We start from the raw sequence: 72,089 nt of genomic DNA on the forward strand, positions 1-72,089 counted from the left end.
TAGGCACCAGATAGTGAGTCTTCAGACAGTGATGATAGTTTGTCGAGTGAAGAAGTGAATGTATCTCAGAGAGACAATCCTGTGAGTATACAGCTTTATTTTTTTTATGTAATAAACCAGTAAATGTCAAAATGATTGAGCCACATTTTTTTTCCTTGGGATTTAAAAACACTACTTTAATCTGTACGTGGTAACAAAGAAAATTTTAAATCAAAGCAGGATCAGTGTTTTCAACATCACCCAGAATGGGGTCCAGATGAAGACATACCTGAAGACCCACAGTATACAAGTCCACTGGATTACAACACCGATGTGGTGTAGATGTGGAAATTGTATACCCATGCCTACACATGATGAATGTCATTGCTGCAAACAGTAGGCTGTGTTCGAACACCATTTAAGTCACCAAATTACTTGTATAACACAACTGGAGGAACTTGTGAAAAGATATCTCCAGGAAGAAACTCTGCATATGATTATTATATCTAATCCACATTACTCTCAAAGAGAATATTGTGAACACAAACATAGGTACATGTTTTGTTTTCATAATTTTTTTAATAAACTTTACAGAAAAATAATATTTTTTGTAATATTTTTTTTTTACAGAATGCTACAAAAAACAGCATACATAGTATATATTGGCTTCCTTATGGATACTTGGGGCCCGGAAACCGTTTACCTGTGCCTTCCTGTATGGTCAATTTAATTAGAAATAAATTTCCAGATCCAAAAGACCAATATTTAGGATTTTTTTTTTTTTTTGCGGCGAGGATTAGCCTGCATCTGATATGGCATTTGATATTTTGTTTTTGTTTTAAATTGTTTTGGGGAGGGGGGGTTATTATTATACCCATTTTCCAGTTGATATCTTTATTATAAATCTCTCTCTTTCTCTATGTATATATATATATATATATATATATATTGTTAGAAGCTACCTGGAATCATCGCGGATGGAAAGTATGTGTCACCGAGTTTCCTGGCCTCGGTGAAGTAAGAGCCGGTATTTTATGTGTCAGCAGCAGCTATTGCTAATTGGCACCTTGAGATTTAGCATGGCTGTCATAGCTGATGGGGGGTGGCTCTAACTGGGAGAACTCAAAGTCCTGGGTGGATGACTACCCCCCATGTTCTAAGCGGGGTTTTGCCAGGCATAAAAACCAGCCCGCACTGCCAGGTGTGGTGGATTTACCTCCCTCTGACAGTGGAGCTCAGGAGTCTGTGTGCTGTGAACTGAGGGCTGTGCTGGGATTTGAGGTTCGAGCCGGGCTGAAGGACTCAGGCCCCTCTAAAGGCGAACAGGCCACCTATGTACAGGTCCTTCTAAAAAAATTAGCATATTGTGATAAAGTTCATTATTTTCTGTAATGTACTGGTAAACATTAGACTTTCATATATTTTAGATTCATTACACACAACTGAAGTAGTTCAAGCCTTTTATTGTTTTAATATTGATAATTTTGGCATACAGCTCGTGAAAACCCAAAATTCCTATCTAAAAAAATTTGCATATCATGAAAAGGTTCTCTAAACGAGCTATTAACCTAATCATCTGAATCAACTAATTAACGCTAAACACCTGCAAAAGATTCCTGAGGCTTTTAAAAACTCCCAGCCTGGTTCATTACTCAAAACCGCAATCATGGATAAGACTGCCGACCTGACTGCTGTCCAGAAGGCCATCATTGACACCCTCAAGCAAGAGGGTAAGACACAGAAATAAATTTCTGAACGAATAGGCTGTTCCCAGAGTGCTGTATCAAGGCACCTCAGTGGGAAGTCTGTGGGAAGGAAAAAGTGTGGCAGAAAACGCTGCACAACGAGAAGAGGTGACCGGACCCTGAGGAAGATTGTGGAGAAGGACCGATTCCAGACCTTGGGGGACCTGCGGAAGCAGTGGACTGAGTCTGGAGTAGAAACATCCAGAGCCACCGTGTACAGGCGTGTGCAGGAAATGGGCTACAGGAGCCACATTCCCCAGGTCAAGCCACTTTTGAACCAGAAACAGCGGCAGAAGCGCCTGACCTGGGCTACAGAGAAGCAGCACTGGACTGTTGCTCAGTGGTCCAAAGTACTTTTTTCGGATGAAAGCAAATTTTGCATGTCATTCGGATATCAAGGAGCCAGAGTCTGGAGGAAGACTGGGGAGAGGGAAATGCCTGAAGTCCAGTGTCAAGTACCCACAGTCAGTGATGGTCTGGGGTGCCATGTCAGCTGCTGGTGTTGGTCCACTGTGTTTTATCAAGGGCAGGGTCAATGCAGCTAGCTATCATGAGATTTTGGAGCACTTCATGCTTCCATCTGCTGAAAAGCTTTATGGAGATGAAGATTTCATTTTTCAGCACGACCTGGCACCTGCTCACAGTGCCAAAACCACTGGTAAATGGTTTACTGACCATGGTATTACTGTGCTCAATTGGCCTGCCAACTCTCCTGACCTGAACCCCATAGAGAATCTGTGGGATATTGGGAAGAGAAAGTTGAGAGACGCAAGACCCAACACTCTGGATGAGCTTAAGGCCGCTATCGAAGCATCCTGGGCCTCCATAACACCTCAGCAGTGCCACAGGCTGATAGCCTCCATGCCACGCCGCATTGAAGCAGTCATTTCTGCAAAAGGAATCCCGACCAAGTATTGAGTGCATAACTGAACATAATTATTTGAAGGTTGACTTTTTTTGTATTAAAAACACTTTTCTTTTATTGGTCGGATGAAATATGCTAATTTTTTCATGAGCTGTATGCTAAGATCATCAATATTAAAACAATAAAAGGCTTGAACTACTTCAGTTGTGTATAATGAATCTAAAATATATGAAAGTCTAATGTTTATCAGTACATTACAGAAAAGAATGAACTTTATCACAATATGCAAATTTTTTTTAGAAGGACCTGTACTTGATGAGGCTGAACTGCTAACATGGTGTGAATTAGCACCCAGGAGAAAAGGTGACTTTTATTCCTTTCTTGTGTGAACAAACACCAAGCCACCTGCGTTTTGTGATGCACCTTATCTGTATTTTGTTATACACCAATGTGTGAATAAACACCACTGTTTAATTCAAGAACTGTGTACTTTGCCTCTATACTACATCCGCTAGTCCTAACTATCAGAGAGAATCCCCACAATTGGTGGAGGATGCGTGCAGACGCAGTAAGTATTTTAGGGTTTGCATTTTTGGGCACAGTTGTATGTCATACATCAAACCAGCTGTATTTCAACCCGTGCCCCACGACAAAATGAAGGCTGTTGTGAAGGCTCTCATAAAGGCTAATTTGCAGCAGTGGGAGACCAACATGCACCAATGGGAGGCTAATAAGCAGCAAGAGACCAACCAGTCGCTGATACAACACATGATGGCTTTGCAGACAGCAGGAGCAACCCCAAGCGTCCATGATGCCCGCAGATGACATCGAAACCTACCTGACCTGGCGCTGTACGAGAAAGTGCCCACTAGGGAAAAGCTGCCCCGAGACTAGTGGGCTGAGGTTGTCGCTCCTTTCCTGTCATCAGAGTCCCAGCGGGTGTATTTTGACTTGCCGGACGATCAAGCGGCCAACTACCTGAAGGTAAAGGGTGATATTTTGGCAAGACTGGGGGTGAATGTGTTGGTCTGTGCCCAGCGGGTACATCATTAGGGGTTTATGGTGATGATGGTCGGCTGATGATGGTGCACGCAGAGGCCTGCTGCCAGAGGACAAGAAACACACTCATCCACGATACCTAGCTCATGTCCCAGTTTGCAGGGCGGCGGAGGATACCGCTCTCGAAGTCACACCAGTGCGACCAGGTGGTCGGTTGGATTGCAGCAGATAATGCTTCCAGTTAGTTAAGCACCACCCTGTCTTCCACAAAGTCCAGTCTCAGTAGCCTAGAGTCTGGTCAACACAATACTCACCCTGATTCTCCTTCCTCCCAACATGGAGAGTCTTGGCAAACAAGTGATCCCACACTCGGATCTTCCGAGTAGCACTTTTCAGCACCATCCCTTGATTTAGGCCTCTCGCCAACTCCTCTTGAAAAGGGACAGGAGATGTTGTGCACTAATTTCCAAACTCTTGAGCATCCACAGTCAGAAAAACATGACGGTGATGAACGGCAATTAATGTTTCACAAGGTGGATGATGATGATGATACACAGTTGCCAATAAGTCAGCCGCAAGTAGTGTCTCAAGAGGTTTATGATGAGGATGAGACACAGTTGTCAATAACTGAGGTTGTTGTTAGGTCAACAAATCAGGAGGATGACCAGAGTGAGGAAGTGGAAGAGGAGGTGCTGGACGATGAAGTCACTGACCCAAGCTGGGAAGGTGGCAAGTCGAGCGATGACAGCAGTAAAGAGGGGCAGGGATCCGCAGCACTGCAACAGGCTGGAAGAGGCAGTGGGGTGGCAAAAGGGAGAAGGCAGGCCACACCAAACAGGCCCACAACTGTTCCCCGGAGCACCCCCTTGTGGCAATCTTCTTGCCAAGGGGTAGGTGTTCCGCAGTCTGGCACTTTTTGGAGGAAAGTGTGGACGATAAAAGAATTGTCATTATCAACCTGTGCTGTACCAAAATGAGCAGGCGAGTGAACACTAGCAACCTCACCACCACCACCATGATCTGCCACATGACATCAAAGCACCCTAATAGGTTGGCCGAATGCCTGGGTCCACAACCAGTGTCTGCGGGTCACACCACTGCCTCCTCTTCCCCTGTGTTATGTGCTGGCCAATCCCCTGTCCAAGATGCAGGCCTGGATGCCTCCCGCCATGCCTCTGGACCTTCGCAAGCACCATCAGCTAGTACATCCACTTCTGTGTCCTAGCACAGAGTATAGATGTCTATACCCCAGGACTTTGAACGAAAGTGCAAATACCCAGCGACCCCCCCCCCCCCCACACACACACACACAGACCATAGCACTAAATGTGCACCTTTCCAAATTGCAGGACCTGGAATGGCCATTTTCCGCAGCCTGATGGAGGCGGCAGTCCCGCGGTACTCTGTTCCCAGTCTCCAATATTTTTCATGGTGTGCAGTCCCAGCCTTACACCAGCATGTGTCCCGTAACATCACCCGTGCCCCGTAACATCACCCGTGCCCTGACCAACGCAGTTATTGGGAAGGTCCACTTAACGACTGACACATGGACAAATGCTGTTGGCCAGGAACACCACATTTCCCTGGCGGCACACTGGGAGAACGTTGTGAAGGTCTGGAGTGAGTAGTACCCTGGGATGGCACCGGTGCTACCCACGTCAACGATTGCAGGCCTACTTCCATCAGGGTTTCTGCCACCACCTACATTAGTAGCTGCAACTCCGCCTTCTTCTCCTCCTCGACCTACTCCTCCACTTCCACCTCTGAATTATCATCTTGCAGCACCAGTCAGACATCAATCAGTAGCTGGAAGCAGTGTAGCACTGCAGTGGGGAAGCGGCAACAAGCCGTGCTTAAACTGATCTGCTTAGGTAACAAACAGCACACCGCCGCAGAGCTGTGACGGGGATAAGGGACCAGACTGAGCTGTGGGTCTCGCCACTCAACCTAGAACCAGGAATGGTTGTGTCTGATAACGGTCGTAACTTGGTGGCGGCTTTGGAGCTCGGCAAGCTGACACACATACCATGCCTAGCCCATGTGTTCAACCTAGTGGTTCAGCGGTTTCTCAGAAGCTACCCCAGCCTGAGCTAATGGTGAAGGTGCGCCGTGTGTGTGCCTATTTCCGTAAGTCAGTGACAGCTTCCGCTGGTCTGGCAACGCTGCAGCAGCGCTTGCAATTGCCAGCTCACCATTGTGTTGGCCAGGCTTTGTGAGCAGCGGAGGGCATTAGTGGAATACCAGCTGCAACATGGTCATCACCTTTCCAGTCAGCTTCCGCTCTTCACAAGCGACAATTGGGCATTAATGTATGACCTCTGTGAGATTTTATGTGACTTTGAGGAATCAACACAGATGGTGAGCGGCATTAAGGCTATTATCAGCATAACTATCCCACTTTTGTGTCTACTCAAAAGCTCGCTGCTCACAATTAAGGCAGACGCTATGCATGTGGAAAAAGTGGAAATGGGGGAAGAAAGTACACAGGGTTATAGTCAGACCACCCTCAGTTCGTATTCTCAGTACAAATTGGATGATGATGATGAGAAGCAGGAGACGGTTGCCTCCGCTACAGAGGGTAGTACCCATGGAAGTTTTATTCCATCTGTTCAGCGTGGATGGGTAGAAGAGGTGGAGGAGAATGAGGAGATTGAGAGTCATCCTCCTGATGAGGACAGTAAAGTCTTGTCTGTTGGGACTCTGGCATACATAACTGACTTTATGTTAGGCTGCCATTCCCGTGACCCTCGCGTTGTATGCATTTTGGCCAACACTGATTACTGGTTGGTCACCCTTTTCAACCCCAGCTACAAAGATAACTTCTCATCTCTCATTCCTGTGGTGAAGAGGACAAGCAAAATGGTGCAATACCAGAAGGTCCTTGTGAAACAATTGCTCCAAAAATTTCCAGCTGACAACGCTGGCTGCGGAGTATATATTTCCTTGGGCATCCGAGGAGGGGAGATGAGGGGAAAACACAGCAGTTCCAACAGAGGCAGGGCAACACTCTCCAAGGCCTGGGACAGTTTTATGAGACCACGCCAGCACCCTCAACCTGATGTGCGGCCTAGTGTCACAAGGAGGGAAACATTTTGGAAGATGGTTAAGGAGTACGTAGCAGGCTGTGTCAGTTTCCTCAGTTAATGAGAGTTTTTGGAACCGCGCTGCTCTGGACTATAATCTCCGGTCAATAGTGGATGGTGCCGGGCTCCAACACCTTTCCTTTCCACCCAAAAAAGGTCCAATCTTCCACAGATGGTTTCCTCTATAGGGTTCAAGGAAATTGATACAATAGTGAAGCACCCTTTGGCTTGATGTTATTAAAAGGTTTTATTGTACTCACAAGAGTCGATCAACAAAAGGCATATATCAATAGATACAATCGTCTGGTTTCTGCCCGACCCGGGTTTCGCTGCCTCGCTTCTTCAGGGGCGACAACTGCGCATATGCGCAATGGGGCCCTTTAAATAGCCCAGCTTATTTCGATGAATGAGCCGGCGGTGATCCGGATCAAATCCCAACATTGCAGAAAAGTTTCCCATCATGCATTTTACAAGTATCTTCATATACCTTCCCATTCCGCATAAAAATTAACACATATACATATAAATAGATACAAAATTATAAAACTCTTGCTGTTATAAACAACTTGATCTCCAACACATTTATCTCTTATTCATCATTATTTTATACACCGCAATATTATTTAGTGGATATAGATCTTCATCCCACTTAATTCACCTACAACATTACATAAATCGTCCGATTTGCGATATGCTCTATACTTAAATATTCAAATATTCACAAAGCCGTCATTAATCCTCCACCCACTTTTGTGACGTCGCTTGGGTGCTCCGAACTCCGCCTCCTCCCTCCGACATCCGCGTCACACTCCGTCACCATGACGTCGTTCGAAGGTCCTCAAGGAGCAGGGTCAGGAGAACCAAAGCAACGCGACTTGTCGGGGTGTTCTACAGTAAGCATGGTTTTAAATCAAAATCAATATTTAACCCACCTGGCTGTAGGGTTCCTAACTGGTAAATCCACTCTACCTCCTTTCTATTGATTTGCGCCAGTGAGTCCCCCCCTCGCCAGTGTGGCTTGACAATTTCTACACCCACAAATCTTAAACCCTTCAGGTTTTTTTCATGCGCAAATTTGAAATGGGCAGATACACTGTGGGTCAACAGACCTTTTCTAATGTTCCGTACGTGCTCCTGTATTCTGATTTTGAGCTTCCTTATTGTCCTGCCCACGTACTGGAGCCCACAAGGGCACTCCAGTACGTATATGATATTCTCATTCTCACAGGAACAGTTTCCTCTTATACGGAACTCCATTCCATTTTTTCTGGATGTAATACAGTTGATGTTTATCTGTCGTTCTTTTGTATTCCTATTTTTACATCCTGCGCAAAACCCACACCAGGTGAATTTTCCTCCTTCTTTCTTTGGCTTAATGCTGACTGGAGGGATAGCACTATGTACAAGTTTTGTTCTGATGCTAGCCGCTTTTTTAAAAATAAAGGAGGGATTATCTTGTATAGTTTTTCTTAATACTGGATCGTTTTTAAGTATCCCCCAGTTCTTTCTCACCATTTTCTTGATGTTATCAGACATAGAACAGTATTTTGTCACAAAAGAGAATTTGTAATCTTTCTCACCCTTTTTTGCTTTTTCTCTCGTGTCTTTATTCTCTTCCCTTTTTTCTACTTCCACAGTTTCTATGCATAAGTCTAGATTTGCCTCCTCATAACCCCTTTAAATGAATCTGTTTTTTAGCACTTTGCTTTGTATTCGATAGTCTTCGACTTTCGTACAATTACGGGCCATCCTCTTGAATTGTCCTTTCGGTATATTCGTGAGCCAGGGCCCGTAATGACAGCTTTTTATGTCAATATAGGAGTTGACATCTGTGTCCTTAAAATGTGAACTTGTCATGAAGTGGCCATCTTCTATCCGTATGCATAGATCCAAGAAGGTGACAAATTTTAAATTCCAATCATTAGTGTTCAACTGACATATGAAGGACTCGAGGCCCTCCCTCCCTCCTTCCCACACTAGGAGACAGTCATCGATATATCTCCTCCAGAAGGTCATTTTTATGGGGGCATGGAAGGAGGCCTCCATCCTTCCCACACTGGGAGCGGACACCCCAGGGGGTAAACTGACCTTCTGGAGGAGATATATCGATGACTGTCTCCTAGTGTGGGAAGGAGGGAGGGAGGGCCTCGAGTCCTTCATATGTCAGTTGAACACTAATGATTGGAATTTAAAATTTGTGGGAGAAATTAGTAATGTCTCTGTCACCTTCCTGGATCTATGCATACGGATAGAAGATGGCCGCTTCATGACAAGTTCACATTTTAAGGACACAGATGTCAACTCCTATATTGACATAAAAAGCTGTCATTACGGGCCCTGGCTCACGAATATACCGAAAGGACAATTCAAGAGGATGGCCCGTAATTGTACGAAAGTCGAAGACTATCGAATACAAAGCAAAGTGCTAAAAAACAGATTCATTGAAAGGGGTTATGAGGAGGCAAATCTAGACTTATGCATAGAAACTGTGGAAGTAGAAAAAAGGGAAGAGAATAAAGACACGAGAGAAAAAGCAAAAAAGGGTGAGAAAGATTACAAATTCTCTTTTGTGACAAAATACTGTTCTATGTCTGATAACATCAAGAAAATGGTGAGAAAGAACTGGGGGATACTTAAAAACGATCCAGTATTAAGAAAAACTATACAAGATAATCCCTCCTTTATTTTTAAAAAAGCGGCTAGCATCAGAACAAAACTTGTACATAGTGCTATCCCTCCAGACAGCATTAAGCCAAAGAAAGAAGGAGGAAAATTCACCTGGTGTGGGTTTTGCGCAGGATGTAAAAATAGGAATACAAAAGAACGACAGATAAACATCAACTGTATTACATCCAGAAAAAATGGAATGGAGTTCCGTATAAGAGGAAACAGTTCCTGTGAGAATGAGAATATCATATACGTACTGGAGTGCCCTTGTGGGCTCCAGTACGTGGGCAGGACAGTAAGGAAGCTCAAAATCAGAATACAGGAGCACGTACGGAACATTAGAAAAGGTCTGTTGACCCACAGTGTATCTGCCCATTTCAAATTTGCGCATGAAAAAAACCCGAAGGGTTTAAGATTTGTGGGTGTAGAAATTGTCAAGCCACACTGGCGAGGGGGGGACTCACTGGCGCAAATCAATAGAAAGGAGGTAGAGTGGATTTACCAGTTAGGAACCCTACAGCCAGGTGGGTTAAATATTGAATTTGATTTAAAACCATGCTTACTGTAGAACACCCCGACAAGTCGCGTTGCTTTGGTTCTCCTGACCCTGCAACTTGAGGACCTTCGAACGACGTCATGGTGACGGAGTGTGACGCAGATGTCGGAGGGAGGAGGCGGAGTTCGGAGCACCCAAGCGACGTCACAAAAGTGGGTGGAGGATTAATGATGGCTTTGTGAATATTTGAATATTTAAGTATAGAGCATATCGCAAATCGGACGATTTATGTAATGTTGTAGGTGAATTAAGTGGGATGAAGATCTATATCCACTAAATAATATTGCGGTGTATAAAATAATGATGAATAAGAGATAAATGTGTTGGAGATCAAGTTGTTTATAACAGCAAGAGTTTTATAATTTTGTATCTATTTATATGTATATGTGTTAATTTTTATGCGGAATGGGAAGGTATATGAAGATACTTGTAAAATGCATGATGGGAAACTTTTCTGCAATGTTGGGATTTGATCCGGATCACCGCCGGCTCATTCATCGAAATAAGCTGGGCTATTTAAAGGGCCCCATTGCGCATATGCGCAGTTGTCGCCCCTGAAGAAGCGAGGCAGCGAAACCCGGGTCGGGCAGAAACCAGACGATTGTATCTATTGATATATGCCTTTTGTTGATCGACTCTTGTGAGTACAATAAAACCTTTTAATAACATCAAGCCAAAGGGTGCTTCACTATTGTATCAATTTCCTTGAACCCTATAGAGGAAACCATCTGTGGAAGATTGGACCTTTTTTGGGTGGAAAGGAAAGGTGTTGGAGCCCGGCACCATCCACTATTGACCGGAGATTATAGTCCAGAGCAGCGCGGTTCCAAAAACTCTCATTACCTGCATTTCCAGTGTGATACACCTACCACACTACTCCGGAACCAGCAGCAGCACAAGCAATTTGTCCGTGTGAGGATACAGGACTGACTTTTTTATTGTTGATTTAATCAGTTTCCTCAGTGATCACTGTGTGCCTTACAACTAGTGATGGACAAACAACGCCCGACACGGTTCGCGAATGCCCCGAAAATTAGACATTCACCTGACAGAAAACATCAAGTGATTATGTGGCAGGAAGTATATTAGACGTTCATTGGATATCAATTTTACTGCAGGCCAGTACAAATAGATGTCAAATACATATGTTCAAAAGAACAAAAAATATAAAATTGGATTAAAAACATGGCTAACGAAATCCCCTCTCTTGAAAAAAACACAAATAATAATAATTGAAATTCGATAACACATGATCGTTGTAAACAGCCGGAAGAAGCCAGGTTACTGGCAAAACGGCGTTGGGTCAGGAGGTGGGAGATCGACACACCATCCTGGGTATGCTTATTCTTTTCAATCACCAAGTTTTTTTATCCTCATATTTGTTTCCATTGCAGAATTGTTTGGGGCTTATTGTTCAGAGGAGCCTTGGTGTTTTTCATCCTATATTCTTTTCCCTGCTTTTTGGTGTGCTGACCTCTCAGCCCCCCTTGGGTCTTGTTCCTCATCTTTGTGTTCCACCTTTGTGTTCCACCTTTGTGCTGCCTTTTATCATCATGTATGTATTTATTATATATTATCAATAAAGTTTTTCGATTTTCACTTCGTGAAGATTATGGTTCAATTTTTGGGCGACATTTATGGCTCCTTGTGGGTCTGTTTTTTCGTGATTAATTCCTGTCCGGTAATAATTGGGTGGCCGTTGTAAACAGGTGTTGAATTACTCCGAGGTCCCAAACATAAGGCATTCACCGGACAGAAAAGAACAAGCAATTTTGTGACTGGAGGTATATTAGAAGGTCATTTAATATCAATTTTACTGCAGGACATTGTAGTACAGACCCCAAACATTAGGCATTCACCGGACAGTAAAAAACAATTGATAATGTGGCTTGAGGTAAATTAGGCGGTCACTGAATGACAATTTTACTGTTGGCCAGCTAGATTACAGGCCCCAAAAATTATGCATTCACCATACATAAAAGATCAAGTGATTATGTGGCCGGGGGTATATTAGACAGTCAATGGATATCAATTTTACTGCAGGCCAGTGGACTACAGGCCCCAAAAATTACTCATTCACCGTACAGAAAAGAACAATTGATAATGTGGCTGGAGGTACATTAGGCTGTCACCGTATAACAATTTTACTGTTGGCCAGTTAGATTACAGGCCCCAAAAATTATGCATTCAACGTACATAAATAATCAAGTGATTATGTCGTCGGAGGTATATTAGACGGTCAATGGATATCAATTTTACAGCAGGCCTGTGGACACCGTATAACAATTTTACTGTTTGCCACTTAGATTACAGACCCCAAAATATGCATTCACTGTACATAAATGATCAAGTGGTTATGTGGCTGGAGGTATATTAGACGGCCATTCAATATCAATTTTACTGCAGGCCAGTGTAGTACAGGCCCCAAACATCAGGCACTCACCGGACATAAGTAATTATGTGGCTGAATTTATATATTAGATGGTCATTAGATATACATTATATTGCAGGCCAGTACAAATAGATGTCAAATACATATGTTTAAAAGAACTAAAAATATAAAATTGGATTAAAAACATGGCTAACGAAATCCACCCTCTTGAAAAACAAACAAATTATAATAGTTGAAATTAAAGAGGACCTTTCACTAGTATACAAACTAAAAACTAACTCTATCTGTGGGCAGAGCGGCGCCCAGGGGTCCCCCTGCACTTACTAGTATGCCTGGGCGCCGTTCGGTTCTCCCGGTATAGGCTCCGGTGTCTCAGCTCCGTCTGTTGTACTGGACTGATTTTTTGTAGGAGGCGTGTCCCTTGCTGCAGCACTGGCCAATCGCAGCGCACAGCTCAGAGCCAGGCTATGAGCTGTGCGCTGCGATTGGCCAGCACTGCAGCAAGGGACACGCCTCCTACAAAAAATCAGTCCAGTACAACAGACGAAGCTGAGACACCGGAGCCTATACCGGGCGAACGGAGCGGCGCCCAGGCATACTAGTAAGTGCAGGGGGATCCCTGGGCGCCGCTCTGCCCACAGATAGAGTTAGTTTTTATTTTGTATACTAGTGAAAGGTCCTCTTTAAATAACACGTGGTCATCACAGGTGTTAAATTCCTCTGAGGTCCCAAACATTAGGCCTTCACCAGACAGAAAAAGCCTTTTATGCCGCTGTATTTACCTAAGAAAGGGACCATTATTTGTTCTGGGTGGTGGCGGATATTTGTGGACTGTTATGATGAAATTCAATTAACCTCCTTAGCGGTATTCCCGAGCGTGACTCGGGGTAAATTTTCACTGCCAGGAGCGGAAACCTCGAGTCACGCTCGTGGTAACATTGCAGAGTCCCCTCACCTTCTGCCGGCGATCCGGCGATGTCCTCCGCTGTGATTGCCGGCGAGAGCACATTTGACTTCCTGGTTCCGTTCCCTGCGAGCAGCAGCTGCGCATGGCAGCGGAACTGGGCTGGAAATCCAAATAAATATAAACACAGAAAGTGACACACACACATAAAATATGTTATACATTGTAATCAGAGCGGATTACACTGTATAGCCTCAGAGCTGACTGTACAGTACCCCTTGCCTGCCATTTTACTGTCATTTGTGCCCATAAAATAAATTTATAACATGGCATCAAAAAAGCGCAACTTTACTACAAAAGCGCTTTTGTACCAGTTGAGTGACAGCGACAGTGACACGCAGGTGCTCGCAGAACTGAGCGATAGTGAGTTGTGGGGAGATTTGTCGTATGACACTGACACTGATCTGGCAAGTGACAACGGTGATGATCCTGCACCTGACCTCAGCCATGTGCGCACTTGGTGCCCTATTGACTGCGATATGGACCAGGTAGTGCCCCCAAGATCCCTGTTCACTGGATCACCTGGGATGAAGGTAGATGTTGAGCGTGACAACTCGCTGGCATACCTGCAATTATTCCTCACTGAGGAGGTAATTGAAAAAATTGTCACGGAGATAAATCGCTACCAAGAGCAGCAATCCGCTACGCTGCATGCTACCTTTTCCAGAAGCAGAAAGTGGGAACCGGTGACCAAAGAGGACATGTGGCAGTTTCTGGGACTCATCATTCTTCAGGGGGTAATGGGGAAACCGCTCCAGAAATGGTACTGGACCACCAATAAGTTACACGACACTCCATTTTTTGGCACTGTGATGTTAGAATACTGGTTTTCCCTCATCATGAAGTATTTCCACTTCACGAACAATGAAGAATTTGATGAGGCTGCAACCTGTGCCCAAACTAAAAAAAATATGGGAGGTAAGGCAAATTATTGTGACCAATTTCCAGCGGACCTACGTGCCAGAAAGGGACGTCAGCATAGATGAAAGTTTGATAGCCTACAAGGGACGCCTAAACTGGATACAGTATATTGCATCCAAAAGAGTGCGATATGGCATCAAATCCTACATGCTCTGCAAGTCATCCACTGGGTACATCTGGAATTTGGTCATTTACACCGGTAAAGGCACGAAGTTCAACCCCAGGTACAGTGTCTATGGGATGGCCACATCATCTGTCCTTACACTGCTGGAGCCATTGCTGAACCAGGGATAATGTGTGACGACTGACAATTTCTACATGTCTCTGGAACTGTATGAGGTTTTGCTACAAAACAAGACTGATGAATATGGTACCATTAGGCCTAACCGACGTGACATGCCATCTATGTTTGCCAAGAAAAAACTTAAAACCGGAGAAATGGTTGCCTGGTAGAAGGATAAGATGATGGCAATGCGATCGCGAGACAAGAAGAACGTGTGTCTCATGAGTACTGTGCAAAATACTTCTACTGCCATGGTCCACACAAAAGGTGGGAAAGATGTGCTGAAGCCGCAAGTCGTGATAGACTATAATAATACCATGGGAGGTGTCGACAGAGCTGATCAGGCAATGACATTTTATCCGGCTACGCGCAAACAGCAAAAAAATATTATAAGAAGATCTCCAGAGATCTTCTGTAACAATGCCTTTGGAATGCATATATCCTGCACAGATCAAAGAGTGACAAGCCTCTTGTTCATTCTGAGTTTATATGGAAAGTGGTTGAACGGATTTCTGTCAACCACCAGACGCCATCAGTAGCTGTGAACAGACCTGGACGTCGTGCTGTTGACGTTCTCAACCCAGAACGCCTGACTGGTCGTCACTTTATCGACTACATCCAGCCAACAAAAAAGGCAGCACCTACTAGGATGTGCGTGGTTTGCTGCTCAAAGAGAGATGGCAATGGAAAGAAAGTCTGAAAAGAAACCAGGTTCCATTGTACTGATTGTGACGTCAGACTTTGTCCAGTCCCATGTTTCAAAATTTATCACACTCAGGATGTTTATAAAATTTTGACAAATTTTAATATTTATATTATATTATTAAATAAAATTATATTATTTATTAGATTATAATTCATGATTTTGTGTTTGAAAACTTTATCACACCTGGGATGTCTACTAAAGTCTTGTTTGGTCAGGTTTAAGTAAGTAATTACTAAGAATTGCAAGCCTACAAACACCAAATTTCATGCAAAAAATTGTACCACTTTTGGTACAAAATTCCTGACATAATCATACCGCCAGGGAGGTTAAACGTGGTTGTCACAGTTGTTGAATTCCTCTGAGATCCATGCCTTATTCATTTTTAGAAATGTGAGGTAGTGCACACTGTCGTGAGCTGGGCGAGTGCGCTTATTGGTCACGATCCCCCCTGCTGAGCCAAACGTCCTTTTGGACACTGGACGAGGGGCAAGCCAAGAGTTCCATGGCAAATTGTGCCAGCTCTGGCCACAGGTCAAGCCTGCACACCTAGTAGTCTACAGGTTCCTCGCTTCTCAGAGAGTCCACTTCCGCTGTTAACCCGATGTAGTTGGACACCGGTCTAGGCATTCCCTGAGGCTGGATCCGGAGGGCGGCTGTTGATGGGTTGGCTGCAAGAATGATCTCATATGCGATGTGACCAACGCATCTTCAAACCGCCCTCTTTTTGCATGTGCTGTAGGATTGGCACTCACAACTGTTTCTCTGTGGGTGGGAATTCCTCTGCCAGCCTGGAAATGCTGCATGCTGACAGCCCTCTGTGATGCTGTTAGCATGTCCGCCATTTTGTGTTTGTATCGGGGGTCTAAGTACGTTGCCACCCAGTACTGGTCTTTTCCCTTTATGCTTTTTATACGGGGGTCCCTCTTCAAACACTGGAGCATGAAGGCCCCTATTTGCACTAAATTGGAAGCGGTGGAGCGGCCTGGCTCCTGCTCATCGCCCAGGAGATTTTCTTCCTTAGTCTCCTCCCCTCATCCACGAACAACACCAGGGATCCCAGAAAAGTTTAAAGCCTGCTCTTCTTGCTCCTCCTCCTCCCCCCAGGCACCATCCTCCTCTGACTTCTCTTGAGACTCCTTGTCTCTTGTCTCAGATGGAGTAGCCCCCCTGGGAATTCATTCAGCATTGCGACTTCCTCATATTCCTACTCCTGATCCTCGATGGCTTGTTCAATGACATGATGCAGTGCACGCTCCAGAAAGAAGGCATAAGGTATGATGTCACTGATGGCGCCCTGGCTGCGACCAGTTTGGTAATTTCATCAAATGGCCGCAGAAGTCTGCATGCGTCTCACATGAGCAGCCACTAGCATGGGGGGAAAAAACAAGCTCCACAGATCCTGTCCTGCCTCATAGTTCATACAGGTAGTCGTTAACGGTACGTTTCTGCTGGAGAAGCCTATCAAGCATATACAAGGTGGAGTTCCAGCGTGTCGGGCAGTCCCAAATCTGACGTTTAAGGGCAATTGGTTTTGCCGCTGAACATCATCAAGGCGAGCCATAGCCGTGTAAGATCTTCTAAAATGTCCAGAGATTTTCCTTGCCTGACGCAAGATGTCCTGGATCCCGGGGTATTTGGCAATGAACCCCTGCTCAACTAAGTTCAGGACGTGTGCCATGCATGGCACATGTGTCATTTTGCCCTGTTTTAGCGCACTTAGGAGATTGGCACCGTTGTTGCACGCAACTTTACCAACTGTCAAATTAAGCAGAGTTAGCCACTGATTGGCCTGTGACTGCAGAGCTGAAAGCAGTGCAGGACTGGTGTGGCTCTTGGCTTCCAGGCATAACAGCAGCAGCACAGCATAGCAATGTCTCACCTGGCACATTGAATAGGTTTTGGGGAGCTTGGGGGGGCGCAGCGGAAGAGGCGGTAGCAGTGAAAAAGGAGGAGTCAGCCAGGGAGGAAACAGAGGATGGAGTAGGAGGTGGAGAAGAAGAGGCAGGCCTGCATGAAATCCGTGGTGGTAACACCAAATCCACATGAGTGCCACAGGTTACATGCTTGACGGCCGTCAGAAGGTTCACCCAGTGGGCAGTAAAAGTTATGTACCTTCCGTGCCCGTGTTTGCTAGACCACGTGTCTGTGGTCAGATGTATCTTGGCACCGACACTGTGTGTCAGAGATACATTCACTTGACGCTAAACGTGGCTATATAGCTCTGGGATGCCCTTCTGGGAGAAATATTTCCTCCCGGGGACCTTCTATTGCGGTGTGCCAATGGCCACAAATTTTCTAAAGGCCTCCGAGTCCATCAATTTATATGGCATTAGTTGGCGGGCTAGCAGTTACGACAAGCCAGCTGTCAGCCGTTGGGCAAGAGGATTATCCGGCATCATCATTTTTTACGCTCGAACATTTGGCCCACAGAAGCCTGCCTTGTGCCAGATGAACTCGACGACGGCATGGTGAAAGGTGGATTGAAGGACAAATGGGAGAAGGAGAAGAGGTAGGACGTGGAGCACCAGGAGTGTGGCTTTGTAGGTTCTGAAGGCATTGCTCCCTCTGGGCTTGGTGATGGGAGGCCAGGTGCCTTCCTAAGGCAGTCGTCCGTACTGCGACTTATGCATTGACAGCACAGGCTGCAGATGGCAAAACTATTATCAGCATCTGACAAGTAATAAAAAGCCCACACTGCGGAGCCATGTGCCGGCGTCCTGGGAGCGCAAGATGTGACCGTGCATGGTGGATGGCTCGCTGCGGAAACATTTGCAGTGTGCTTTATGCCTCCTGTACACTGCGAGTTTGGCCTGCTTATCCTCCTTCTCCTCCCTATCTGCTGCTCTGTCGCTCCCTCTAAACTCCCCTTCTCTTTCTCTCTTGTAGGCACCCACATGACGTCCATCGACATGTCATCATCGTCACCTTCACCACCACTGACGTTAGAGATCTCGGAGTAGGCAGCAACAGTAGGGACAACCATCCTTGGGCTGATCTGGGTGCTGTCGGCAGACCGCTGGGTGGCGACCGTTGCTACCTCCTCTTCCTCATACAATGCCAAGAATGGCTGCTCATCGGTAAGGTCTGGGAATTAATGGGAAAATATTTCTTCTCACTCAAGTGGAGGGGCTATGGTTGTGGTGGTGGTGTCTTTGGGGTGCACACAGCAGATGCAGAGTAATTGCACGCACCTTCTCCAACTTCCTACTTAGGCTCCGGCCAGGTGCACCTACCACCCCGGTGAAATGGCCTGCCTCTTCCTCTGCCTGTCATTTTAAAAATGACCTTGTGACAAAGTCCCTATAGAAGAGCAGTATTTGTGGAAGCAGGTATATAGAACCCCTTAATCAGTTTTTTTTGGGAGGGCAACTAGTATATCACGCCAGTTGCAATTAGTTGTTCCAATGTCGTTTGTCCCTCTGTATAGCTGCGGGATCTCAGCAGAACCGCACACAAATGCTGCACTATACAAATGTACGATATAGAAATTATATTATAGATATATCATGCCCCTGCCTCAATCTGATTTTTTTGAGGGGCAACTGGTATATCACACCAGTTGCAATTAGTTGTTCCAATATGGTTTGTCCCTCTGTATAGCTACGGTATCTTAGCAGAACCACACACAAATGCTGCACAATACATATGCACTATATAGTAATTATATTATAGGTATATCACACCCCTGCCTCAATCAGATTTTTTTGGGGGGGCAATCGGTATATCACACAAGTTGCAATTAGTTGCTCCAATGTCATTTGTCCCTCTGTATAGCTACGGTATCTCAACAGAACCGCACATAAATGTTGCACAATACAAATGCACTATATAGAAATTATATTATAGGTATATCACACCTCTGCCGTTATCAGATTTTTTGGGGGGGCAACTGGTATATTACACCAGTAGAAATCAGTTATTCCAATGTCGTTTGTCCCTCTGTATAGCTACAGTTTCTCAGCAGAACTGCACACAAATTCTGCACAATACAAATGCACTATATAGAAATTATATTCTAGGTATATCGCACCCCTGCCTCAATCAGATTTTTTTGGGGAAACTGTTATATCACACCAGTTGCAATTAGTTGTTCCAATGTCGTTTGTCCCTTTGTATAGCTACGGTATCTCAGCAGAACAGCACACAAATGCTGCACAATACAAATGCACTATATAGAAATTACATTATAGGTATATCACAACCGTGCCTCAATCAGATTCTTTCGGGGGCAACTGGTATAACACACCAGTTGCAATTAGTTGTTCCAATAGCGTTTGTCCCTCTGTATAGCTGCAGTATCAGAGCAGAACTGCACACAACTGCTGCACAATACAAATGCACTATAATATACTTTCTATTTTAGAAAGCATATTATAAGTATATTACACCCCTCAGTATGTCACACCTATCGATAGCCCACCTATACCAGTCCTTAAAAGGACTTTTGTGCCCTATTAGCTAGCGTTTGGTGTCTCTAACAGTCTGTCCCTGCTCCACACAGCAACCTCTCCCTACACTGACAAAATACTGAATGTAAAATGGCGGCCAGATTGGGTTTATTTACAGGGTATGGGGTGTGTTCATGTGCTAAAACGTCTCAATTGTCTTTCATCTCCCACTTGATGGATGTTTAATGGGTCAAAGTTCTGCACAATGCAAAGAATATAGCGCTGGAGGACATTGCCATATATTAATTAGCCTGTTCGGCAAACAGCGAACCAGCAAAGTTCACAGCGAAACGACTGCCGGGCGAACCGCAAAGGCCATCTCTAGCCAGGAATAGGGGTCTTTAGGTGGTGACCCTTTCCCTTCGCTAGTGTTGAGGCATAGTGGCTTTTCCCTTCCCCTCTGGTTGTCGGTGTGGTGTTTACTCCTTTACCTCATCTGTGACATAATCTACCACCATAACTGCCATTTTGTGTTCAGGTCAGTGCAGCTATGGATTCTATGTCTGCACTGGTCGAACAGATGCAGGGGATGTCTTTGGAGTTAGCCTAACTCCGTGCGACAGTCTTACAGATTCAGAAACCACAGGAGGCTGGTTCCGGTGGTGGGTACCAAGCCTGCCCTGAACCGAAGGTGGCTCTCCCGGACAGATATTCTGGAGGTAGTGAAAATTTCAACCGGTTTAGGGAGTCATGTAAATTATACTTTGAACTGCGTCCATACTCTTCTGGGAACTAGAGTCAACGTGTGGGTATGATCATTTCTTTGCTTAAAGATGACTCCCAGTGATGGGCTTTTTCTCTGCTGACCTGATCACCATCCCTCCAGTTGATAGATGAGTTTTTTGGAGCCTTGGGTCTTATTTACGATGACCCGGATCAGATCTCTCAGGTCGAAACCAAGTTACGTGGTTTACGGCAGGGAGAGAGCTCCGCAGAGATCTATTGCTCTGAATTTAGATGGGCTATGGAAATGGAGTGGAATACTGCTCTCCGTAGTCAATTCTGTCAGGGTATATCTGAGAGGCTGCTAGGTTTTTCTTTGTGAAAAAGAAAAAAAAAAAAAGATGGTACCCTTAGACCATGTCTGGATTTCCATGAGCTCAACCGTATTACCGTCCGTGATCCTTACCCCCTTCCTTTATTTCCGGATTTGTTTAATCAAATTGTTGGTGCCAAGGTGTTTTCTAAATTGGATCTGAGGGGGGCATATAATTTGGTAAGGATAAAAGAGGGGGACAAATGGAAGATGGCCTTTAATACCCCTGAGGGTCATTTTGAGAGTCTGGTCATGCCTTTTGGGTTGCGTTAAAGTGAAGAACCGCGTTGCCTAAACAAGGAATTTTTTCCATCACGCTATAAGCCCACCGAGTTGATACAGGATAACAGTGCTTCCCAGCTCTGGATTCTAAACGCACCTCCTGGATTCCTCTGCAGGGCACCAAAAAAATCACACCATAGTGAAGCACTTCAAATGCAGGTAAAAAAACCTTGTGGTTTATTATACTCACAAACGAGTTAAAATATATAGCATATATAAAATCCTGGTAGTAACACTCCGCTGCCCGACCCGGAGGTGCGTTTGGAATCCACAGCTGGGAAGCACTGTTATCCTGTATCAACTCGGTGGGCTTATAGCACGGTGGTTCTTAACTTTAACGCATTGGAAACTGGTGTGAATTGACCCACAACACTACAAGGGCCTGCAGCGCAAGTATTAAATAGTATCTAAAAGAAACTACGTGACTGACTTTCTTTTATTAGACATGCCTTTTGGGTTAACCAATGCTCCAGCGGTTTTTCAACACTTTGTCAATGCCATCTTTCATCATCTGGTGGGGAGATTTGTTGTTGTATATCTGCATGACATAATAATTTATTCTCCAGACATGAAGACTCATCAGGATCATGTGAGACAGGTGATACAGATCCTAAGAGAGAATAAATTGTATGCAAAGATGGAATAATTTGTTTTTGCTGTTCAGGAAGTGCAATTCCTGGGTAACCTGCTCTCATCCTCAGGTTTTCATATGGATCCTGAGAAAGTCTGTGCGGTGTTGGACTGGGATCGACCCGAAAATCTGAAAGCACTTATGGTTTTTTTGGGATTCACCAACTACTACTGTAAATTAATCTTGAACTATTCGATTGTGGTTAAGCTTTTAACAGACATGACTAGGAAGGGGGTTGATTTCTCTGTTTGGTCTGAGGTGACATTACAAGCCTTTTCTGCTGTGAAGGAATGTTTTGCTTCAGCCCCTATTCTGGTGCAACCGGACGGATCTCAACCGTTCATTGTAGAGGTTGACGCATCCGAGGAAGGGGTGGGAGCAGTTTTATCGCAAGATCCTTCCCCTAGTAAACAGCACCCATGTGCTTTTTTCTCAAAAAAAACTCTCGACTGCTGAAAGAAATTATAACATGGGTAATAGGGAATTGCTGGCCATTAAGTTGGCTTTTGAAGAATGGCGCCATTGGTTGGAAGGAGCAATTCATCCTATTATGGTAATTACTGATCACAAAAATCTGTCTTACCTTGAGTCGGCTAAATGACTAAATCCAAGGCAGGCCAGATGGTTTCTGTTTTTCACCAGATTTAACTTAATTGTCACCTACCGCCCTGGGGTTAAGAACGTCAAGGCGGATGCTTTGCCGTGCAGCTTTTCTGGGGCGGGGGGGGGGGGGGGTAATTCTAAAGATCCTAGTCCTATTTTGTCTGAAGGGGTGGTCATATCTGCCCTATATCCTGATCTTGAGGCTAAGGTGTTGGAGGCCCAAGAGGGTGCACCAGACTCTTGTCCTCCAGGAAAATGTTTGTTCCCTCAGACTTATGTCACAAGGCATTTGAGGAACATCACTGTACTGTCTTGGCTGGACACCCTGGGAGTAGATCCACTGTCGATCTCATCTCGCGCAGATTTTGGTAGCCGGGGCTGCGTAAGTGTGTTGACGACTATGTGTCAGCCTGTTGTACCTGTGCTTGTGCTAAGGTGACACATACTTGGCCTTCTGGATCTCTTCTTTCCGTTACCCATCCCGTCTAGACCTTGGACGCATTTGTTCATGGACTTTATCAGGAAAAAACGTGATTCTGCTGGTAGTTGATCAATTTAGCAAAATGAGTTGCCTGCTCTACCTTATGCCAAAACTCTTGCACAGGTGATTGTCGATAACATCGTGCAACTACATGGCATTCCCTCTGTTGTGGTGTCTTATCGGGGGACTCAGTTCTTTTCCAGATTCTGGAAAGCATTCTGTACTCGACTGGGGGTACAATTGTCCTTTTCTTCGGCTTTGCATCCTCTGTCGAACGGACAGATGGAGCGCACCAATCAGAATGTGAAGTCTTACTTGAGATGTTTTGTTTTGGAGAACCAGGAGGAGTGGTCTTCATTCTTTTTGCTAGCTGAGTTTGCCATTAATAACCGTAGACAGGAGTCCACTGATAAGTCGCCGTTTTTTGGGGAGTATGGATCCATCTGCAGTTTGACACATTTTATGGTTCTCAAACTTCCTGTATTCCTGAGGAGGAAGGATTCTCTTCTTTGTCTTTGATTTGGCGGAAAATTCAAAATAACCTGAAAAAGATGGGCAACAGGTATAAGCGTGTGGCTGACAGGAGACGTATGAATGGTCCGGACCTGAGAGTGGGTGATTTTGTGTGGTTGTCCGCAAGAAACATTAAGCTTAAAGGGAACCTGTCACCAGTTTTATGGTGTCCTAACTAAGGGCAACATAAATAAGTGACTGATTCTCTTAGCAAAATGCTGGGTCACTTTCTTTAATTGACCCAGTCAATCTGCCAACATCTTGCATTGAAAAGCTCCAGCTGATAATGATGAGTCATGAATATTTATGAGCTCCTGACTCTCCCCGCCTACCTGCTGCTGATTGACAGTTATTTTCCATATAAATCAGCAGCAGGTGGGCAGGGGAGTGGCTATAGCTCTGAATTAAATAAACGCTGGACTCAATGACATCACGCCTGACTCAAATCAGCATGTGGCATCTTTGTGTGTATATTATGAGGTAACCATCTGTCACACCAGTAAGTGAATACATCTAAGGAACTTTTTAGTAGTTAATGATTGTATATAATTAGTTAGATTATAATCAAATATCCACATGACAGGTTCCCTTTAAGGTACTGACTTGGAAGTTGGGCCCAAGATTTATTGGTCCATATAAGATCACTGCTATTGTTAACCCTGTAGCCTTCCGTCTTGAACTTCCTCAGGCTTTGAAAATTCATAACGTATTTAATAAGTCTTTGTTGAAGAAATGTGTCGAACCTGTTGAGCCGTCCTCCTTGCCTCCCGCTCCTATCATGGTGGACAATAATTTAAAATATTAAATCAGCAGGATTGTGGACTTCCGAGTTCTCAGTAGATCCCTCCAATATCTTGTTCACTGGAAGGGTTACGGATTAGAAGAGAGGATGTGGGTTCCAGCGGCTAATGTTAATGTGAATCGTCTAGTGAAGGCTTTTCACAGAGCCCATCCTGATAAGGTTAGTCCTGGGGGGCCGGAGGTCACCTGTAGAAGGAGGGTACTGTCACGGTCCCTCAGCTGGCTGAGCGTGGAGGAATCTAACAGAGGAATCTAACAGCCTCCTTGATTTCTCTTAATTCAGTGTTGATAGAGTTAACAACCACTTCTCTTGTCTCAGCTGTTGCTCAGTGGTCATCACTTCTACCCTTTATAGTCTGACCCCACCCTTCTGACTACGCGGTAGATTGCTTCATTTAGTTTTGGAAATAACTGGCGTGTGGTACTCCCTGAGTTCCTGCTCATCCTTCTATAACAGAAGCTAAGTGTCTCGCTTGATTGTATTTTATCTTTTCCCCTTGGTTGTGGTTACTAGGCCTCAGGGAGACGCTTGTTCCTTCATCTTTGAAGAAACGAGTTGTCTCAGCCCTGCTAATATCTTTAGCGCTCCTCAGGGTCTACAGGGATTCCAGGTTCCTGTGTATGGGCATCTCTACCTTGCAGGGGTGCCCATACGATTAGAAGTCAGAGCCAGGAGTACGGTTCTTTAGGTGGTGACCCTTTTCCTTCCATAGCGTTGAGGCCTAGCAGTTTTCCCTTCCCCTCTGGTTGTCGGTGTGGTGTTTACTCCTTTACCTTATCTGTGACAAGCACCTGCTGACGTCTCTCCCTGCACTAAGTACTGGTAAATGTCAGAATCTAAGATGGCTGATGCTATTTATAGGGCTGTGACATCACAAGTCTGGCTGTCTGCTGATTGGCTGCATGCACGGCATTATGGGTGATCCCACCTTCCCAGACTTCCTTTCTCCATGTCCTCACATGTGCAGCAGCCATTTTAGGAAAAAAAAATATTTGCTACCACGAAGCGAGAGGAAATTCGGCTTCGGTGCAAATATAATTTTTCTTGAAATTCGGATCGAATTCCACTTCATCAGCTTTGATTCGCTCATCTCTAGTCAGGTCATGCTATTACAACTTTGGACATAAATGATATAAATTTAGTTCTACATCCTACCCTCTGGCATATTTTGCAGATGCTAGAGGGAAACAGATGGATAAATGTGAAGCTTGACTTATCTGTGCTGTAACAAAGGAATGTAGTTCACTACATGTACGTAGTGAACTATAAAAGATTTATCAGCCGCGTAAAATAGAAAAGCGGGTAACATATATAACATTTTATGTAATGTATGTTATCACTGTGCCAGCCCAGGACCATCCTGGCATCACGTGTGGTGTGTGAAATGTCACTGTTATCAGTAGTGTTACACAGCACTGCAGTTGACATCTACTTCATAATCGCTAACCATAGAGTTATCACTTATTTTGTTGGTGGTGTTACACAAGTCACTTAAACAGAAATACCTCAGTATAATGGTTACTTTAATAAACTCCCACAAGGTATATGATTAGAAAACAAAAGCCCCTAGCAAGGGGAGGGGAATTAAAACTTAACCTTTAATCTGAATAATAAATACAAAATTGACGACTATTCCATTATTAGACAAACACACATAAGCAATAAAACTATATATATACCAGTATATCAATCCTGAAGATCCACCGTTTGTTAATAATAGAAAAATCGGAACAATCTTACCAGTCCTGTGGTGCAGGGTGGTTTAAAAATGCAGAATGATGGTTCCAGATAATGGCGGTTCTCAGTGTCAGACCAGCTGTTGTAAAGAGTAGCGCGTCTGGAAACTATCCCTATTTTGCCCTGAGTGCAGGGAAGGGGGCTAGGAATGCCCTTCCTATCTATATAGAGAACTCGACCCGAAAGGAGCGACCCCGTCTGGATATCTGACCCTATATTAAGGCAGTATCCCTATAGAAACCCTCAAAAAGTAAGTCCCGACGTGCCACGTTCTGTTAGAAGACTGGTCAGGGAAGACTCCAAATATAGGGGTAGTTTGCCCTCCAATGTCATGAAAAAATAATTAAACATAACTAAAATGATGGGGCAATGATAACACAAAAAAAGGGATTAGGGGATTAGCATACAATGTGCATGGTAATGACAGCACCAGCCAGCGGTGTTTTACAGCCTCTAATAGAGATGGCAGGGACTCCTGGGATGTGTGCTGTGCTGTGATTAGCAGGGAGAGGAAGATAGTGCACGCTCCCGTGGGCACACAGGAGGAGTTACAGAGAATCCGTCAGATGACGGATTCTCTGTAAACTCACTGAGAGCAGCATGCTGTGCATAGGAAGCACAGCAGGCTGTAGAACCCAAACGAAAAAAGATAGATAAACAGAACCAATTGGAGAAATGATTTTCTCCACAAAATAAATGTATTAGTGTAAACTTTTTTTTTCAAAGGTGTCCATAGCCATTAAATGTAAAAAGGTTCCCCACAAATAAAATACTGTATTTTTCACCCCATAAGACGCACTTCCCCTGCGTCTTATGGGGCGAATGCTTCCATTTTACATAGCAGTCAGTGAGTTACGTTACTGCTGCCGTCTGCTCTGCATTCTATGGAAGCTTATTAGTAAGTACAGTACTGATACAGGGGAGAGCGCAGCTTTAGTTAAACTTATTAACAGGTTAAGGATTAATATTTATAAATACTGCGGTGAGCGGCGTGCCGGTGTATTGAGGGACACTGTTATGAGGGGGATCTGTGGATGACACATATATAGCAGTGTCAGCCACAGATCCCCCCATAACAATGCCATCCACAAATCCCCCACCCCATAACAATGCCATCCACAGATCCCCCACCCCATAGCAGTGCCATCGACAGATGCCCCTCCCCATAACAGTGCTATCCACAGATGCCCCTCCCCACAGATCCCCCATAACAGTGCCATCCACAGATCCCCATAACAGTGTCATCCACAGATCCCCCATAACAGTGCCATCCACAGATCCCCATAACAGTGCCATCCACAGATCCCCCATAACAGTGCCATCCACAGATCCCCCATAACAGTGCCATCCACAGATCCCCCACATGACAGTGCCATCCACATATCCCCCATAACAGTGCCATCCACAGATCCCCCACATAACAGTGCGTCATCCACACATTCCCCATAATAGTGTAATGCACAGACCACCATTAGTTCAAAACCCTCCAAAAGCAAACCTTTTGGTTTAAAATATATTTTTTCTTATTTTCCTACTAAAAAACCTAGGTGCATCTTATAGACCAGTACGTTGGGCAAAAAATACAGTAATATATAATAGAATAAATGTATATTTTAAATAATTTATTATAAAAAATATAAATTTGATACTGCCACAATCATAACTGCCCAGGAAATTGGTGCCATACCAACAGTGCATAACAGAAAAAATGCATTGGCTCTTTTTTTTTTTTTTTTTATGCTTGTATCATTTTGTTAAGGTATTGATCTCCTGTTTCTTGACTTTTTGGTGTGTTGGTTTTCTTATTTGCTTATGACTTTTTTGTACTTATTTATCCAACTGGCATTTGACCCTTTACCATACAACTACTCCTGATTGTCTGTTTCTTGTTCCCTGTTTGCATGTTGTTCTTACATATATTTCAGTATAGGGACTGACGCACAGTTGTTAAGTCACTGTCTAGGGGACGGGACATTGGGTCTGGGAACTTTTAGAGCTGCACTATCCCAATTAGTATGTGATGGCTGTCACCTTATCTTGAAATTTCTATTGCTAAAATGTCTAGCTGTGTTGCTATATTAGGAAAAACAAGCTAGCCTCTGTGCTAGTCTCTGACTGTTAGAGACCACTAACAAGACGATAAGGTAGCCAGGTAAATAAGGTAGATCATTTTCAGTTGCATTAGTTGAAGTTATAGTGTGTATCCCACTCCATACTGAATTATAAATGGTATAAACACTCCACTCACCCTCACTGGCTGTCCACCTGTACAATTGATCGACCTCAACCACAAAGACCCTACACGAAAAAAATAAAAATCAGTAGACGGATCTGAATACAGAGACCTGGTTGGATAAGAAAAAGGCCCATTTCACACTAACAGTAAAACAGATCCGATAGGCTGTTCCTGCCAGTCCTTACCGAGCACAGTTATGCTCTCCGCAATCTGTCCGGCCCTGTTGACTATAATGTTGTCCGTTGGAGGTCCAGCAGCAACCTTGCAAATATAACGAGGAAAACTGCTGAAATCTTTTTGCTACTTCTGTAATTACTTGCATCTACTCTATTGGTGCATGTTACAAGGCTCTCCATTCTCTGGGAGCAGCTTCACCTATATAGCTTATGTGTTCTGCCGTATGTGCATGCCTGCTATCATCACAGAAGGGTGTGCTCTATCTGCCTGCTAGTATCACTGCTGGGAGTGTGTATGCAGGGGTGGACTGGTCATAAACCCTATAGGGAAATTACCCAGTGGGCTGATACCCAGGGGGCCAGCCAAGCCCTCATAATGGCTGCCAGCCAGGTACATAAAGATTTGATGCTCTTAGCATTAATTAATGTAGAAGCAACAGGTACACATGCACTTGGCCAGGAATCAGAAGTGCCCTCCTGAATTCAACTCTTTTACCATCCTCGGGACAATGATATAGTTTCATACTATGGCACATGTGACAGTATTCTGTACTGCACTGTGGTATTTAGTTTTGCTGGAGTGGTATTTTGTTCTGCACTACAGTATTGCTGGCCCCGTCTACTTCTGTTGTCCCTGCCTACTTGTGTTTCCCCATATTCTGTCAATTTGGCCTCACCTACAACATGGCCCACTTTTATTTTTATTTTTCCAAGGCCACTTTAAGTTCCTAGTCTGCCTCTGCGTGTATGTGTTGCCATATTTGGCCAAAGTGGCCTCTATTAGTTTAATCATCTGACCCTTTATGATATGGTCTTAGTGGTTAGGGTCAGTGGTATTGGTGGCTAGGGTGAATAGAGTGTTTATACTGGGCTATGGCTCCTCCATATATGATTCAGTGAGGGGTGGAATCAGTTTCCGACTGGGGTGCCTAGGGCCCACCAGTAAAAAAATTTTTTGGGGCCCACAATACGGATACATTCAAATATTACCTGTTCACACAGTAGCAAAATGCTACTAGATGACTGAATATGGGTGTTCCTGCAGCGACTATGAGAAAGTTGGTCCTGGTGAAAAGAGGATCAGAGCTGAGATGACTTCTAGGTATAGAGGAAAGCTACCAGTGTCCTGTCTATAATAATAAACTGAGGAGTTTATTTAATAATCTATCAAGTATTTTCTATGAACATAAGCTGGTGGAGGTGCTGTACATTGAATATATGTAAGTAGTGCAGTAACCCTACTGTGTTATGTTCCACTTGTGCAGGGGGTAGGAGACTAGGGGCCCACCATGCTCAGGGGCCCACCTAGGGGTTCCCCTGTACCCCTATGGGCCAGTTTGAGCCTACTGGAACTCTACTGTATATCAACTACCTTATTTAATGTATATTAGCTACCTTATTTAGCTAACTTATGTATCTGGCTACCTCATCATTTTGTTAGCGGTCCTTCTGTGTGTGACGAACTAAACAAGTAGTGCTTTTAGCTATACATTTTTAATAAAGGTTATGTTTTACCAGTAAAGCTATATTGATAATTAGCTTAGAACTAATACATTTGTGGTTGTTATTTATACAGTAAATTACTGGTGCTTTTTTGGGCCTTAGGGTTTTTCCAAAATAAAGAATGCTGTAGGTATGGCCTGGAAATGGCCATCAAATTTCTAACATGTGGGGTCAGAAAATAGCTAAAAGAAAAGGCTTGTAAACAGAAAAAAAAAAAATCATGCCATTTTATAAAGGGGAAAACCTATTTTTCCTTTTTTATGCTGCACTATTAAGTCAAAGGGTATCAGAGATGCACGGAAACACAAAGAAATCATGCCATTTAAGGCTACTTTCACACTGGCGTTTCTGGGTCCGCTTGCGAGATCCGTTTCAGGGCTCTCACAAGTGGCCCAAAACGGATCAGTTCAGCCCCAATGCATTCTGAATGATCTGCTCAGAATGCATCAATTTGGCTGCATTTGGTCTCCGTTGTGTTTTTTAGACAGTCACTAAAACGCAGCTCAAAAAAGTTCTACAAAAATGTGTGTGAAGGAAGCCTATGTTCTGTTTCTTCATAGAGAATGGAAGCATTTTCCAAAACAAACAGCTGTCAGGATATCTTTTAGTATATATTTCTTTGTCTTACAACATTCTTTTTGTTTTGGTTAGAGGAGGGCTAACCTATTTGGCTTTTTTATGCTGGACTGTTAAGTCAAAGGGGTATCAGAGATGCATGAACACTTAACATAAGAATCATGAATACATTGTAGGTGTCATGGACATCACAGGCCATATGGGTGGAGTTTTCTGCCATTATATGAACTATAGAGCCATAGGAATGATATTATCTCCATATTAGGCTATGTTCATATCTGCAATGTGTGCTCCAGCATTCTGAGCCGGTCACTGTATTCGGTGAATATGCCGGCTTTTGGTCAGACAAAAATACTGCACAAAGCATTTTTGCTCTGCCAAAAGCCTCCATACATGCCGGAAATCAGCCAGATTCCTGCTAAATCCGTTATAGTGAATATTAATCTGGCGGTATCCAGATATGCCGTATACAGTGAACCCTGGAAGTCTGTTTCTCTGCTGGTACCAACTGCCGGAGTTCACATTGCAGATCTGATGAGTGGTCTTACTGAGGTATTATCTGCAAGAAGCAATTTGGGGTGGGGGGGGGGGGTATGTCACAAATATGGCCACTGAGGGACACTTTTTTTCTCTTGGATTCTGTATGGATCTGTATGGATCTGAGAGATAAACCCTCTGATTCACTATGAACCCATAGACTTCTATGGGTGCTTTTATACAGTGCTTGAAGTCTAACTCTATACCAGGGTTGGTAAACACGAGGCAGAAGTGCCACTTTAAGCATATCACAGAACTGTCCTTACCACTCGCCACTTATACTTCATAATATTCTTTCTTATCTCAAACTAGGCATTTCTGGTTGATTTTAAAGGAATCTACTGCACTGTGCTTGGTTTGCTGTCTGAAAGCCACTGAACTAGCTTGAGCACTAAGGGCATCTGATCAACAGGGGTGCTGGGAGTCGGACCCCACCAATCTGATATTGATGGCTATCCTGAGGATAGGTCATCAACATTGTACCCCCAGAAAACCCTTTTAATCTTTAAGAATTATCGTATGTTAATTATTCCTTCTATTTAAGTTGAAATTACACAAATACTGTAAGATGTTTATCCGTCAGTATGATGGTGCAGGTTACAAAGCTACAGTATTTGTGCTATTTATTGCCAGCTCTTCAAATATGCAGTAGAACTTAATTTCTAAATTACCGGTAAGTTCAAAATTACCAGTTTTTTACCATTTTACAGAAAGGGGTCTACAGTGTAATTTCTAATTTACCACATACAGTAGATATACTGTACTTAGTCTTAATAAATAAATGACTTGAACCATACATTATATATCACTCAAATCCACCAGGGCCTCCACTATGTATAATATATCAACTGTGTGATTTATTTATTGAGCAAAACGTGAATTTTCAGGGATTGTGTTTTGAGGCGCTGTTTGTCACACACAGCTAAATGATGTATTCTTATTAGTCCCACTCAATTACCAAGTCATCCCTCTGTGCACTGCGTATTTGTTAATGATAGAGGCTCAGCACTGCAGCTACAATACCTGTGATTTTAGTGATTCATAGCCGCACACTAAAACAGTGAAAATGATAAATTGAGGGCTGTTGATTAAATGCTGCTAACAGTATGCCTCTTATGTATTTGTCGCAGTCAGAAGTTAAAGAAACAGTATTTCTGAAATTATTTTACATATATAATTGAGGAGAATGCTTTTAAGCTATTGAAGGAAAGAAATGCCTTGAAAGACTGTTTTATATTATTAATGTTGAAATTTCAAGAAAATTATTGCTAAAACCCCTCAGTTTTTTATTATGATACAAGAATAGCTAACACCTTTATTTTTACAGTATTTACAATAAAACACCTTTAACCCCTTGGATACCGGATTTTTTTTTTCATTTTATTCCATGTTTTCCCAGAGCCATAGGAGGGCTTTTTTTTTTTTAGCAGAATAAGTCTTTAATGCCAGCATTTAATATGGCATATAATGTAGTGGGAAATGGGAAAAAAAATCCAAATTGGCTGGAATTGGAAAATAAATGGATTTATGCCACAGTTTTATGGGTTTTGTCCCTAAGGAGTTCTTTATGTGGAAAAACTGATCTGTGCACCTCATTCTCTGGGTCAATATGATTACAATGATACCACATATGTGTAGTTTTTTTTGTGTTTTAATAAGGAAAAAATAATAAAAACTTTGAAAAAAATTGTTGTTTTTTTACATCACTATATTCTAACCCCCATAACATTTTTATAGTTATGTCTACTGAGCTGTGCGGAGACTCATTTTTTACAGGACGAGCTGTAGTTTTTATTTATATTATTTTAAAATGACTTTCTGATCACATTTTAACTATTTTTTTGGGTGTAAGAGAAGCAATAAAAAAATGGCGAATAGGCATCAAAATTGATACTTTTTCAATAACACCATTCCCTGTATGGGATAAATATTTTTACATTTTAATAGCATGGGCATTTTTGAACACAGCGATGCCCATGATGGTTATATGTTTTATTGTTTATATGTTTATTTTTTTATTATAGGGAAAGGGGTGGGCGATTAAATTTTTTTTCATTTTTTTATATTTTCTTTTACTTTTTTTCATTTTTTATAGCCCCTCTAGGAGGCCACAATATGCAGTACCTATTACAGCTTATACTGTATTACCAACATAGGAACTGCAGCTCTAATACGCCGAATCTCTCGTATTAGAATTAATGACCAGCATCTCAAATCGCCTCTAGGGAAATATCACTGCTCGGCATCCGTGCTGATCAGGAAGTCAGAGGCGGTACTACATACGTACATGGCTCCATCCATTGTGTAGTGGATGGAGCTGGTACCTGTAGCACTGATCCTAATGAAATGAACAGACTGCCACAGATCAGATATTAATGGTTGATCCTGAGGATCAGGCTATCAATATTAAAATCCTGGAATACCCTCATAAAATAAATCATCAGAATATGGCCTATTGTTTAAATCACATTTTTACAAGGAATGCATTATCAGAAAATGATCTTTTATTTAAATCATGTTTTTATGTTTAATATATTTTAAATAATTTTTGGTAACATTAATTTAAATTTTCCATGTCAATATCTATAGTTAAACAAAAACCATAAAATCTTTCAGTTTTCACACTGGCCAGCAATCCTAATAATAGGTGTTACTTCTTGGTCTGAACAGATCACTTTTCTGCATTTATCTTATTATCATCACAGGCAAGAATACAGTGACAGATATCACCATTTTTATAGATGCAACAGGATCCACAATTCACAATAGGTGAATGTCACTACTCCCTCCTGACTTCTACACAGGTCACAGAGCATGCCTAGAAAACTCTCCCACAGTCAATGGGGTCTCCTCCTGACCAGTGTGTCTATGGCCCATGTGCTTGCTTTAAAGCACATCTATATGGCTAACCCTATAATCATGTTCAGGAAACCGAATAACAAAATCTACAATCACAAAATAAAAACTGATTAGAAAAAAAAGGATGTGTGTTGCTATCTGGTTTTAGCTGTCAGAAAGCGTTATAGGTGAAACTTCATCTTTATGTGACACACTGCATTCAGTAATCACCTTCTAGAGGCCATTGCAGGCAGCCATCATTTTTTTCTACTTACTGTGTCTATACAGGGCATTTGTGCGGTATCAAAAATTCTGAAGATTCAGTATAACTTGCATTTCATTCATTTAAACGATGGCTCATTCTGGGCTTTGAAGTGAAGTAGGTGGTCCTATCAGTGATTGACAGCTGTATGTACACAGTAATAAAGGGAAGACTGTCAATCACTGATAGGACCACCTCCTTGACTACAAAGCAAAGAATAGGTGCAGATTTAAATAAATAAAAAACAAGTTATACTGAACCTTGTCACTTAAAACTATATATCAATTTCTCCTGCTCAATAACATACTTTAACAGAATACTTTGCTCTTTCATGGTGACAGTATAACCTGTATACCATTCATTTAAATTCCTGCTCATTTGGGGGCTTTGAAGTCAAGGAGACATTCCTATTAGAGATTGACAGCTATCTCTATATACAAAGTCATAGAGTGAAAACTGTCAATCACTGATAGAACCGCCCATGGCCGGGAGAAGGTATTTTGGTGCCCTAGACAGTTAAAGCAAATTGCACCCCCACCCCAATACACACATAGGCCCTGATTTATTATTGCCATGATTCCTGTTTTGGTACAGAAATATCGCAAATCTACTGCATTTGTGACTTTCCAATTAACTTGTCACTTTTCGTGATGTGCATTTTTTGCCGCCCTCCCCAGGTCTGTGGAAAGGGATCATGGTGACAGCTTAGTCACATGTCAACCTTGCATAAAACAGCTACATGAGAGTTTTGAAAATCTTCAGGGGAGCAGACAGCTTATAACACCAAGAAAAAACTTCACTCTGTACCAGTGCTGTGGATTGTACCCCCAGGGCTTCCAATCCCAATCGGACCAGAAGTGATGATGTGACATCCATCATTCACATGATCACTAAGCCAATCACTGGCCTCAATGGTCATGTACCATTCACATGTTACTATAGAGGCCAGTGATTGGTTGAGCTGCCACATAAATGACAGATGTGATGTCATCATGCCCAATCCAACAGGGACCAGATCTGCAATGCTGGAATGGAGGGATCTTTATTAGGTAAGTGTATTGTAAGGGTATTTTTTAGTATGATTGGTTCTGTTGCCTTTAATTCTGTCTCTATTATATTATTTTTAATATTGTGTATAACAAAGTTTTCCTTGTAATGTAGTGTGTTAGAGAAGTACCCATCCCCCATTGTGCTAATAAGACCACTATCACGGAACAGAGGATGTGAACCCACTGTGCCACTGACTAGCAATACTCCAGAGGGGCGTGACTAAGCAACTACCCGGATTTCACTAGAGCCTCAGATGGTGACGGTAGGCTTGACCATCAGTAGTTGCCAGGGGCTACTCTAAAGCGTAAACCAGTTAGTGACAGCTGGTCCAGGCAGACCAGGAGGTACCTGCGAAGGTACCGACAGTACGGACATAGTAAACCAGGCAGGGTCCTGACCAGGAGCAACAAGACAGGAACCAGAGGATGAAGCAGAGACATAGTCAGGACGAGCAAAGGGTCAAGGTAGGAAGCACAGAAGCAAGGTCAAAAATCCAGGTCGGCAACAGAAGAGTCGATGCAAGCAGGCTGGGATAGGAGATAAACGAAGTCCAGGAACGAAGCACAAAGTCGGGAACACAAGTGGTAAGCAAGCTCTTTAGCACAAGAAATTAAGACCTTGCCACTGAGGCGTCTGAATAGAGGGCTGAGCTATTAAAGTACCTGCAGGAGAGCCAGGATAGGTTAACGATATTACCTGACACAACTCAGTCCCGCCCAGGGAGTGATGCGTTCTGCCACAACCGAAGCCAAGTTCAAGCAGTGTTCAGGTTGAATGGAAGTTGTGGAGCTGAATCTTCAAAGTTAATACTAACCGCACAGGCAGAACCCAATGCTGCAGCAGAGACAGGGAAGCATAGACCACGATCACAGATGAGCACAGAGCATGGAACCGCGGCAGTAAGCAGGGGGACAGCGTCGCACAGAGGAAGCTGTTACAGTACCTCCCCCTTACGCCCCCTCTTGTTGAGTCCATGGTGAGACAGAAAGCACTTGATAAGATCCGGAGCATGAATGTTCTCCTGCCACTCCCAGGAACTCTCTTCTGGACCAAATCCTTTCCAGTCCGAAATACTGACTGTACCACGAGCCACACAAGAAGAGCAGCGGGAGATTAGGGAGGTTAAGAAGTGGCTCAAGAACTGGTGTAGGGAGGAGGGGCTTGGGTTCCTGGAGAACGGGGCCAACTTCTCTGTCAGCTACAGGGTCTATCGTAGGGATGGGCTGCACCTCAATGGGGAACGGGCAGCTGTGTTGGGGGAAAGATGGCTGGAAGGTTGGAGGAGTGTTTAAACTAGGGACTGGGGGGAGGGTAATTACTTTATAGGATCGTGCAGATAGAGACAGGGGGCAAGGTAGTGGGACTGGGGGAGTAAAGGAAGGAGGGACTAGAACAGTTCAGAAGAAAAGGTGTAGGGTAAAAATATACATAAACCTCTTAATTGTATGCATACTAATGCCAGAAGCCTGACTAATATAACTGGTGAACTGGAATTAGTGATGTGTGAGGACTCCTCACTGAGGAGGACTAGCACATAGTGGGAATAACTGAGACATGGATGGATGATAGCTATGACTGGTTAACACTTATAGCTTTAACACAGTGTTACAGTCTGTTTACAAAAGATCATCAAAATCAGAGAGGGGGAGGGGTTTGCCCTTATGTAAAGTCTTGTCTAAAGCCCACACTCTGGGAAGATATAAGTGAGGGACATGAACATGTGGAGTCACTGTGGGTAGAAATACATGGAGGCAAAAATAATAATAAATTACTAATAGGAGTTTATTATAAACCACCTAATATACGAGAGTCCACAGAAAATATACTACTAAAAGAGATAGACAAGGTGGCAAATCATAATGAGGTGGTTAATATGGGGGACTTCAACTACCCAGATATAGACTGGGAAACTGAAAGCTGTACATCTCATAAAGGAAATAGGTTTTTGTCAATAACCAAAGACAATTACCTTTCCCAACTGGTTCAGAACCTGACTAGAGGCCATACTGGAGTTAATATTAGCAAATAGACCTGACAGAACAACAGATGTGCAGGTTGGGGGACACCTGGGAAATAGTGATCATAAAGTAATAACCTTCCAATTATCCTTCAAACCAGCGTTTCTACAGGGAGGAACAAAAATACCAAACTTCAAAAAGGCTAAATTTGGCCAACTAAGAAAGGGCCATAGACGTAACTAACTGGGACAAAGTCCTCAAAAATAAAATGCAGCCACAAAATTGGATATTTTTAAAAGCATCCTAAAATCTAATTGTGAGAGGTATATACCTTATAGGAATAAAGGGTTAAAGGACAAGAAGAAACCAATGTGGATAAATAGAACTGTAAAGAAAGCAATAAATGACAAAAAGAAAGCATTTAAATCACTAAAACAGGAGGGGAGCCCGAAAGCACTGAATAACTATAAGGAAAAAATAGAGTATGTAAAAAACAAATAAAAGCCTCCAAACTAGAGATCGAGAGATTAATTTCCAAAGAGAGCAAAACTAACCCTAAAATGTTCTTCAATTATATAAATGGTAAAAAGTTTAAATCTGAAGGTGTCGGCCCTCTACAGAGCAATGAGGGGAGAGTTGCAGAGAGCAACAAGGAGAAAGCAAAGCTATTAAATATTTTTTTCTTCACTGACTGTATTCACTGAGGAAAATAAACTGTAAAAGTAAATTCCCCATTAAAAGTGTCCTGTCTGACCCAAAAAGAAGTAAAACAGTGACTTAAAAAGATTCAAATAGACAAATCATCAGGACCAGATGGCATACACCCCCGTATCCTAAGGGAATTAAGTAATGTCATAGCCAGACGCTTATTTCTGATATTTACAGATTCTATACTGACAGGGAGTGTTCCACAGGATTTGCGCATAGCAAATGTGGTGCCAATATTCAAAAAGGGTGCAAAAACAGAGCCTGGAAACTATAGGCAGGTAACTTTAACATCTGTTGTGGGTAAACTGTTTGAAGGTTTTCTAAGAGATGCTATCTTGGAGGATCTCAATGAAAATAAGCAAATACACCATATCAGCATGGCTTCATGAGGGATCGGTCATGTCAAACTAATTTACTCAGTTTATATGAGGAGGTAAGTTCTGGCCTTGACAGTGGTGAATCAATGAATGTCATATATCTGGACTTCTCCAAAGCATTTGACACTGTACCACATAAAAGGTTAGTATATAAATTTAAAATCCTCGGACTGGGAGAAAATGTCTGCATGTGGGGTAAGTAACTGGCTCAATGATAGAAAACAGATGGTGGTTATTAATGGTACACACTCAGATTGGGTCACTGTCAATAGTGGAGTACCTCAAGGGTCAGTATTGGGCCCTATTCTCTTCAATATAATTATTAATGATCTTGTAGATGGCTTGCACAGTAAAATATCAATTTCTGCAGATGACAGTAAATTGTGTAATGAAATTAACACTGAAGAGGACAATATACTGCTACAGATGGATCTGGATAGATTAGAGGCTTGGGCAGAGAAGTGGCAGATGAGGTTTAACACTGACAAATGTAAGGTTATGCACATGGGAAGCAATAATGCAAATCACCCGCACATACTAAATGGTTAAACACTAGGTAACACTGACATGGAAAAGGACCTAGGAATTTTAATAAACAGCAAACTAAGCAGTAAAAAACAGTGCAAGGCAGCTGCTGCTAAGGCCAATCAGATAATGGGTTGCATCAAAGGAAGCATAGATGCCTGTGATGAGAACATAGTCCTACCACTTTACAAATCACTAGTCAGACCACACATGGAGTACTGTGTACAAGGCAGACAGGGCTTATACAGGGCTCCTGTGAACAAGGCAGACATAGACCTGGAGAGGGTTCAGAGGAGGGCAGCTAAAGTAATAACTGGAATGGGGCAACTACAGTACCCTAAAAGGTTATCAAAATTAGGGTTATTCACTTTAGAAAAAAGACGATTGAGGGGAGATCTAATTAGTATGTATACAAATATCAGGGGACAGTACAGCGATATCTCCCATCATCTATTTATCACCAGGACTGTGTCATCACGATGGTACACCCTCTGCATCTGGAGGAAAGAAGGTTTGTACACAAACATAGAAAAGGATTCTTTATGGTAAGAGCAGTGAGACTATGGAACTCTCTGCCAGAGGAGGTAGTGATGGTGATTACAATAAAAGAATTCAAGAGGGGCTTGGATGAATTTCTAGAGTAATATTACATAGCTACTAGAGATGGATCGTTGATCCGGGGAGTTATTTTGATTGCCTGATTGGAGTCGGGAAGGAATTTTTTCTACCTCACAGTTTTTTTTGCCTTCCTCTTGATCAACTTGCAGGATAACAGGCCGAACTGGATGGATGAAATGTCTTTTTTTGCTCTTATATATAGTCCTGATCAAAAGTTTAAGACCACTTGAAAAATGGCAAAAAATCATATTTAGCATGGCTGGATCTTAACAAGGTTGCAAGTAGAGCTTCAACATGCAACAAGAAGAAATAGGAGTGAGACAAATAAAAATTTGAGCATTCAATTTAATGAAAACAACGAATAAACTGAAACAGGTTGTTTTTCAGCTGATCAAAAGTTTAGGACCACAACTCCCAAAAAGAACTAAACCACCCCAAAACAGAAATCCAACTTTCAAACATGAACTCAGTAATAAGTAGCTCAGCCGTTATTGTTTATCACTTAAAAAAATTCGGCATGCTTGATGGAAGCGTTTCCATGAGGTGAGTGGGAACATTTCTCCAAGTGGTGAAGATGGCCACATGAAGGCCATCTACTGTCTGGAACTGTTGTCCATTTTTGTAAACTTCCCTTGCAATCCATCCCCAAAGGTTCTCAATTGGATTTAGATCAGGGAACACGCAGGATGGGCCAAAAGAGTGATGTTATTCTCCTGGAAGAAGTCCCTTGTCCTGCGTGCATTGTGTACTGTAGCGTTGTCCTGTTGAAAAACCCAGTCGTTACCACACAGACGAGGGGCCTCTTATTCCACCTTTGAATGTCCCATGGTGCTCTCCTGCACCTTGGCGTTCAAGGAGACAAGGTATTTAAAGACGTTTTTTGTTTTTGAATCCCTTCAGTCTCAGATGCCATCTGATGGTTATGGGGCTGCAGTCAGCACCAGTAAGGGCCTTAATTTGGGTCGAGGATCGTCCAGTGTCTTGACGGACAGCCAATTGGATACTCCGGCTCAGTGCTGATGAAATTTTTTTGGGTCTTCCACTTGACTTTTTTGTTCCATAACACTCAGGATCATTTAAGAAATTCCAAATGACTGTCTTACTGCGTCCCACCTCAGCAGCGATGGCGCGCTGAGAGAGACGCTGCTTATGCAGTTCAACAACCCGACCACGTTCAAAAAGAGAGAGTTTTTTTGCCTTTGCCATCACAACGTGTGACTACCTGACAGAGAATGAAAATGAATCCACATCAGTTCACAGATTTGGCCTTTTAAAGGCATGTGGTCCAACAGCCTGGTTCAGTTTATTCGTTGTTTTCATTAAATTGAATGCTCAAAAAATGTTTTGTCTCACTCCCATTTCTTCTTGTTGCATGTTGAAGCTCTACTTGGAACCTCGTTAAGATCCAGTCATTCTAAATATGATTTTTTGCCATTTTTTAAGTGTTCTTAAACTTTTGATCAGGACTGTACTATGTTACTATGTAGATAATAGGTCTTCTTGCCCCACTTATTGACATCTAGGATGTCCTTGACTTCAAAGACCTCATCAGTATTTTCAGACACTGGAGTAGGAGTAGTAGGAGCCTTTGAGAAACGGTTAAGGACCACTGGTTTAAGCAAAGATACGTGGAAGGCATTGGGAATGCGCAGAGAGGGAGGCAGACGTAACTTGTACGTCACCTCGTTCATCCTCTTCAGCACTTCAAAGGGTCCAAGGAATCTAGTAGCAAACTTAAAACTGGGGTGGTCTCCTTTTTCTCTTGTCCACCTTGATCTTCAAGCGGATCACCGCTTTGTCGATACAGACCTTGGTGTCACTCCAAATCATCAAAAAATCTCTAAAGGAAGAGTCTGCAGCTGGTATCCCAGAAGATGCAGGAAGAAAAAGACTAGTACAAGGATGTTAACCATAGACGACAAAGAATGGTGAGGATCTAGCAGACTCACTAGTGTGGTTGTTGTAGGAGAATTCTGCCTAAGGTAGCAGTGATACCCAGTTGTCATGTTGCGCAGAAACAAAATGTCAAATATGGTTCTCCAAAATCTGATTGACCCACTATACTTGCCCGTTGGTGGTTTGGGGGTGATAACCGGAAGAGAAGTCCAGGTCTATTTCTAGCAGACGAAAGAGGGCTCTCTAGAGCTTAGATGTGAACTGGTCTTCTCGATCAGAAACAATATTCCCAGGCAAACCATGTAGTCAAAATATATTTTTTATGAACAGCTTGGCAAGTTCCAAAGCCAAGGGCAATCCAGGCAAGGAACAAAGTGCGCCATCTTGGAAAAGCGGTCCACCACCAATACCCAAATCACTGTACATTCAGGTTAAGAAGCCAGATCTGTAATAAAGTCCATGGCAATGTGTTGCCATGGAACATCAGGAACAGGTAAGGGTAGCAACAGGCCTGGTGGTTTGCTCCTGGAAATGTTATTTTGAGCACAGACGGTGCAAAATATAGTCACGTATGTATTTTGACAATGTGGGCCACCAGTAGTGGTGAGAAACTAGTTCTGTGGTCTTGCGGATCCCGGGATGACCGGCCAATCATGGCTTCAGATGAAAAAAAAAATGACGAATATTCTAAAAAACTAATATATAGCACTATATTCAATATACAGTAGTGCTACATATTAGTATTTTAGAATATTCATCATTTTTTTCCATCTGAAGTCATGATTCCTCCCTGCTTAAATTACTTGTGGGCCAATGACTCATTGTCCCACAAGCAAGAAGCAGGGAGGAATCATGTGTTCAGATGGAAAAAATGACGAATATTCGTCATTAAGAATATATAGCACTATATTCTAAATATTCGCAAATTCCCGAAGTGCATATATTTGAGATTAAAAATCGCTATTCGAATATTCACGCTCAACACTAGTATTGAGGCTCTTCCTGTTGGTCAGAAAAATCAAAAGATCAGGAAAGAGTATCCGCTTTGATATTTTTCTCAACCGGGCGGAAGTGTAACTCAAAGTCAAAATAGGAGAAGAAAAGTGCCCACCTGGCACTTCAGACGCTGAGCTGTCTGCAGGTGCGTGAGATTCTTATGGTCGGTAAACATTTTTACCGGATGCTGAGCTCCCTCCAATAGATAACTCCACTCCTCCAAGGCGAGTTTTATGGCCAGGAGCTCCCTGTCCCCTATACAGTAATTCCTCTCGGTGGGAGAGAAGAGCTTGGAGGAGAATCCACAGGTGAACATCTTGCCCTTGGTATTCTTTTGTAGTAGGACCGCACCGACTCCTATGGAGGAGGCGTCCACTTCTAATAAGAATTGTCGGGATGTCGCAGGACAGGTGCAGATGCAAAGGATCTTTTTAATTGGATGAAAGCGGCCTCTGCCTCAGGAGGCCAGTATTTTGCATTCGCCCCTTTTTTAGTATTTTTTAGTGAGAGCGGATATCAGAAACGTTAGGGAGGAGAAGTTTGAAATAAACTGCCGATAGAAATTGGCAAATCCCTGTATAGCACGTATAAATCCTGTATAGCACGCAGACCCTGTGGGTGAGGCCAGTTCTTTACCGCATTCAGTTTTTCAGGATCCATCTGTAATCCAGCATCTGAGATTATGTATCCGAGAAATGCTAGTGTCCTTCTTTCAAAGGTGCATTTCTTGAGTTTGGCATAGAGTCTATTTTCTCTCAAGCGCTGTAAGACTAGTCGTACATGCCTTCGGTGAGTGGTCAAGTCTAGAGAGAAGACCGTTATATCATCCAGATACACAATCACGCAGGTATAGAGCAGTTCCCGGAAGACATAATTTACTAGCTCTTGTCAGTCAGACGAAGGCGCTCAATTTGCATGGGGTGGACACGAGAGTAAGGATCGGCCTCTGGAAGGATGGAGCCAGGCAAGGTGGTCTTTTGTCGTATGTGACCTGCTTACAGCGTTCCCTGAAATGCACATCAATCCTAGTAGCCAATGAGAGCAGATCATTAAGAGTGGATGGGTGGTCACGGCCAGCTAATTCATCATTAATGCGGTCAGGAAGGCATTCCAGAGCACTGCCAATTGAGCCTCATCATCCCATGTGAGTTTGGCCGCCAAGGTACGAAACTGGATGGCGTACTGCCCCTTAGATGTACAACCTTGTCTAAGATGCAGCAGTGCTGAGGCATCGGAGATTGTGCGACCCGGCTCCTCAAAGAACATCCGGAAGGTAGTCAGCAAAGACTGCAGATTAAATATTTCTGGACCTCCACGTTCCCAAATAGGGTTCACCCAGGCAAGGGCCCCATCCGACAGCAGTGACACGATGAAGGCAACCTTAGACCGCTCCGAGGGGAACCTCTGCCCATGTAACTCGAAGTGGATAAGGGACTGATTAAAGAATCCACGACATGTTTTTTGATCACCCCCATAGCGAGTAGGCAGCGAAAGTTGCACACCAGCAGCACTCTGATCCAGAATCACCAGTGAAGTCATATCAGGGGCAGAAGTGACTGGTAACCCTGCAGTGGCAGAAGGAGAGACTGTATCCAGGCAAGCAGCAATATTCTCCATGAACTGCATCAATATGTCTTGTTGTTCACTCTAGCGCTTTAATTCCTGTAATAGGTCATGAATGACAGCCTTGGAATGACCAGCGGGGTCCATGGCCTCAGTGTACTATCACGGAACAGTGGATGTGAACCCACTGTGCAACTGACTAGCAATACTCCAGAGGGGCATGACTAAGCAACTACCTGGATTTCACTCGAGCCTCAGATTGTGAGGATAGGCTTGACCGTTGGTAGTTTCCAGGGGCTACTCTGGAGCGCAAACCAGTCAGTGACAGCTGGTCCAGGCAGACCAGGAGGTACCTGCGAAGGTACCAACAGTAAAGATGTAGTAAATCAGGCAGGGTCGTGACCAGGAGCAACAAGACAGGAACCAGAGAATGATGCAGAGAAGTAGTCAGGATGAGCAAAGGGTCAAGGCAGGTGGCACAGGAGCAAGATCAGACAATCCATGTCGACAACAGGAGAGGCGATGCAAGCAGGCAGATAAACGAAGTCCAGGAACGAAGCACGAAGTTGGGAACACAAGTGGTAAGCAAGCTCTTAGCACAAGATTAGGACCTTGACACTGAGGCGTCTGGCTAGAGGGCTGAGCTACTAAAGTACCTGCAGGATTGGCAGGATAGGAATACAAGATAACCTGACACAACTCAGCCCCGCCCAGGGAGTGATGTGTACTGCCACAACCGAAGCCGAGTTCAAGCAGTGTTCAGTTTGAATGGAAGTTGTGGAGCGGAATCTTCAAAGGTAATACTAACCACACAGGCTGAACCCAAAGCTACAGCAGAGACAGGAAAGCACAGACCATGATTACAGATGAGCACGGTGCCTGGAACCGTGGCGGTAAGCAGGGGGACAGCATTGCACAGAGGATGCTGTTACAACCACATTCCTGAGGGATCTGCATGATGCACACTGGAGGAGAGCTGATGGGAATAACTCTGATTTGCACACATACATTCGGGGGACTCTACCTTTAACTTCATTCTAGGTAGGATGTAAGTATCGATTTACCCTATCTCTTTTAAATCCTGGTATGTCGGCAATGTGTTATAGCATTGCCGACCACAACTTTACTCCATATTTAGGATAGGGATTTTTTTAAACTTTTTATTATTCTGTATGTGATTTGTCTGTGTTATCTTATATTTAATACATTTATTCACTTAGCCTGTGTAAGCTTACTGATTCTTAAATCTTTTTGAATTCACGTTTTGAAACAGTAAGCTAAGCTTAAACCCAATAAAAGGGTTTGTCTGGGACTTTTTTTTTATGTCTCCACACCTGTAGACCGGCCCCTGCATGAAGGGGGCTGCATGAACCATTGCAGACAATCACTGGCATAAGTGGTGACATGTTCCCAAGTGGCACAAGACCCAGCAGCGACATGCAGCTTAGGGACACGTCACCAAAGTTTTAAAATTATATGATACCTATAACATCAGGGATCAGCAACCTTCGGCACTCAAGCTGTTGTAAAACTACAGCTACCAGCATGCATACTTTCTTGGCTGTTCTTGTAACTCCCTTAGAAATGAAAGGAGGATTCTGGAGTCCTGGAGGTTGATGATCCCTGCACTACATTAATACAGTACCGGCACCAAGCCTATTGTATTTTTTGTTAAAAAACACAAAAAATACAAAACATCTAAATATGATTTTACACACAGCATACACTTTACATGCACCCACACAGCCATACGTTTTTACATAGACACAGTTGTACTCATAGCAGCACTTCTTTCAAACAGAGGTGCACTTTAATATAGACATACACACTTTTACATACACACACAGGGGTAACTCACCAGCAGTGGAGCATGTAGCCTCAGTGGAGGTCTGTAGCTGGCAATTTGCTACAGGGGAGCAGAGGGGGTAGTGAGGCACTTGGGACAAGGGAGTAACAGAGGGGGCAGCGAGGCAACTGTGGCAGAGGGAGCAGGAGGGTCAGTAAGACACTTGGGGCAGAAGGGGGAATCAGTATGGTACTTGTGGCAGGGGATAACAGGAGGACCATTATGGCACTTTGGGCAGGGCGCTAGAAGAGAGGCAGTGAGGCACTTGGGGCATGGGGCTAGCAGAGGGGGCAGTGAGGCACTTGGGGATAGGGGAGCAGGGGGGTCAGTGAGCCACTTGGGGCAGGAGGCTAGCAGATTGGACAGTGAGGGACTTGTGACAGGGGGAGCAGGGGGGGCAGTGAGGCACTTGGGGCAAGGGGAGCAAGAGGATCAGCATGGCACTTGGAGTAGGGGCTATCAGGAGGATCAGTATGGTAATTGGGGCAGGTGGATAAAAGGGAGGCACTTGAGGCAGGGGCCTATCAAAGAGGGTAGTGAGACACTTGGGGAAGGGGGAGCAGGGGGGTCAACAAGGCACTTGGGGCAGGAGGCTAGCAGATGGGACAGTGAGACACTTGGGGCAGGGGGGAGCAGGAGGATCAGTATGGGACTTGGGTCAGGGGGCAGGAAGATCAGTATGGGACTTGGAGCAGGGGTTGGCAGGAGGATAAGTGTGGCACTTGGGGCAGGGGGGAGCATGGGCCCTCCTACCTTCAAGGCCGGTCCATGCAGCTAGGAGTTAGGGACGGATTAGGGATGTATTAGGAGGTGACGAGCTTGGTTAGTTGCCAACCAGAGAGATGCTACTAGTATAAGGGAGATTAGGAACCCAAAGGGTAATAAGGTGAGGTCCCCAGAGATGATTAGGGAGGAGTTTGTGAAATACTATTCCTCTCTCTATTTGTCCAACCCTACTCCTAGCTATGATGATATGGGTCAATACCTACAACAATTGGGGCTTCCCCAGTTAGATCCCCAGGACAGGGAAATGTTGGATCACCCCATTCTTTTGGAGGATCTGCGATCAACACATTGCTGAAATATAATTCATCTCCAGGGTCGGACGGCTTACCGTTCGAATTGTATAGGTACCACGTTAATTCGCTTCTTCCTATCCTTTTGCGGGTGCTGAATGAGTCCTGTCTACTTGGCTCTTTACCTCCATCATTTAGAGAGGCGGTGATCACTTTGGTCTTGAAAAAGGATAAAGATATATGTGATATGGGGTCATATAGACCCATATCGCTCTTAAACACAGATTGCAAAATCTTTGCAAAAATCCTGGCTAATCGTCAAGAAGGTCATTGCCTCTCTGGGTTATCCCAACCAGACAGGATTCATCCCGGGTCGGCAAATACAGATGAGTCTTTATAGGATGTACCTGAATCTCTCTGTTGGGGCTAGTATAGACCACTCCATCCTGTCCTTAGATGCCGCAAAAGCGTTTGACGGGATGGAGTGGTCTTTTCTGTGGTCTACTATGTCTTTCTTTGGCTTGGGGAATGTATTTATAGAAATGACTCAAATGCTATATGAACAGTCGTCAGCTCGCATTAATATTAACGGTATCAGTTCCTCCCCTGTTACGATGTGGCGAGGGATGAGACAGGGGTGTCCCCTCTCTCCCCTCCTTTTTGCCCTATTTATTGAACCGTTAGCCTGTAAGATTCGATCAGATAACCGTATAGATGGCTTTGGGGTGGCAGGAGTGAACGATAAAATAAGTCTCTATGCTAATGATGTTATTTTGTTCTTGGATCAGAGATGGAAAATCCTTCCCTATGTGATGAAAGCAATAGAGGAATTCGGCAAATTGTCGGGCTATTTGATTAACTGGACTAAGTTATCGCTCCTTCCGCAAGGCCGTAGATGAGGGCAGTGGAGTTCGGGTCCTCTCTCCCAATGAAACCCTGGACTATTTGGGGGTGAAGATTGGGGTTCCCATAAATAGATTTTATGAGCTTAATTTGGCCCCGGTTTTGAATAGAGTTAAGTCTAAAATATGCGCATGGCAGAAATTGATACTGGCTCAGACTGATCGAATAGCACTGGTCAAAATGATCATTCTATGTGTGCTTCCCCGGGTTTGGATTGATGATATTTTTTTCCATAGACTGGAGACTCTTATTAACGATCTAATATGGGGCAGGACGATGGTGCATATAAAACAACGATATCTATGGTTGTCGGAATCAGATGGTGGGCTATCATTCCCTTTCTTTCAAGGATATTATTTATGTGCACAAATTCAGCGATTGTAATTTTAAAGAGAGTTTACTTTCACAATATATGATCCAGGTTATGGATAAACCAATAGAGAATATTTTCACTTGTTTGGAATCTGGTTATTTGAGGAAGTCCCAATTGATACCCTGGACCCTACAGAGAGTCTGGAATAAGCTTAAGATGATACTCAAAGTCTCGCACTTTTTTGTTTTCACTCCTCTGTGGGAGAACAGGAACCTGGTGGAATTCCTCAAAATCACAGACTTTACTTATTGGCTCCGTAAGGGGGTTGTTAATATAGGACACCTTTTTTTTTTAGACATTTTAAATCCTATTAAAAATTTAATTTCATTGATAGCACACCATAGATCTGTTTATGTATTTATGCTCAAAACACGCATGAGGCCTCTAGCAACAAAGGCTATATTTTTCCACGGGAGAATTTATTTTTTGATTACTGTTTTGCTCAGACAGATGAGAGGGTCAAGATAGCCAGTTTATATTGCAAACTTCGAATGGCATTAGCAACCATAATTGTATTTAAAAGCCCAGATAAGTGGGAGCAAGAGTTGCGTTGTCTTCCGCTGCACTGGACTAGTATTTACAGAAATGTAAGAAAGGCCACAATCTCTAACGCTCATAGATTAATTCAATTTAAGATCTTACACAGATTGTACTTGTTAAAGGGGATATTAATTATTGATATTTATGCAAATCTCAATAATTAATATTCATAAATAGGAGGAGCCGTCTAGTGATGACTCCGCCTATTTATGCCTTCATCATAATATATAAATAGGTTAACTATGTTAACTACCTCTGTTACCTATACACTACACTGAACTACACTACGTGCGACTTACTATCACTATACTACGGCGGCGACTACTAAAAACACCATACACTGTATTATGAACAATAAAGAATATTTATTACACAATACAATTATACAAGTCTAACAATATGCTATATCTATATATATTCATAGATCAATGGATATGAATATATATACATATAGAAGTACACACCGCAGTATAGAAACGGTACTACAATAAACACAATACAAACCTAACTACACTACACAGCACAATCCCAAATTCCACCCCACACACTAGCTATACTTACAATAATGCACTTACATACATACAATTATCGGTTATACACCCGCCTGGCTACTCACTGTCCCTAGGGGGGCACAAGTGGGTTAATCACACAATTGTGGCCCTGCAGGGGTTAATACCTGCAGGCCAAGGAACACAGGGTCTTGGGTAAGGCGGGGCAAGGGTTACTCAGGAAAGGGTGTTTATGCTCTGCAGGGACTTGCAGGGCAGAAGCTGGGCCTCATGTTGTGAAGAGGTTAATGGTCAGGACTCTGCAGGGACAAAGCAATGCAGAGGTGTAATGCTCTGCAGGGCACACACTATACTACACTAACACAGTCCCAAGTCCTCCCCAACTTCTAACTACAATTGCATGCATACACTTTTCCAGCAGCCCACCCAATCCTGGCAATATACTATCCCTACGGGGAATAACCAGGGGTATTACGGAACAGGGGATATGAGGGATCTACAATCCTGGGGGAACACAGGGGATATTAGGATTATAGGGGGACTCAGGGCAGGAGAGGTGGGGGTAACCAAGGGTTATAAGGGGGTGTCTGGGCTGCTTCCAGGGTACATGAGGTCAGCAGCCAGGGGTGGGGATAGTTGGTACTCAGCCATTTCCAGGAGCATGTGGCCGCATGTGGCCTCTCTTCCTTCAGTGAGCTGTTCCCTCATTGTAGTCCAGATTCCAAGAGACCCTTGTTCCTGGTTTCAGGCTCCTATATCAGCCTCAAACACCCCACCCTCCTCAGGGATGTGACATCATAGTGTGACTGTGACGTATGCCTGCCAGTTGGCCCCCTGAGGCTAGCAGCACCACACGCCCAGCCATGTCACAAACATAAGGAGGGGCAGAACATAGTAAGTAGGCTGATAAACTAAACAAAAGGCCTTTGAAGTCACCAGCCACCTGGAGACATATCCACCCCCCTGCAGGAACTGGCTGAACGCTGTGCCTATGGGGGGAATATTAAGTATATATATATATATATATATATATATATGCTCATTATAAACCTGGGGCATACATGGGCAGTTATAGGCCCATATACATATATATATATACCTGGGGGAGAGCCATGGCAGATACACACATATAGATGTTTGGGGCACATCTACCTGCATGTACATATACACAATATAAAAGGGCCAATATTCATGCATATATGTAAGGGCATATATATACATATATATTTAAATCTAACACTTCCCTCAACAATCCCCCTGTTGTCGCAATACGACAATAAACTTTGGGGAAGTGTTGGGATATATTTGCCCCCTCAACCCCCCTCTTGGTAACAGTTCAGGAAGGACTGAAGTAATATGGCCCTTAGGTACCTAGTCATCACCCATAGCGCACTAACACCTCCGACCTGCCCTTCAACGTAACCAGGCGTCTCCATCCACAGAATACACCATCTTCTTCTCTGGAACTTTCTTGGTCTGTGGTCTGTCAGTGTCAATCTTCAGTTATCAGCCTCTCCCAATGACTCTGGAATGGCTTCACCCTCACAGTCTATAGGTCGATCCACGTAGCAACCGTGGACTGGCCTCCTTTCGTTTTCGCTGTCAGTGTCGATCTTTAGGTACCCGCCGCCGTCCCCATCTTAGTCTTTCTTTAGTCAGACTCTGGGATAGCTTCACCCTCACGATCTCCAGGTAGTACGGTCAACCGTGGAACGACTTCCTGTTAGTAACGGCACGACTTTTCTTCTGACACTGCTTCTTCCATCTTGATAGAAGAATCAGTTGTTGGGGAGGTTCTCCCATGGACGGATACGTAGGTCTTTACAAGGCAGGTCAGAATTTTTGGTAAGAAGTGATGTCATGGTACCTAAATTCTAACTGCGGGAAAGAACACCGCACTCACTGACATTCAGTCCAACCCTTACAAACGTCACCGTTCTTGGGGTTAAAGTGGCAAATTAACTTGGTAAAGGAGGGGGGGGGGGTCTGTCCCTAGGGAATCTACTCTTCCCCATTCACACAAAACAGGTCACATCCCTCCCAACACCACCAAATTCTATTAAATGTGTGTACCCATAGAGACTCATGCAACCTGGCCTATCTCTCTACACCTCCAAAGACACAGGTAGGTCACAGACCCCCGTGTCAATGGGAAACTACTATAGGATGCAAATGTGTACAGCCAAATTATAACTCACCGCAGTGCGTTGGGCGAGTTTCCCTGGGCATAGGCTGTCACACATTTGTACCTAGAGTGTCTATGGGTACACAATCGACCAACATACAAAATCAATATATGTACATATTGCTATGGGGTTTCAGGATAGCACAAGTTATACGTCCTGAACCCTCATAGGAAATAACGTGTGTCCATAAGGTATTTGGCTACTGAACAATGTTTGAGTTATGTCCTGAGCCTCCTCCTCCGGTTAGTTTGGTAAAGTTCTGTCTGGTTCTGGTGTGTTTGGTCAATAAGTCCCTTGACCCTCCAATACGCAGTCTAATGTAGATGATGATGACCAGAACCAGAAGAAGTTCCACTGGGTGAAACAAGAGATCGTAGCTGAATATGCTCTTCCACCCGAACATCTCCAAGTCTTCCTCCAGAGCCTTAGATAATGCTCCCGCTGGATTGTGGCACAGTCCTCCATCTCTAGAACACCTCTGAACAAAGATCGCTTGGTTGCCAAAATCCAGTGGGATCCTCTGGAGCCTCACAAGAGTGTCAGGGGGATAGCTGGCCTCTTCTGTGGCGTCATCTGTGTTTTTCCTCTGTTCCATATAAACACACCTATGGCAGAAGAAAATACCAGGCGCTCCTGGGAGATTTCTCCCCTCACGGTGCAATTAAATGTCAAAATCCCAGCACCAATACCTTTGACCCATGGGTAGAGAAAGGTATTCGGCTGCCCTTTATCTCACAGGACTCCTCGTTATCCTAACACTGGTGTCTGAACACCCTACCTTCAGAGGATTGCGTCCTCTGCTACACATCCCTCTGCACCAACAGATAAGGATGGCCACCCTACTAGGTTAGGATAACTGGAGTTCTGTGGACAAAGCACCATCTTGTTATAGATGGCACCGCATCCCCGTCCACTCATGTGTACCCAGGCTGATTTCCCCCTGTGATCCCGTCCTGTGGAGGCCCGCAGAGCCAATGGCATAGTCATGCCCTGGCTCCCCAGGACCCCACAACACAAGAACACAGTCCACACTCTGCTGCCAAACACTCCGTGTCCAATCCCTATCAGAGCTGTGCTACCTGCTCGGACTAGAATTAAGTGCGCAGCACAACATTACACAAATGTTGTCTGTCCGCCCCAGTCCCCAGCGCAACACAGCCCTACCGAAAACCTTGAGCACAACAGTGTTATCTGTATCGATCTGAGACCCTGGTTGCCCAGAATAATATCACATCATCCTTTGTGTGCTGCATGAAGAAGGTCCTTATGCCTTCTCCCGACCAGCAGGATTTCCCGTGTGATATTATCTGCTCGCGAACCTATACGTTCTCGATCCACAGTATAACACTGTTCCACTCTAAGGGGACACAGAATGAAACAAAAACAGCAGTGACCGGACTTACAGCAAGGAATGTAAACTACAAAAATCAGCATGGTGAACACACTCGCAGACAAGGACTACCACCATCAACATCAAGAAGAACATACAAACAGATAACAAAAACACACAACATGGACATACACAGGGAACACACTGTGTAACAAATAGTACAGGGGTGTCAAATGTTGCCTAGTCTAGCTTGGCCATTCTGACCCCTCAGCGCATGATGAGGCATGTGTCGCTGAGAGGTAACGCCTTTATGGCCAAGCTGACTAGACCCCACTGCACAATTTGTTACCTGGCTAATACTACTGTTGGACACATTGCAATTACTTGCACAAGGGCAATTCCTTGCAATGTGTCCTTTGTTCCCACACCTGAAACACGTGACTTGGTTTCCTGTCCTGTGTGTTATGTTCCTATCTGCGTTGCAGTGTCTCGCTATGTGACCTAGGCCACCACATGCAAAACATCTGATGTTTGCTCTGCATGGCCCAGGTCCATCTACACTGCAGCCGTGCTCCCCTCTCCCGAATTGTTCCATTCTCAGGGACGCACTCTTCACAACAGTTCTTTTTCCCAACGTCAGGGAAAAATCTCTGTTAGTCTGGACTGGCTTGGTCTGATGATTTGACCGGTCACAGACTACTCTCCCCACTTTTTGCCCTGCACAGGGCAAAGTTTTGGGAAATTCCGACCCTGACTTTACGGAAAAAGAAAGGGCCGGCACCAACTTGGTGATAACCTGTTGCATGCCAGACATTAGCTGGGACCTTACAGCAACCTCAGCCTTCAATTTGGCTACCGTCACGTCAGTAGAGGCAGCTCGCTCCTTGAAGGCCTTGACCTTAGTATAAGACTGAGTCAACTTAGCCTCAATTTCCTCCTTCTGCCTCTGCAGCTTTACTAACTGTGACTCTATCCTAGCCACCTGCGCATCTCGGTCAACAGTAGACTGCACATTCTCCGCCAGCTGTGTCCGTAATGCCGAAACCTGGTCCGAATTACTGGTACAGCACTGGCAGTGAATGACCGGAGGAATTGTCTCCGTTGACCGAGACACCAGCGCCACTTCCTTTGGCTTACTGATGCTAGCCTCAAACGTATGAACGAGTTTGGCTAGCATCCGAAGCCGTTTGGTGGCCTTATTCAACACCGTCCGTTTGTTAACACATAGCTTGTCGTAACTACAAGCCTGTGTTAACAAATCGGACCACAGCATTTCTGCTGACTTGTAAGTGGTGGGGAGGATGGGGTTAAATGTGCTGTGTTTAGCTAGCTGGTGTAGTGTGGAGAAGTCCATACTCACGTTTTGATGAGAGGTCATCTTTCTTGGTGCTGTCCCTTGTTGTCCCTTGTGTGCTGCGTGGAGGAGGTCCTGTAGTATCAGGAACGTCTTCTCCCGCTCAGCCGGACTTCTCTGTTCAGCTCCAACGGCGATGGTCCTCTCTTCAGTCACGTATGCGACGACTTCTCTCCAGTGTTCAGTGGGCGTGCAAGGCAATCAGAAAATCGTTAATACACAAATCAGAAAGATTTAAATTCTCTGCTGTAGAGATTGCTCTGTGTTTGGCTCTGATTGAACAAACCGCTTTACCTGTACGAACTATCAGGCAATGGACGCTCAGAATCCACTGAACGCGTCCCTCCCGCCTGACTACAGCGTAAGCGATTTTTGTCACCAAAAACAAACACAGAAAACAAATTCCTAGCAGTGGGCCTGGCTCGCCAATGTTAAAGGGGATATTAATTATTGATATTTATGCAAATCTCAATAATTAATATTCATAAATAGGAGGAGCCGTCTAGTGATGACTCCGCCTATTTATGCCTTCATCATAATATATAAATAGGTTAACTATGTTAACTACCTCTGTTACCTATACACTACACTGAACTACACTACGTGCGACTTACTATCACTATACTACGGCGGCGACTACTAAAAACACCATACACTGTATTATGAACAATAAAGAATATTTATTACACAATACAATTATACAAGTCTAACAATATGCTATATCTATATATATTCATAGATCAATGGATATGAATATATATACATATAGAAGTACACACCGCAGTATAGAAACGGTACTACAATAAACACAATACAAACCTAACTACACTACACAGCACAATCCCAAATTCCACCCCACACACTAGCTATACTTACAATAATGCACTTACATACATACAATTATCGGTTATACACCCGCCTGGCTACTCACTGTCCCTAGGGGGGCACAAGTGGGTTAATCACACAATTGTGGCCCTGCAGGGGTTAATACCTGCAGGCCAAGGAACACAGGGTTTTGGGTAAGGCGGGGCAAGGGTTACTCAGGAAAGGGTGTTTATGCTCTGCAGGGACTTGCAGGGCAGAAGCTGGGCCTCATGTTGTGAAGGGGTTAATGGTCAGGACTCTGCAGGGACAAAGCAATGCAGAGGTGTAATGCTCTGCAGGGCACACACTATACTACACTAACACAGTCCCAAGTCCTCCCCAACTTCTAACTACAATTGCATGCATACACTTTTCCAGCAGCCCACCCAATCCTGGCAATATACTATCCCTACGGGGAATAACCAGGGGTATTACGGAACAGGGGATATGAGGGATCTACAATCCTGGGGGAACACAGGGGATATTAGGATTATAGGGGGACTCAGGGCAGGAGAGGTGGGGGTAACCAAGGGTTATAAGGGGGTGTCTGGGCTGCTTCCAGGGTACATGAGGTCAGCAGCCAGGGGTGGGGATAGTTGGTACTCAGCCATTTCCAGGAGCATGTGGCCGCATGTGGCCTCTCTTCCTTCAGCGAGCTGTTCCCTCATTGTAGTCCAGATTCCAAGAGACCCTTGTTCCTGGTTTCAGGCTCCTATATCAGCCTCAAACACCCCACCCTCCTCAGGGATGTGACATCATAGTGTGACTGTGACGTATGCCTGCCAGTTGGCCCCCTGAGGCTAGCAGCACCACACGCCCAGCCATGTCACAAACATAAGGAGGGGCAGAACATAGTAAGTAGGCTGATAAACTAAACAAAAGGCCTTTGAAGTCACCAGCCACCTGGAGACATATCCACCCCCCTGCAGGAACTGGCTGAACGCTGTGCCTATGGGGGGAATATTAAGTATATATATATATATATATATATATATATGCTCATTATAAACCTGGGGCATACATGGGCAGTTATAGGCCCATATACATATATATATATACCTGGGGGAGAGCCATGGCAGATACACACATATAGATGTTTGGGGCACATCTACCTGCATGTACATATACACAATATAAAAGGGCCAATATTCATGCATATATGTAAGGGCATATATATACATATATATTTAAATCTAACACTTCCCTCAACAGTACTATATGCCAAAAGTCCAAGCAAAATTTCCACAAAATATAGGCCGAGGATGCTGCTGTCCGAAATGTGGATGTGTGAATGCGGATTTCGCCCATTTACTTTGGGACTGTAGCAAATTAAAATGGCATTGGGAACAGGTCATTGTATTTCTACAAAGGGAGACTTCTTCTTCTTATAACCCTGGGGGGCTAACGGTGATGCTGGGATATTATGCCCCAGACACGGTTAGTCCGGTTCAGGTCAGACATATTTGGATGAGGTGTCTGAAGGTGGCAAAAGTTATCTTAATTAAATATTGGGGATCTGTCTCCCTACCCTAAATAAATGAATGGATACAGTATTTTTGAAAAACTAAAATTTATGAGGATATGGAAAGGAAACGGAGAGCAGCACGTGTGACCCTTTAGACATAATTTATAGTATACTTATAACTGTGTTTGATAGAGCTGTAGTGACGACAGCCAATTGGGGAGGAGGGGGGATATAGTCTTATTTTGTTGATATAAACCCGGAATCTAATGTGATATGCATAAAATACATAGGATATTGTTTTTTCTTATAGGGTAGTTGATTGTTGTCTACAATGGATGTCCTGTATGTAGCTGTTCTTTTTGTTTTGATGCATGTCTCTTATACTTTGTATTTAAATAAAAAAGACAATTTAATAAAAAAAAAGTTCAGGTGTATGCAATAAAGTGGATCATCACAGGTAGAGAGGCCGTCTGTTTTAACCCTCCAATATATAAAAAAACATATGGTGCAGATTAAAATTTAAAAAATTGAAAGTTTGTTTGAATTTTTTCAATTTTAATCTGCACCATATGTTTTTTTCTATATTGGAGGTTTAAAACGGATGGCCTCTCTGCCTGTGATTATTCACTTTATTGCATACACCTGAACTTAATCACCTGCCCAGCAGTGGCGGATCCAGAGCCTGGTCTCGGGAGGGGCACTTTCAGATTATTTTCTGTCCGCCGCCACAAAACAATGGTGCTTATAGAACAGACTCCACAGTGTAGGCTATATGTGTATAACAAACATATTTCACATGAAAACTTACAGTTACTTGGCTTGGCCCTTGGGGATCTTGGACGCCACTTCCACACTTTGGCCGGGGGCTCGGCGGAGCCGGTGTTGTGTTTTATCCTAATGAGAAAGATTTCATAATAAGGATTTGGAGAAGGGGCAGAGGGAGAGGCTGGTGCTGCTACTAGGGGTCATACCATGGGGGAGTAATAAAGCCCACCATAATGCCCCCCCAGTAGAAATAATTCTCCTTATAATGTGACAGTGCAAAAAATACCACCTTGTAATGCCCCCAGTTGAGCTAATGTCCCCATAGTGCCCCCATAATGTGCCAGTATAAAATACCCCTATATAGTGCTCCCTAGTAAATGAGCCCATAGTGCTCCACACCCTTCTTCCTCCTAGTGCCCCCCATAATGTACCAGTATAAAATGCTCCAGTAGATGCCCTCAGTGTCCCCCATAATTTGCAAGTATAAAATACCCCTTCTTAGTGCTTCCCGTAGATGACCCCATAGTACTCCTCTCCCCCTTCCCCATAGTACCCACCATAATGTGTCCCAGTATAAAATTGTACTGTACAGAGAGCCCATATAAAATACCCCTTCTTTGTGGCCTCAGTAGATGCCCCTATAGTGCCCCCAATCATGTGCCAGTATTAACAACCCCCCGTGCCAGTAATAATAGCCCTCTATGCCAGTAATAACAGCCCCCCTGTGCCAGTAATAACAGCCCCCAGTAATAAGAGCCCCTCTGTGCCAGTAATAACAGCCCCCAGTAATAACAGCCCCCAGTAATAAGAGCCCCTCTGTGCCAGTAATAACAGCCCCCAGTAATAACAGCCCCTCTGTGCCAGTAATAACAGCCCCCAATAATAACAGCCCCTCTGTGCTAGTAATAACAGCCCCCAGTAATAACAGCCCCTCTGGGCCAGTAATAACAGCCCCCAATAATAACAGCCCCTCTGTGCCAGTAATAACAGCCCCCAGTAATAACAGCCCCTCTGTGCCAGTAATAACAGCCCCCAGTAATAACAGCCCCTCTGTGCCAGTAATAACAGCCCCCAGTAATAACAGCCCCTCTGTGCCAGTAATAACAGCCCCCAGTAATAACAGCCCCCTTTTGCCAGTAATAACAGCCCCCAGTAATAAGAGCCCCTCTGTGGCAGTAATAACAGCCCCCCTTTGGCCGTAATAACATCCCCCAGGTGCCAGTAATAACAGCCCCCCTTTGCCAGTAATAACAACCCCCCTTTACCAGTAATAACAGCCCCCCTTTACCAGTAATAATAGCCCCCCCTTTGCCAGTAATAACAGCCCCCGCCAGTAATAACAGCCCCCGCAAGTATTGTATATAATAAATAAATAAAAAAACACATACTTACCTCCATGTCAGTGATGCGATGCAGGCCTCTTCTGGCCTGTGTCCCATGCTGTATGGCTCAGGCGGCGCGATGACGTCATCGCGCCGCCTGCGCCGACCTCTGATAGGCTGCAGGCACTAGGCCGGCAGCCTATCAGAGGAAGGGAAAGGTACACGCCTCTCCCTCCCCTACCGCAGCACAGGCAGGCATCTGTATCGCTGTCCTGAGGACGGCGATACAGATGACTGGAGATGAGCGCTTCCACAATGGAAGCGCTCATCTCCCTGTGCCCAGCCGCAGCCGCCCGCCGCCAGCTCGCCCCCCGCCCCCCCCCCCCCCCCGGATCAGCCACTGCCACCCAGAACATGTGGGATAGTGAATCACAAAGTTCATAAGCAAGTGGATGCACTGCAGACAGAGTGGCAAGTCATGAGTAAGAACATTTATTTGTTCGAAATGCATTGACTGTAACTGACTATAACTGGATGTGTGAAGATTATGCCATCAAAGTTTTATTACTCACTGCTGAAATGTATCTTTATATTCACTGAGGTCTTACCTGCATTACCATGCACCAAAGGTGGATCATGTGGAATTCAAATGGGTGAGCTGGATTTTCTACAGTATGCAAAGCTGTCATAATACTATGAATTCTTATATCATTTCCATTTCTTCAATATGAATAAAAAAATAAAAAAAAACATGGAATGAAAAGGTGTGTCCAAACTTTTGACTGATACTGTACTGTACTGTACTGTATTAGTGAAAATCTGAATTTCCCAACCAGGGCTGCATTATAAGATTGCCATTCTACATTGAAAAGAACATGGAAAGAATTTACAATATTGAGTATATATGGTTTAATAATTGTTTACCAACTAACAACAGTGTATAAATGCTCCAAAATTGCATTTTAGTAAATGACTGATACCACATATTTGTACATCATCAGTGTTCAGAAGCATGATTGCATGGATTAGTTTTGTTAACTCCCTTACTGCAGAACAGTGCCTTGAAAGTATTCGTACCCCTTAAACTTTACCACATTTTTTCACCTTACACCCACAAAATTAAATTTATTTTATTGGTATTTCATGTGATAGGCTAACATAAAGTAGCACATTTTCATGAAGTGAAAAGACAATAATAGTTTTTAAAATTAAAAAAATATAAATATCTGAAAAGTGTGGCTTGTTTTGTATTCAGCTACCTGTGCTTTTATACCCCTAAATAAAATCCAGTGTGACCATCTTCCTTCAGAAGTCCACTAATTGCTAAATTATTCTGTGAAGGCCTCAGAGGTTTGCTCGTGAACATTAGTGATCAAACAGCATCATGAAAACCAAGGAACACACCAGACAGGTCAGGAATAAAGTTGTAGAGAAGTGTAAAGCAGGGTTAGGTTATAAAAAAATATCCCAAGCTCTGAACATCTCACGGAGCACTGTTCAATACATCATCTGAAAATGGAAGGAGTATGGCACAACTGCAAACCTACCAAGACATGGCTGTCCACCTAAACTGTTAGCCCAGGCAAGGGGAGCACTAATTAGAGAAGGATTCAGGAGGCCAATGGTCACTCTGGCGGAGCTGCAGATATCCACAGCTCAGGTGGAAGAATCTGTCCATAGGACTACTATTAACTGTGTACTCGACAAATCTGGCCTTTATGTAAGAAGAAAGTCATTTTTGAAAGCAAGCCATAAGACGCATGTTTTCAGTTTGCCACAAGCCATATGAGGGACAAAGAAAACATGTGGAAGACCAAAGTTGAACTTTTGCCCCAAATGCAAAATGCTATGTGTGGAAGAAAACTAACGCTGAACTCATAATCCCCACATTGTGGTGACAGCCTCATGCTGTGGGGATGCTTCTACAGCAGGGGTGGAGGTTCACTGTACAGCAGGACAACAACTCTTAACATACAGCCTGGGCTACAATAGAATGGCTTAGATCAGTGATGTCGAACCTTTTAGAGGCCGAGTGCCCAAACTGCAACCCAAAACCCACTTACTTATCGTAAAGTGCCAACACGGCAATTTAACCTGAATACTAAAGTTCAATATAGTATATATTCCGTGTACTTTATCATTTAGCTATTAAAGCCTGCCTACATGCCCTGCCTGTGCTGTTCATAGTGCGCCCTGCGCTGATAAATGGCAGGAAAAGTCTAAGGCATATTGGTACACCATACACTTTTTTCACAGTGCGGGTGCCCACAGAGAGGGCTCTGAGTGCCGCCTCTGGCACCCGTGCCATAGGTTCGCCATCACTGGCTTAGATCAAAGCATATTTATGTGTTAGAATGGCCCAAAGTCCAGACCTAAATCCCATTTAAAATCTGTGGCAATATTTGAAAATTGTTGTTTACATACGCTCTCCATCCAATCTCGCTGAGCTTGAACTATTTTGCAAAGAAGAATGGGCAAGCATTTCAGCCTCTAGATGTGCAAAGCTGGTCGAGACATACCCCCCCAAAAAAAAACTTGTAGCTACAATTGCAGTGAAATTTTCAATGACCTTTTGAATCCAGAGGAAAAAAGCAGTCTGGTTTGAAGCTGTTTGGGAACTGGACTTATACAAGCAGGCAAACAACGTGAGTTTGTGAGCATTCGTGTGTTTGATTTCCAGTGTGTGTTTGTATTAAGTATTGTATTAAGTGTGTGACTTTAGATTACATGATTCAGGGACTTGCATAATCCCCATTATGTGTTCCCTTATTGACAGCGCAGTCCAGTTCACATCTTGTCTAATGTATGCAGTCTTGGAACAGCCGTTTGAGGGTGCATATCTTTGTTCAAAATGTGAGCAAATTGAAAGTGAGGTAGGTAGCTTGATAACCTGGATAACTGTTAGAAAGCGGGATAGAGGGAAAAGTGTCAGGGAGGCTAGCCCTGATCTGACATACCCCAACAAGTTTGCAAGGTTGGCAGTAGAGATGTTGCGAACATAAAATTTTAAGTTTGCGAACAGCGAATGCGAATTTCCTCAAATGTTCGCGAACGGGCGAACCAGGCAAACCGCCATAGACTTCAATAGGCAGGTGAATTTTTAAAACCCATAGGGACTCTTTCTAGCCACAGTAGTGATGGAAAAATTGTTTCAAGGGGACTGTGGCATGCCAGAGGGGGATCCATGGCAAAACTCCCATGGAAAATTACATAGTTGACGCAGAGTTGGGTTTTAATCCATAAAGGGCATAAATCACCTAACAATCCTAATTTTTATTTGAACAACGTGGTTTAAAACATTCAGTGTGTGTATATACGATCAGGCATGATGTTGTATCGATCAGGTAGTGTAAGGTAGTGTAAGGGTTTACTTCTGCTTCACAGACATTGACAGACCAAGCTCCCCTTTTAATGCACCCCAAACAACTGCAAACAGTCAATTTGCCCAACCACAAACTCCCCATTTGCACAAGGTTGGATACCAAGCTAGCCATGTCCCGTTGATGTCATTGAAGGTTTCTTCCTCCACCCAGCCACGTACAACACCAAGGGTCCCCAAAATGTGAATTGAATTGATTTTTCGAACGGGGAGATGGTTAAAAAAACGCTTGCTCCCTCCCCTTTGTTTGAATCCACGCCACGGTCACTGCGTCTGCGCCGTGCAATTTACTGTCACACCCGATATGAGTGGTATTTTCTGTAGTTCTCTTCTCATCAGTTTAATCCCTGTTACGTCTCCAATCTGGGGTCCATTTATTGAATATATTTTTCGAACGGGGAGATGGTTAAAAAAACTCTGGCTCCCTCCCCTTTGTTTTAATCCACGGTCACTGCGTCTGCGCCATTCAATTTACTGTCACACCCGATATGAGTGGTATTTTCTGTAGTTCTCTTCTCATCAGTTTAATCCCTGTTACGTCTCCAATCTGGGGTCCATTTATTGAATTGATTTTTCGAACGGGGATATGGTTAAAAAAACGCTGGCTCCCTCCCCTTTGTTTTAATCCACGGTCACTGCGTCTGCACCTTGCAATTTACTGTCACACCCCATATGAGTGGTATTTTCTGTAGTTCTCTTCTCATCAGTTTAATCCCTGTTACGTCCCATTTCATATTGTGAAAGAAAATTTAGGCCGGGTGTCTTCGACTGCCTTCACAGTGACAGACCAAACTCTGATACACCAAACTGAATTGATTTTAGGAACCGGGAGATGGAAAAAGCAGCTTGGTCGGTCCTCTTACTCCCAAGTTGGGGCACTGCGCATGCACGGAGCAAGTGCTGTGACACCCTATATGAGTGGTGTCTTAACTAATACTATTCCTATCAGTTTAATCCCTGTTACGTCCCCTATCCGGGGACATGGGTCGAATTGATTAACCATTGTCGAATTAACGAACCATTACGACATCCTGAAATAATTTTGTTCTGAGCTCTGTACTTGCTTTGTATTGGAATTGATGGGGATTTTTTAAATTGTCTGCATTATTTCTAATAAACTATTAAGAGACTTTATTATGATTTTTTTATTTTATGTATTAAAAACCCATACAACTTAAAAAAAAAAAATATATGTTTTCCAGGCAGAAAGGTGACTAAAACATTGCAATAGTTACCATAAAGTAATAACCTTCCAATTGTCATTCAAAAAAGTGTTTCTTCAGAGAGGAACAAAAATACCAAACTTAAAAAAAGCTAAATTTAGCAAATTAAGGCTACTTTCACACTAGCGTTCGGGGCTCCGCTTGTGAGTTCCGTTTGAAGGCTCTCACAAGCGGCCCACAACGCATCCGTACTGCCCTAATGCATTCTGAGTGAATGCGGATCCACTCAGAATGCATCAGTCTGGCACTTTTTGTCCTCCGCTCAGCAGGCGGACACCCGAACGCTGCTTGCAGGGTTCGGGTGTCCGCCTGGCCGTGCAGAGGCAAACGGATCCGTCCAGACTTACAATGTAAGTCAATGGGGACGGATCTGTTTGAAGTTGACACAATATGGCTCAATTTCAAACAGATTCGTTCCCCATTGACTTTCAATGTAAAGTCTGGACGAATCCGTCTGAGCAAATTTCACACTTAGAATTTTTTCTAAACTATAATGCAGACGGATCCGTTCTGAACGGATCCCATCGTCTGCATTATAGGAGCGGATCCATCTGTGCAGACACCGCTCTGAACGCAAGTGTGAAAGTAGCCTAAGAGAGGTGATACTAACTGGGACAAAGTCCTCAAAAATAAAAATACAGTCACAAAATTGGATATTTTTAAAAACATTCTAAAATCTATTTGTGAGAGGTACATACCTTATGGGAATAAACGGTTAAGGAACAAGAAAAATGAATGAAGCAATAAATGACAAATAGAAAGCATTTCAATCACTAAAACAGGAGGGTAGTGAGGAAGCATTGAAAAGCTATAAGGAAAAAAATAGAATATGTAAAAGACAAATAAAAGCAGCCAAACTAGAGACTGAGAGATAAATTTCTGAAGAGAGCAATACTAACCCTAAAATGTTCTTCAATTATATAAATGGTAAAAAGTCTAAATCTGAAGGTATTAGCACTTTACAGCGTAATGAGGGGAAAGTTGCAGAGAGTGATGAGTTAGATGAAATTCAGAATGTAAAAGTAAATTCCCCAAAAGTAAATTCTGTAACTGACAAAAGTAAATTCTGCTGACTGACCCAGATTAAAAAGATTAAAAAAGACAAATCGCCGAGACCAGATGGCACACACCCCCGTATCCGAAGATAATTAAGTAATGTCATAGCCAGACCCTTATTTCTGATATTTAAGGACTCTATACTGACAGGGGGGGGTACCACAGGATTGGCACATAGCAAATGTGGTGCCAACATTCAAAAAGGGTCCAAAAACAGAGCCCAAAAACTATAGGCCCATCTGTTGTGCGTAAATTGTTTGAATGTTTTCTAAGATATGCTATCTTGGAGTACCTCAATGAAAATAAGCAAATAACGCCATATTAGCATGGCTTTATGAGGAATCGGTCATGTCAAACTAATTTAATCAGTTTCTATGAGGAGGTAAGTTCTAGACTTGTTATATATATTGAATTCTCCAAAGCATTTGACACTGTATCACATAATAGATTAATATATAAAATAAGAATGCTTGGACTAGGGAAAATGTCTGTGTGTGAGTATGTAACTGGCTCAGTGATAGAAAACAGAGGGTTATTAATGGTACACACTCAGATTGGGTCACTGTCACTAGTGGGGTACCACAGGGGCCCGTATAAGGTCCTATTCTCTTCAATATATTTATTAATGATCTTGTAGAAGGCTTGCATAAATTTTTGCAGATGACAGTAAAGGAAGAGGACAGTATACTGCTACAGAGGGATCTGGGTAGATTAGAGGCTTGGGCAGATAAGTGGCAGATGAGGTTTAACACTGACAAATATAAGGTTATGCACATGAGAAGGAATAATGCAAGTCATCAGTTCATACTAAATGGTAAAACATTGGGTAACACTGATATGGAAAAGGACTTAGGGATTTTAGTGAACAGCAAACTAAGCTGCAGAAATCAGTGTCAGGCAGCTGCTGCTAAGGCCAATAAGATAATGGGTTGCATAAAAAAGGGGCATAGATGCCCGTAATGAGAACATAGTCAGACCACACATGGAGTACTGTGTACAGTTCTGGGCTCCAGTGAACAAGTCAGACATAGCAGAGCCGGAGAGGGTTCAGAGGAGGGCAACTAAAGTAATAACTGGAATGAGGGGACTACAGTACCCTGAAAGATTATCTAAATTAGGGTTACTCACTTTAGAAAAAAGGCAACTCAGGGGAGATCTAATAACTCTGAATAAATATATCAGGGGTCATTACAGAGATCTCTTCCATCATCTATGTATCTCTGTGACTGTGACGAGGGGACATTCTCTGTGTCACAAAAAGTTAGCAAGAAAGAAGTTTTGTACACAAACATAGAAGAGGATTCTTTATGGTAAGAGCAGTGAGATTATGAAACTCTCTGCCTGAGGAGATAGTAATGGTGAGTTCACTAAAAGAGTCAGGAAGGATTTTTTCCCCCCAAAAGTGGGGAAAATTGGCTTTTACCTCGAAGGGCCACACTTTTCAGATTTGTATTTATTCAAATTTTTGAAAATCATGTATTATTTTGTTTTCACTTCATACATACTTACTACTTTGTGTTGATCTATTACATAAAATCATAAATCACTGAAAAAAGGTGCACCGCAATAAACTACCTATCGTATGTGAACACAGTCTGATAGGTGCTAAGGACCGACTCCAGCCAAGCTCCTACATATCTCCAAAGTAAGATCCCTAATACAATGGGAGGGAGAAGGAGGCTGCGAGCCCCACCTATAACAGGCTATGTGACACAGGCTACCAGGTGCACCAGAATGTTACCAACGACAAGCATTAGGACATTCAATACATGCAAAGAAAAATCACTGAATAAAGTGGCATAAATTGGAGGAAATGCTCAACCCCAAACACTGTAGCGTATTTAAAATTGGGGGAGCAATTCCGACGTAAGTGATCAGTTGCTAACTGCAATCCCCAGCAAAAATGCATACAATGGAAGATGTCGGCAGCGGACCACCTGCACTACAGCAACATCCTACACAAGATGAGATAATGTGTGGATGAAAATAAAAAAATAAATAAATCACTGAAAAAGGTGCACCTTAATAATATGCGACTGACCATACTGGCTAGACCCTCACACTGATGTTAAAAGCTAAGACTTTAGCCAATATCTTCCAGTCAGGAACATATTGGAGCCCTGCGCACCCCATCAAGATATCTCAGTGGGGCGTGGGTCCTACCCCTAAGCTACCTATCGTGTGTAGAGATAGCCTTGCGGTTTGCCCGGCAATCGTTTACACCGAACTTTGCTCTTTCTCAGTTTGCCAAACAGGCGAACATATGGCAATGTCCGCCGGCGCCATATTCTTTACAATGTGCAGAACTTTGACACATCTATCAGGTGAGACAGGACAGCCAATTGAGACGTTTCAGCACATGGACACACCCCCTACCCTTTAAATAAACCCAATCTGGCTGCCATTTTACATTCAGCCTTTTGCCAATGTAGGGAGAGGTTGCTGTGTGGAGCAGGGACAGACTGTTAGAGACACCAAACTCTAGCTAATAGGGCCACAAAAGCCCTTTTAAGGACTAGTATAGGTGTGCTATCGTTAGGTGTGACATTCTGAGGGGTCTATTATACTTATAATATACTTTCTAACCTAGAAATAATATTATAGTGCATTTGCATTGTGCTCAGTTGTGTGCGGTTCTTCTGTGACACCTCAGTTATAAAGAGGGACAAACGCTATTGGAACAACTAATTGCAACTGGTGTTCTATACCAGTTGCCCCCCAAAAAATCTGATTGAGGCAGGGGTGCGATATACCTAGACTATAATTTATATATAGTGCATTTGTATAATGCAGCATTTGTGTGCGGTTCTGCTGAGATACCGCAGCTATACAGAAGGACAAACACCATTGGAACAACTAACTGCAACTGTAGTGATATACCAGTTGCCCCCAAAAAAATCTGATTGAGACAGGGGTGTGATATACCTAGAATATGATTTCTATATGGTGCATTTGTATTGTGCCACATTTGTGTGCAGTTCTGCTGAGATAACGTAGCTTTCCCGTTTCGTCCTTGGCAGCACATAATGGGTTTATCTTGTCTCATTCGCTTACTAGGACCGCCCACCTAGATAAATCACACAATTAGTATAATGAGTATATATACACACGCCCTCTGCCACCCTGCTTTGTGTTATTTATTTGTTTGCCGCTTATACCGTGGGGTGTGTCCCAGGTTACATGGCTCAGAGTTTAGCTTAGCCATGTGGGGTTTCCTTGGCGCTGCTCTGTATCCGCTTATTGCAGCCAGCGGAGAGTTTATTACTTGCAAGGGGAAGTTAGCGGCATTCACTCAAGCGACTTCCGGTGCAGGCTGTGGAACGCACCGTGGAACATAGCGCACAGGAGCACTGAAGTCATCAATGCCCGCCTCTCTCTCCCTTCTGGCGCCAAAGTTAAGTATTTTAAGTGGTCTAGCGCAGAGCCATGTTGCCTGGTGTGCCTGGCAGCCGAGCTCTTCCTTCAGTTAAGGTACAAGTCCTGTCCTGTGTCAGGTCTTCCTGGAAATCGATGGCTATATTGTATTTTAATATATATATATTCCTGTCTCTGTCTCAACAGATGTCCAGCCATTCAAGCAAAGGGTGAAAAAGAACAAAAAAGCACAGACACAGACTGTGTCAGTCTTGTGAACAGCCCCTGCTTGATGATCATCTGGATGACTACTGTGGAATCTGTAGTAAGGAATTAACTACTCATTCCCTGGAATCCTCTCTTGTTAGACCTTTAAAGAAACAAAAGAAAAAGCATGCTTTATGCATCTCCTGTGTTAAGCCATTGCCGGATAATTATCGTACTAATAGCTGCGCAGCTTGCACTCAATCAAAAGAGGCTTTTTGGCTCAGTCCAAGAAGAGTAGAAAAACTTTCAACAAGAGACCGGATCCTGTACCATCTTCCTCGTCTGCAGAGGAATCTTCTCGCTCTGAAGGAGAAATATCTTCAGACTCAGAATCAGAATTAACTACTGCTGAAGATAATTTCCTGTTCAAGAAATAAAATACAAACCGTTTGATAAAAGAAGTAAAAAATATAATGGAAGCAAAGAAGGAAACAACTGACCAGGATGAGGAGAGTTTGTTCTACTTCCCAAAGAAAAGAGCACGTGTTTTTCCTAGTCATCCGGTATTGGATTCTGTCATTCAAAAAGAATGGAAATATCCCATTAAGAAAATGGACACAGGGTAAAGGTTTAGAGCCATGTACAAAATAGACCCCTCTGAGTCAGCAAAGTGGGAAGCTCAGTCTAGGGTTGACCCTGCTGTCACTAGACTTGCAAAAAGATCTTTCTTTCCATCTGATGATTCTACATTCCTTAGAGACCCTATGGATTAAAAAGGCAGACAATCTTTTGAAGAGGGTACATACTTATATAGCCTCACTTCAAAAAGCCACTGAGGCTGCTGTGCCAGTAGCTCGTGTCTTAAGGGTATGGTTAAGCCATCTTGGAAGAGATATAGAAGATGAAGTTCCTAGAGAAAGGAGCTAGTCCAGCAGTTACCCACTATGAAGCTTGCAGCTGATTTCCTCTGTGACTTTCCGAGGATACTTTAAGAGGCCTAGCAAAAAACATGGCACTTTCTAATTCCATTAGAAGATCTATCTGGCTAAAACTTTGGTCAGGAGATAATTCTTCTAAGAATAACCTATGTTCTCTTCCATTTGAACCTGGAAAATTATTCCGCTCCCAGCTGGAAAAGCTATTAGAAGCCAATAAGGATGACAAAGCCTTAGACTTCCCGCAATTTAAGCGTAGAAAACAGATGAGGTCTTTTCGTCTCTATAGAAAGCAGCGATTTCAAAGATCAGAGTTTCGCGGATGCTCTACCAGAGGAAGAACAAAATCGCAGATTCCTTGGGTCTTCATCAGAAAAGTCCAGGAAAAGATCAGATGATAAACCGTCCAAAGAAGAGTTCTGATGCCAGAAGTCAAGAAGTAGGGGGTCGCCTTACTCAGTATTATTCAGCCTTGCAAATCATTACCGTCAGACGAATGGGCTCTGGAAATTATAAGAGAGGGTTACTCTCTGGAATTTTATCACCGTCCAAGGGATTGTTTCCTTTTAAATCAAAAAGAGGACCCAGTATTACAAAGCTGGTAGAAGAATTCCTACAGAAGGGAGCATTGGAACCAGTTCCAATACTTAAAAAAAAGAGCTTGAGTATATTCCTGGTTGTTTCCAGTGCCAACACCAGGGGGAAAGTGGCATCTACTCATAGATCTTCGTTACGTAAATCGTTATATCAAGAAGATCTATTTCAAAATGGAAAACATAAGATCAGTCATGGCTATGCTCCAAAAGGGTCATTTCATGGCGTCACTAGATTTAAAAGACGCCTACCTTCACATACTAATAAAAAGGTCTTCAAGGAAATTTCTGAGAGTAGCCATTTTCAAAAACGGAAAGATACAACATTTCCAGTTCAAAGCTCTGCCCTTCGGCCTCTCTTCATCACCCAGGATATTCACGAAGATTGCAGTGATTGCAGTAGCAAATCTTCATCTTCAATCCATACAGGTTTTCCATATCTGGACGATTGGCTTATAACAGCACCATCAGAGAACATGCTGATGTCACACTTACAGAAGGTCATCAAGCTCCTCCATACCTTAGAATTCCTAATCAATTGGGAGAAATCCGACACCTACCCTACCACATCAAAACGGTTCCTAGGGTTTCAGATAGATACACGTACCATGACCCTGTATCTACCAGTTCATAAGATTGTATCCTTGAAAAAGGAAGTGACAGCCTTAATATCTTCCCCAAAACCTTCAGTTCACAGGGTAATGTAGACCCTTGGGCACCTGACAGCCGTGATAGATGCTGTTCCCTGGGCAAAGTTTCACATCAGAGATCTCCAACAGGATATGTTACGGGTCTGGCATTACAATCACAATCTTGGAGCTCAGGTCAGATTGAAATCCACGATTTCGAGTATGCAATGGTGGTTAGGGAAACAAATCTATCCAAGGGGAAAATATTCCAGTTTTTGTCTCCTGTAGTAATTACCACGGATGCTTCTGCTCAAGGATGGGGAGCACATCTCCAGAACAAGTGGATTCAAGGTTGGTGATCCAACCGAGAAAAACGACAATCATCAAATTTCAGGGAACTAAAGGCGATCAAGCTGGCCTTATGTCATTTTCAAGCAGATCTCAAGGGCAAGTCAGTTTTGGTTCAGTCAGACAACTTTCCTGCAGTTTTTTACCTAAACAAACAGGGGGGTCAAGGAGTCTATGCCTACTGAACTTATGCAAGGAGATCTTTGCGTGGGCAGAATTATACCTACAAAATTTGAGAGCAGTGCATATCAGAGGTTATGCCAATATTCAAGCCAATCTTCTGAGCTGGAAGAAAATCAAATCATCAGAGTGGGAATTGAATCCATGTTACTTCCAGCAGATTATAGCCAAGTGGGGTACACCGACGTGGGATCTAATGGCATCCAGACACAACAGGAAGCAACCCAATATCTGCTCCCTAAACAAATTCGACAACACCACGATTGTGGATGCATTTTCAATCAGCTGGAAAGCCTGTATGTGTACTTATTCCCTCGAGTTCCCCTCATCCTGAAAGTCCTACAGAAAGTTTTAGTAGAGAAGCCTCAGGCTATATTGATAGCCCCCTTTTGGCCCAGAAGGAATTGGTTTCCCCGTCTACTCCAGTTGTCGAAAGGAGAATTTTGGAAGCTTCCTCTTGACCCCGATCTATTATTACAGCACGGTCTATATCATCAGAACCTGACCAGACTTCAGCTTACAGCCTGGAGACTGAGAAATCCAAGTTAGAAGAGAAAGGTCTCTCAGAGTCAGTCATCAATACCTTTCTTTCTTCCTGTAAAAGTTCAACTAATGCTAAATATGAAAAAAATATGGAAAAGATTTGCCTCTTCAATGTATGAAACTAATCATATAGAAGTTTCTGTACTTTCTATTCTCCAGTTCTTACAGGACGGTTTTCAAAAAGAGGCTTACACCAAATACACTGAGAGTCAACATGACTGCAATCAATGCTATGACAGAAAGCAAATTTGGAAATAATCCATTAATATTTAGATTCTTCAAGGCAGTTAAAAGGTTAAAGCTGGTATATAGACATCCGATACCTATCCTGGGACTTATCCTTGGTGTTAAAGAAGTTGACAGCTCCATCATTTGAACCATTATCAGAAGTTTAACTAAAATGGCTTTCTTATAAAGTTCTATTCCTTATTGCCATCACTGCTGCAAACAGACTAGGAGAATTGCAGGCTCTATCATCAAAATATCCGTACCTAAGATCTCTACCAGAAAGGATACTATTGCGAACTATGCCATCCTTTCTGCCCAAAGTACAATCATCTTCTAATGTTAATAAGGAATCCTTTCTTCCAACATTCCTTCCAGAACCTTCCAATGAAGAGCAGACTCGATTACATACTTTAGATGTCAAAAGAGCAGTAGAAATCTATCTTCTAAGAACACAACAGATGAAAATTTGATTCTGTTATTTGCTGGACCTAGAAGAGGTCAGAAAGCATTTAAGGACACTCTTGCAAGATGGATAAAAAACGTTATTGTAGAGGCCTACAAATTAGAGGGCGAATCCCCTCCTTTTCCGATAAGAGCCCACTCAACAAGAGCTACAGCAGCATCCTGGGCAGAACAAGCACAAGTGTCTATATAAGATATCTGTAATGCAGCTTCTTGGTCCACTCCATCAACATTCGTGAAGCATTACCGACTGAACATCGATGCTAATAGCTCAGCATTCGGCACTGGGGTTCTAAATGCAGTCTTATATTAGTATACCCCCCCCCCTTTATGATCTATACAATCCCATTATGTGCTGCCAAGGACGAAACGGGAAAGGGAAATTGGTTACCTGGAATTTTGCTTTCCTTGAGTACGGAGGCAGCACATGCTTACCCTCCTTAATACATTTTTTGTACTGCAGTTAGGGTCTGAATCTATTTTTTAAAAACACAAAGCAGGGTGGTGGAGGGCGTTTATGTATAGTCATTAAACTAATTGTGTGACTTATCTATGTGGGCGGTCCTAGTAAGAGAATGAGACAAGATTAACCCATTATGTGCTGCCTTGGGACTCAAGTAAAGCAAAATTCCAGGTAACCAATTTTCCATATACAGAGCGACAAATGACATTGGAACAAATTATTGCAACTGGTGTGATATAAAAGTTGCCCCCCAAAAAATGTGATTAAGGCAGGGGTGCGATATACCTATAATATAATTTCCATACAGTGCATTTGTATTGTGCAGCATTTATGTGCGGTTCTGCTAAGATACCTCAGCTATACAGAGGGAAAAACTTCATTGGAAAAAATAATTGCAACTGGTGTGATATAACAGTTGCCCCCAAAAATATCGGATTGAGGCAGTGGTGTGATATACCTAGAATATAATTTCTATATAGTGCATTTGTATAGTGCAGCATTTGT

The sequence above is a fragment of the Bufo gargarizans genome, chromosome 5 (genome assembly GCF_014858855.1).
Source record: "Bufo gargarizans isolate SCDJY-AF-19 chromosome 5, ASM1485885v1, whole genome shotgun sequence".
NCBI lineage: Eukaryota > Metazoa > Chordata > Amphibia > Anura > Bufonidae > Bufo > Bufo gargarizans.